The sequence below is a fragment of the Protopterus annectens genome, chromosome 13.part0 (genome assembly GCF_019279795.1).
Source record: "Protopterus annectens isolate FY-2018-M chromosome 13.part0, PAN1.0, whole genome shotgun sequence".
Classification (NCBI taxonomy): domain Eukaryota; kingdom Metazoa; phylum Chordata; order Ceratodontiformes; family Protopteridae; genus Protopterus; species Protopterus annectens.
This window is the reverse complement of record NC_056747.1, coordinates 720,923,438-720,995,526: the sequence shown is the minus strand read 5'-3', so window position 1 is coordinate 720,995,526 and position 72,089 is coordinate 720,923,438.

The window sequence follows — 72,089 nt, the reverse complement described above, 5'->3', positions numbered from 1 at the left end:
CTGTGTCCATACATTTTGAGATACCATTGCAGCTTCCTCATATGCAGTTTGGCATTGGGAAGCACCAGAATACAAGATGCCATGAACCCTAAGGCTTGAAGGACTGTCCTTGCAGTCAGCCCGGACTGATGAGATAGCTGATGGAAGTAAAGGGATAGACTCTTTTGTTTGTCCGGGGTTAAAAGGCCATCTGGGATGCTGTATTCAGTCTCACACCCAGAAAGCACATGTCCTGAGAGGGTACTAGACTGGACTTTATTTCGTTCACAGAATACCCCAGGCATCTTAGCACTGCTATCACATATTCCAAATGATGAAGAAGCTGTTCCCTTCCTTGAGCCAGAATCAGGCAGTCGTCCAAATAAGGATAGATCTGTATTCCTTTTTGCCTGAAGAAAGCTATCACTGGAGCCAGAACTTTCGTGAACACTCTGGGCGCAGTGGATAAGCCAAAGGGCAATGCAGAGAACTGATAGTGAGAAGTCCCAGCTCGAAAACGCAGATACTTCCTGCAACTTAGTCTGATAGGAACATGAAGGTAAGCCTCCTTGAGATCCAAAGTTACCATCCAATGATCTTTGCCCAGCAGAGGTAAAAGCTGCTGTAACGTCAACATTTTGAACTTGGGAATGTCCAGATAAGTATTGAGGGTAGATAAATCCAAAATTGGTCTCCACGTGTTCTCCTTCTTTGGTACTAGGAACAGGCGTGAATAAAATCCTAGGCCCACTTCTGGCATAGGGACCGGCTGTATGGCCCCTATTTGGAGTAACAGAGAAACTTGCTTGTGAGCCTCTATTCTTTGTTGAGGAGGAACGTCTGGCATGCCTTTGAAAGGAGGCAAGGTATGGAAATAAAACCTGTAACCGTGGTGTATGATATCCAATACCCATCTGTCTTGGGTAATTAAACTCCAATTTTCTTTGAAAAGTGCCAACCTTCCTCCCAAAGGTGCTGCCAGACGAGAATGCTCTGGCAGCTGAAAAGGTAGGTCATTGGGTCTGTTTACGAAAGGACTGACCCCTGCCCTCACCCGAAGACTGTGCAGGAGAACTCCCTGTTCTAGGCCTGAAAGAGCCCTGAGCTCTGCCCCTACCACGTCTAGATCTACCCCTAGACTGGGAATCATAAGAAGGATACGTCCACCCCTTAGTAGGCCAATTTCTACTAAACTTTGGAGGCTGGACCTGCAAAAAATCTTTAACAGTCTGCATAGACTTAGCCTTGTCTTCCATTTTCTTCAAAACTGCCTCAACAGGAGGACCAAACAACACGTCAGATTGTAAAGGAGCATCTAAAATCCTTGTTTTAACATGTTCAGACAAATTTTGATCCCTTAGCCAGGCGTGCCTGCGAAGAACTGACCCAGTGGCAGCCACCCTAGGCTAGGCCTGTACAGCATCAAAACCACATTGCAAAGAATGCTTACCCACCTGTTCAGAAACATGTACTAAATCTTGCAACTCTTTACAATCAATACCTACTGCCAGAGCATCAACCTTAGACTTCAATTGTGAAAGGAGATAGTTTTGGTATTTCAACATGTGAAACTGGCAATTCAAAGCCCTCATAGCAAGAGTGGAAGAAGTATAAACTTTCTTTCCCCATCTATCCAAGGCCCTAGCCTCTTTGTCTGCAGGAACCGGATTCTTAACAACAGAAGCCTTAACACCTTTAGGCCCCTGGCTAACAGTTTCTGGGTCTGCCCTAGGATCTTAAAAAGATACTTATGAGCTTCAGGCACCCTGTAATACCTATCCGGCTTAACAGGAGCAGGAGGCAAAGAATCAGGATTAAGAGAAGCCTCTGTAAAAACATCTTTTACTACATCCAAAACAGGAGGTATAGCCAAAGGCCTATGCTGGGGTAAAACAAAATTCCCTAAGCCTTTTCCTGGAATCAGAGAAGTCCTGACCTTCCCACTTAAAATGCTCCCTCATGGAATGAAGAGTTTCTGAAAGAAAAATCCTCAGGAGGAGAAGCAGAAGGAGTAGAATCATCCACATCAGAATCCGAATAAGGAGAGTACTCCTGTAAGTCTTCAGCCGAAGACTCTGACACATCTGAAGCCTGCTCAAAACCACCCAGCTCAGGCTCCACCCTAGGCCTCTTATCAGGAGGGGGCATAGAACCCCTAATCAAAGTGATCAAATCTTCTGCCATTTTAAGCATATGCTTCTTGGGCACAGTTCCTGAAGAGCTAGGGGTAACACCAACTGAAGCTAAACCTGGCCTGCCCCTGGGAGAAGCCTTAGAAACAGAAGGAGAGGGCCTAGCCACCCTAGGAAGGGAGGGGAGTATAGTAACCTGAGAAGCCCCCTCAGCCTGACTTGCCTCCTGAGAGGCCACATCTTGCAATACTAAAGTCTCACCCTGGGAACACAAAGAAACCTCCGGTGGAGCCACCGGCTCCACCGACACCTCTAAAGAACCGGCGTCCGGTACAGACGGTTCTTCCAGCCTAGGCTTAACTGCTTTGTCCTTGCGCTTCTTCGAAGAAGCGGGCGTCGGGGCATCCGACGGCATTTTATAATTGCACCGCTGCCCAAAGACTAACCTTGCACAATCCAACCTCCTCTTTATAGTGCGTTTATTAAATCTAGCGCAAGAGCGACAGCCAACAACGTCGTGCTCAGGCCCTAAGCAAGGAATACACAAAGTATGATAATCTCTATGCGGTATCTGTTTCCCACAAGAAATGCAATTATTGACTTTTTCTGACATCCGGTAAATCACTGAGGCAAGAAAGAACTAAAATATTCCAACGGGTACTTAGCCAACTTTGAACTCGGTCTGAAACTTCGAAATCGAAAAATCTCAGAACGCCAACCGGCACTTGCAATGCTGCTTCTGCATCGGACCATGCAGCAAAAAAGACTGAGGATATGACGTCGGTCATGCGCATTTGTACCCTGACGTCCTGATGTCAGTCAAATGCGCCTTGACCGACGTCAGCCTTATACTTTGATATTCGGGCCGACCGAGGACAGCGGACTACCCAAGTGTAAGGACTGCAGCAATGTGAGATGAAGAACATCAGAGAGTTACCTGGAATACCCCCTTTGAATTTTATCCCTGGGATAATAATTTGTCCTTTAACATGGCTTAAGTGCAAAGTGGTCTACCACTGTTTCATGGTCACTGCAATGTAGTTGATGAGTGCAGGGTATATCATACATTTTTAAGCATTCTGTTATCCATGAATGTGGGATACTATCAAATGCTTTATTGTAGTCAATCCATGCCATACTTAGATTTTTCCCCTTTTTACAGTTCTCCATTATGACTTTATTTAACAACAAATGATCCTTTGTGCCATATGAATTTCGTTTATTGCCCTTCTGTTCTACTGCCATAATTGAGTTTTCTTCTAAATGACTATAAACTCTGTAAGCATCAATTGCAGTATATAGTTTATATGTCGTCAGAAGGCAAGTTATTGATCTATAATTTTTGGGGCAGCTTGCAAGTGCAGTCTTAAGTAGGAGCATTGTTTTTCCTGTTAGCCAGGTTGGTGTGTGCATATAAATAGTTCTTACTCATGGCTAAATCTTCATGGATAGATGTTAATACTTTTAACCAAAAGTTAGATACTGCATCTCGGGCTAGGGTTTTCCAATTAGAGGCTTTTCTTAACTTTGTTACAATTTCTCTGGCTGTTACTTCAGACCATTTCATATCCTATACCTGTAAACTTCTTACTCTTAATTCTTCTATCCATTTATCATCGTTGTGTTACACAGGATCTTTATAGATACTTTTCCAAAATGTATCTATTTCTTCTTTGTTGGCAGTCTTTCCACTCCTTTTACCTTGTTTCCCAAGTTTCTACAAAACTTTTTTGGGTCATCAATAAATTGCTTATTTTGTACTTTTTCTTTATATTTATCTGCGTATCTTCCAAGTCTTTCCCCCTATGCTGAAATTTTTAGTCTATTTGCGATGCTGCATGATAGATCCTGGTCTGTTCAAATACTGTGCATTGCTTTTATCATGCCCATCTTTCTTAGTATTTTTGTTGATCTGCTCCCTTTTCTATATTCTTCTAACAGTGACACTTCTTGTCTTAACTGCATTATATTTTTCTCTATTCGATACTTCAATGATGACACACTACCCTGTGTTCTTGTGGTAGAACTTTATCAGTTATTAATTTAGCTGCACAGTAATATATCCTGTTTACTTCTGTTATATCACATGGATCTCTAGGGACAGTCCTAATTACTGTGTTCATTTGTTTTATTAAACTTCTTTTTGGGTTGTATTGACCTTCTGCAGTCTATTTCTTTCATTGATCTTAATATGTCTATTAAATCAAGCAACTCTTCTCTTAGCTCATTTTCTTCTAAACTGAGGGCACATTTTTTGTTTTCCATTTCCTGCAGGCATTCTATAGAAAGTTCTATAGCATCTGCCTGTGGCACATTCTCTTCAATTTCATCATGTGCCATCTGGTGCTATGTCATATGGGAACGCACTGGCATATAACTCAATACTGATTGCATCAGAGTTTCATGCTCCTTCCCTGCATTTATATCACGTTATCGAAAAATGAAAATAGCAAACGCTATTTCATTGAACCTAAAATATTTAAACCACATAATATCGAACATTCAGAACAGCGAATTCTTTCCTTGGGAAAAAATTTGCTATTCCGAAACACATACATACAACACAAGCACACCTAAAAAACATCAATGCACACACACATACACTTATAACCCTACAACTAACTCTGCACTAAACTATACATACACTACTATCTATCCACTTACCTTAACCCAAACCCTAACCCTAAGGTCCGTCACTATCGCACACTCACCTAACCCGCGCCCTAACTCATTAAACCGCCCCTAAACCTAATTCACCTAACCCATGCCCTAACCCTAACTCACCTAACCCGCTCCCTAATCCTAACAACCACACAATCGCACACTTACCTGAACCCGACCCGCAAATCTCCACCACAATGCTGAAAATAGCGAAGCCACACAACCGGCCACCCAAATTCTTTCCCTAGGAAAAAATTTGGTGTTCTGCAGCTTTGTTATTTTTAGCGTTCGATTAAAACGGGTCGATATTAGAACATTCAAAGTTTTAAAACACTGATGTTCCGATACAGACTCCCTTCCCTTGCTGCCTGGCTTCAAGTGGATGTTTATACTGGTTTACTGCGGAAGGCTCCAAAATATTTTCATATGGCACCCGAACAATTGCTTCTCATTCCACTGATTTCCCCTTAATTTGGATATCCATTGCTCTAGTCTGGTGTGGTGCTTTCAGAATTAGATTTTCTACACTGAATCCTTAACTTTGCAGGTACTCCATAACCACAGTTTCTATTTCTTTAACTTCTCCATTACTAATCTCCTTTTCTACGTTTCCTCTTTATCTTCTTATTTTTTGCATTGCAAAGTTTTCAATGTCCAGATTCCTTTGCCTGTATTTCTCTTCAAATATCTTTGGTACTGCTCTTTTTGCATTAGTAAGTTTTGTTTTCTCCTTTGTATAAATATTACACCACATTAAATCTTTTTCATTCCCATGTCCATATTTCTTCTTCAGATGTCTCCTGATCTTCCTGCTTCTCCTTACTTTGGGGACTTGCTCCATCATGCTGTAATGGAACCTGTGTTAGACCTTATATATCAAATCCTTCACTTCACAGGCACTTCATAACTTCAACTTCTATTTTTTTAACTTCTACTTTACTAATCTTCTTTTCTACATTCCTTCTTTGTGATATATTTTTTTATTGTGAAATTTTCCATATCTGGATGCCCTTGCCTGTATTTCTCTTTGTCTTTGGGTCACCTTCTTTAAATTTGTTAATTTGGCTTTCTCCTTTGCATAAATATTGCACCATATCAAATCTCTCTTTCTTTCCCATGTCCATATTTCATTATACTTTTCAAAAATCTCTAGGTTTTGCCGTTTATATTTTTGCACTTCTTCAGATGCTTCTTTTTCCAAACAGATCAAAATATCTTTATCTATATACTGTTTTTCAAAAATCTGTTGTATTAATGAATACAAATTTTTATTTGAAGTTTCTGACAGTATTTTTTGTGGAAGCATGTTTCTTTCCTCTAATGTCTCTCAATCATTTTGTATATCTTGTGTCCAGTAATTCTGGGCTTTTTGCATAATCGTAAAAATACATAATTTTTTTCTTATCGTCATTAGTCCACTTTATCATCTTTATGGCTCTTCTTTGGCCTATCAGTTTTTGTGATTTTTGTGGATGGACTGCTACTTCCTTTTACAACAGGAGGCCAATCCTCCCTATGGGCATGTCCTGGCTCCATTGTAGGAATGTTTCTGTATTTTGTGGATTCTACACGGTCATCTTTTCCAGTCCTGGCACCAATATGCCTACCAGGATTGGACAGCTTTTTATCCTGGGTCTTGTGCAGCCAGCTATCTTTTTTTAATTTTTAACCTGCTTTTGTCCATGATATATGCTAACAAATACAGTCTATCAGTGTTGCCTTGGTGAGATTTTGTGAAAAACATGGTCCACTTCATGACGGTACTCAGTAAGACTTGAGGATTAATTCAATTTCAGCAATAATAATGGTATTTTACCTTTTTAATTTCTCCAAATCTTTTGGGTTTCTAATACCATGATGGGAATGGACCCCATTCCTATGTTTAAGTTCAATTAAAGTTCATAAAATTAGTATTGTTTCACTCCTTAATGTCAGCCAAAAGTGCTCTTTGCAGCACCCACAGTGTGCCCAGTAATGACTCCTGCAATCCATATGGAGTTACATGTAATGGTAGCATATCTAAATATGACTCTAGACTCTTTTTTTATAAGACCCATTGTTCCTACTACTGTTGGAACTATCTGGGTATCTATCTTCCACATTGTTCTCACTTCTATTTGCAAATCCTGATATTTTATGACTTTCTCTCTCTCTATTCAGGACACCATAGTCACTGGCTTTGATGAATTCAATGATCAATGCTACTTTTGTCTTCTTTTCTTGGACCACTATATCTGGTTTTCGAGCATCTATCTTTTGAACTGTTGGCAATGGATGATCCCGTGAGATGTAAACTTCATCATTTTCTACGATGCTTTGTGGCTCATGTTTCCAGTGCTTTTCAGCCACTTCAATACCATAATGTTTGCACAATCCCCAGTGCAACAATCTCGCCACATTATGCCTTTCAGTATACAGTCCTTCTGCTATTAGTATGTCACAACCAGCAACAAGGTATGCAACTGTTTCCAATTCTGTTTTACAAAACCTACATTAGTGTGTTTCTCCCACATGTTCAACGGACTTTGTAAACCAACAGATATGTAGCCCACTATCTTGTGCCACCAATATTAACCTTTCATCGCTTGAATTCCCCTCTCCTTAATCATTCCTGATCAACATGAGGTTCTTCCAGAGGTTTTCTATACTAGCAACTATATGCAGTTTCCACATTTTTTGCCTTCTCATATGGTCCTTCACCTTATATTCTTTCTTTTGTTCTTTGGCACATTCAGTTGCTGCCTGGTTTTTATCCTCTTGAGGTTTGATTAACATTCCTGCTTGATGCTGATATGTATATGCTAGCCTAAGCAGGGAAGTCATCTTAGAGTTACTCTCCTCATGTTTCAAAATTTGCACTACATTTGGGTCTTGTGAGGTCAGCAGATATGTGTAGAGTCCCACAACTTGTAATCAATTTCAAGGAGGCCCATCCCTCCTTTGGAATGGGGAATATATAATCTTGGTATGCACTGATTCTTATAAATCATTTGGTTAGCATGAATCATCCTTCTTATTTTCCTATCTGATCTATCCAACATGTTTTGGGGCCAGATAATCACTCCAAAACTGTAGGTTAGGACAGGAAGAGCAAATTTGTTTATATCTTGGATTTTGTTCCTAGATGTCAACGCTGTTTTTATGATTAATTTAAGTCTTCTAAAGTACTCCTAAGTTTTATTTGCATTTGTTGATGAAGGATCAACAATAAAACAAATTCCCAAATATTTATGCACTCCCTCTTGCTCAAGTTCTTTTATGTCACATTCCTGTCCCAAACTGCTTTCCTGGTGCTGCAGTTTTCCTTTTTAAAGCTTGCTTTTGCACATTTATCAAGACAAATTGACATTCTAATATCATCTGAAAAAGTTTTGATAACTTGCAGTTGGACTTTCAGTTCCTCATCTGATGAGCTATACAGTTTTAAATCATCAACAAAGAGAAGGTGAGAAGTCGTTACACTTTGTTGTTTCTAGGAGCCAAATTATAGCCATGGCCTAAGCTGTTAAGGGCAAGGCAGAACAGCAGCGGTGACAACAGTCACCCTGGAATACCCCCTTTGAATATTATCCCTGGGATAATAATTTCTCCTTTATCATGGCTTAAGTACAAACTGGTCTACCACTGTTTCATGGTCACTGAAATGTAGTTGATCAGTGTAGGGTGTATCTTATACATTTTAAGTACTCTGTTATCAGTGAATGTGGGATACTATCAAATGCTTTTCTTCAATCCATGCCATACTAAGATTTTTTTCCCTTTTTACAGTTCTCCACTATGACTTTATTTAACAAATGATCCTTTGTGCCATATGAATTTCTTTTATTGCCCTTCTGTTCTACTGCCACAATTGAGTTTTATTCTAAATGACTATAGACTCTGTCGGCATCAATTCAAGTGTACAGTTTATACGTCATTGGAAGGCAAGTTATTCGTCTGTTATTCTTAGGGTAGTTGCGTCTGTTAGCCAGGCTGATATCTGTTCAGGGTGCGCATATAAACAGTTCTTACTCATGGCTAACTCTTCATACAAAGATGTTAATACTTTTAGCCATAAGTTAGGTATTGCATCTGGGCCTGGGTTTTCCAATTTGAGGCTTTTCTTAACTTTCTTTCAATCTCTCTGGCTGTTACTTCATCCCATTGCAAATCTTGTACCTTTAAACTTCTTATTCTTTCTTTTACTTCTTCTATCCATTTAGCATCTTTGTTATGTTCCACAGGATCTTCATAGATACTTCTCCAAAATGTATCCATTTCTTCTTTTTTTGGTAGTCTTTCGATTACTTTTACCTGGTTTCCCAATTCGCTATAACTTTTTTGGGTCATCAATAAATTGCTTATTTTCTACTTTTCCATTATATTTATCTGCATATCTTCGTTTTTCTGACTGTGTTGAGATGTTTAGTTTATTTGCAGTACTGCATGATAGATCCTGATCTGTTCTAATACTGCACATTGCTCTTATTACTTCTATATTTCTAAGTATTTCTGTTAATCTCTTTCCTCTTCTATACTCTTCTAACAGTGACACTTCTTAGTTGCTTTATGTTTTTCTCTATTCAATACTTCCACAATGGTATTTGATTTCTCCCCTTTCTCTCCCTCACTACCTTGTACTCTTGTGCTAGAACTTTATCAGTTATTAATTGTGCTGCATTGTAATATATCTTATTTACTTCTGTTATATCAAATGGATCTCTATGGACAGTCCTAATTATTGTGTTCATTTGTTTTATCAAACTTTTGACTTTTTGGGTTTTATTGACCTTCTGCAGTCTATTTGTTTCATTGAGCTTAATATGGCTATCTATCCCTTAAGTCAAGCAACTCTTGTCTTAGCTTGTTTTTGTCTAAACTGAGGGCACATTTTTGTTTTCCATTTCCTGTGGGCATTTTATACAAAGTTCTATTGTTTCATCTTGTGGCAGATTCTGTTCAATTATATCTTGTGCCATCTTTTGCTCTATCAAATGAGAACTCACTGGCCTATCACTCCAACATTAACTGTGTCAGAGTTTCCACAATTTCCTGTTCCTTCCCTTGCCGTCCAGCTTCAAGTGAATGCTTATACTTGTTTCCTGTGGAAGGCTCCAAAATATCTTCATATGGCACCTGACCAATTATTTCCCTTTCCACTGGTTTCCCCTTAATTTGGAGTTCCATTGCTCTATCCTTTTGTGGTGCTTTCTGAATTAAAATTTCTACACTGACTCCTTCACTTGAGGTAGTCCATAACCTCAGTTTTTATTGCTTTTGCTCCTCCATTACTGATCTCCTTTTCCTCTTTGTCTTCTTATTTTTTGTATTGTAAAGGTTTCCACGTCCGGATTCCTTTGCTTGTATTTCTCTTCAAATATCTTTGGTGCTGCTTTTTTGTATTGATTAGTTTTGCTTTCTCCTTTGCATAGATATTACACCATATTAACTCTCCTTTTCTTTCCCATGTCCATATTTCTTCAGACATGTCCTGATCTTCCTTACTTTGGGGACTCATTCCATTATGCTGTGATGTAACCTGTGGTAGACCTTCTACATCAAATCCTTCACTTCGCAGGCAATCCATAACTTCAACTTTTTTTTAACTTTTACTTTACTAATCTGCTTTTCTACCTTCCCTCTTTGTGATTTTTTTTATTGTGAAATTTTCCATGTCTGGATGTCTTTGCCTGCATTTCTCTTTGAATATCTTTGGGGTTGCCTTCTTTATGTTGATTAATTTGGCTTTCAACTTTGTATAAATATTGCTCCATAGCAAATCTCTTTCTTTCCATGTCTATATTTCTTTTTTACAGATTTCAAAAATATCTAGGTTTTGTTGTTCATATGTTTGCACTTCCTCAGATGCTTCTTTTTCAAAACAGATCAAAGTTTCTTGGTCTATATACTGTTTTTCAAAAAGAAAATCTGTTGAATTAATGACCACAAAGTTTTATTGGAAGCTTCTGATAGTTTTTCTTGGGGAAGCATTTTTCCTTCCTCCAATTTCTTTCTTAATCCCTTTGTATGTCTTGTGTCTAGAAATTCTGGGCTTTCTGCATAATAGCAACAATACATAATTTATTTCTTATCTTCAACAGTCCACTCTATAGTCTTTATGGCTCTTCTTTGGTGTATCAGTTTTTATTTTTGTGGACTGCTACTTACTTCTACAACAGAGGGCCCATACTCCCCTAGGCCTGGTCCCTCTGTAGGAATGTTTCCATATTTTGAAGATTTTACACTGTCATTTTTTCCAGTCCTGGCACTAGTGCACCTACCAGTACTGGGCAATTTTTATCCTTTGTCTTGTGCACCCAGTTATATTTTTTTAATTTTTGATCTACTTCTGTCCAAGATATATGTTATATAAATACAGTGTGTGTATGTGTATATATATGGTTTCATATGAAACCATCGAACTGACATTACGTCGAGTGTCACAACATCGAGACTACTACATTGAAAACTGATATCAGCGAAAACGGAATTTGTTGTGTTACACAACATCGACTTTACGAAATATTTAAAAGAGTGGTAACAAACATAAATTGTAAGCAATACTCTAGAAATCGCAAACATATTTGATATATAGCATACTGCAAAGAATATGTAGAATGTACTCCATATCCGGTGCATGCACATATCCGGTGTATGCAAATATTTCACAGGTATTTTAGTGAAGGAGATAATGACAAACTGCAATGGTCTATAAAAATATACATGATCAACACAGTGATGTTATGAAATTGTTTGATGTAGAATATTTTGATAAAGCCGTGTTCAGGTATTTCTTTACGTTCGTTCGTTGTATATATGTGCAATTTAAGTGGATAAACTTGCTTTTGGCAATGCAGTTTTTAGTTTGCAGTGCGACGAAACACTATTTGGATTCTTAGTTGAAAAGTATACGTTCATAAGAGACTACTGCTGCTGGTGTACTAATTTAAAATATGGATATTATAACACAGGGGATATCTACGTTTGCCGGAGATTCTTTGTTTACTATATGTGACTCTGAAAAAGTCATGGGCGTGTTTGTTTTTACTTTCGATGTTCTCAAACTCAACGATTTCCGTTTTCGCTGGTTTCGGTTTTCGATGTAGTCGTCTCGATGTTGTGACACTCGACATAATGTCAATTCGATGGTTTCATATGAAACTATATATACATATATATATATATATATATATATATATATATATATGTGTGTGTGTGTGTGTGTTACCTTGGTGAGATTCTGTAGAAAACAGGGTCCACCTTGTGAAGGTTACTCACCAAGACTTGAGGATGAATTCAGTTTCAGCACTACTCCTATCCTTTGCTTGCTGACTTTTCATCTCTCCATTTGGACCCAATAATGGTACTATAAGTTCATGCTGATGTGTTCTTAGACCATTATTACTACTGTCTCCTCCCTGTGCTTTGTTTGGGTCCAGTTTGTATAATTCTTTTTTCATTATAATCTGATTTGATTTGAGTATCTGAGGTTACCTGGCTAGGGAACCAAAGTGCTTTGCATAATATTTTGCAAATATATCTGTAATTTAATGTGTGGGAGAATAAAGTTTAGAATCTACACAGAGTTTATCAATGTGTATGTTCTTACTCCCACCACATCTTATTTATAAAAGTTTCCTATTATTCGCAGTATCTTTATATACATACTTTTATTTCTTATGTATTTTGTCTCTCACTTAATCAAATATCTTGTTCTTATGGACATATATCCTCCTGGCACTGGGTGTCTATATCTGGATGTTAAACTTTTTTTTTTTTTGTATTTTTTACATTCAAACAATCTCTCTTTCAAACATTCCTTCTACAGTTTTTTCAACTGTTTGCATCACTCCAATTAGTTTTATGTACATAGTGACAGCATTGGTTTATATTTCAGTTTGGCAGAATTATCTAGCAACAATTGAATCTTTGTAACCCCATAACCACTGCATATTATCAGTGGTAAACAGATTACTTGACAAGAAGTAATAGTCATTTCCACAGTTTGAGCCACGTTGCCAGCGTTTTTTTTTCTTACAGTATCATTTTTCAGTCATTCCAAATTCAACTTTAATTTCTTCCTTTTAACCTGACCCGTCTCTTTTTTATCTTCTCATTTGGAGAAATGATGCTTTTTCTGTAGAGTGAAGATTTTCTGATAGAATAATGTTATCATTCCCTGTAATCTGTGTGTTACATAAAGCAGTGCCCTTGTAGTGTGTATTTTCTTTGCATTATAGACACCAACTTATTTTTCTTCCTTGTGATTTGTTGTGTAGTTCTTTTTTTTTTCCTACATGCTCTGAATCTTCAGACTGTTGAATACTTGTATACTTAATTCCAAAGTTATTGGTAGTATCATGTTAAAATGAGGTTGAGTGATCTTTACTGACAATAGATACTTCCTTTCCTAAATGTGTTCTAGTTGCTCTTTGCCTAACATTATTTATCTCATCAGTCCAATCATTAATACATGAAACAACAGTTCTCCAAGCTGTGCCAATTGCACAACTGCAGTCATCATCAGTAATTTCAGTTTTACTACTATTACTAAGCAAATCATCCAACTTTTGACATGAGGAACACAGGTCACCAGTGTTATCAGGTGTTACCTATAAACATACACAGCATTTAGTACACTCTACAAGATACTTGTGATTTATCAAATCATTAATGTCATACTCATTAAGGAATCCATTTTAAGCTACAAATAAAGAATTCTACACAAACCAACACAGTTCTGGATTACCTTCTCTGCGGTCTCTGTGAATTTAAAGCTAACTAGGCTGCTTGGGATGACCACAGTTTGCTTATCTAAAGGCTTCTCCTATCTAACAACAAACAGTGAAAATTAATGGCAAAAAAAAAAAGAAGTATATGTACTCACCATAACATTCCATCTGAGTAACTGTACTTCATTTGTCTTCAACCTTAGGGCTTCGGATCCATAATAGAGCCAACCGGGCCACATAGCTAGCATCTCTGATCTGAGCTCTCAGCTCCTCCCCTTACCCATAATGCCCCATCTCCTTCATCCTTTCAGATAGAATTTGCTAACTATCACAAGACATATACCCGACCCAACAAAGCCTTACTGCTCTACATTCCTGAGCCAAGTAACATAAGGAACACTTGTGAGATGTTCATCCTCCTTGTACATAATCAGGACAATAGTGACAAGGCATGGGGTATGACTGAAGACAAATAAAGTACAACTACCCAGATGGAACATTATGGTGAGCACATAACTTTTTTTATTTGAAGTAGTTTACTTCATTTGGTCTTCAACCTTAGGGACAGAGTCCCCAGCTACTTTGCACCTGGGAGGCCCTCATGGAAGGATATTCTGGAGCATGGCAGAGCTGAAAGAAGCCCTACCTCTCTGGAAATAATGTCCAACTTGTAGTGAGAAATTAAGGTATGAGATGAAGACCATGTGGCGGCAGAATAATCATCATCCAAAGAGACCCTGGACCAAAAATACAGCCGAAGCAAGTCATAGACCTGGTAGAATGCACTTTTACCTGACTTGGCAGAGAAAGCCCTTTGGCTAAATAAGCTCAGATAATGCACTGGGAGATCCACAGGGCAATAGTAACTTTAGAAATTGGTTTGCCTAAAAAGGGCTTAGCGTAAGAGACAAACAACTGATTGGATTTCCTAAAGGATTTAGTCCTGTGCAAGTAGAATCGTAGTTGCCTACACACATCTAATAAGTGTAACTTATATTCCCCTTTGTTTTGAAAGTTCAGAAAGAAAAATGGAAGACTGATGGTTTGGTTTATGTTTGCTTCTGCAGCTACCTTAGGCAAAAAAAAGAGGGATTAGTATGCAAAGATACCCTGTCCTCATGGAAAATCATTTAAGGAACCTTCATAAACAGGGCCAGCACCAAAAGTAAGGTCCCACTGTGGCACAGGATCCTTCATCGGAGGACGGTGCAGAAAAGTAAGAAAGGCTTTGCACAGAAGCCAAGAAATTCATATTCTCCTCCACATGAAAGTTGGAAATAGCAGCCAGCTGAACTTTTACAGTAGACGAACTAGCCCCCTGATGAAAAAGGCTTGCTAAGAAATCCAAAATTGCAGACACTGGAGCAGTAAAGGGATCTAAGGCATGTTATGAAGCTCAAACCGAGAAACGTTTCCATTTACTATGATAGACTTTTCTGGTTGAGGACTTGTGAGCCCAACCAGAATATCCTTAACTGGGGAAGACAAACCAGGAGTCCTAATGATCATGGGAATGGGAGCAGCCAAGCAGTGAGCATCAGACTGACCAGATCTGGATGAGTCACCCCCGAGGGATGTGAAATAAGATCCAGGACTTGATCCAAAGTCCAGGGTGGAACTGCTGCATAAGATCATAGGGATGGAAACCAGACTTGGCGAGGTCAAAATGGGGTGATGAGGATAACTGTGATCCCCAACCTGAGGGCTTTCTGAAGGAACTTGGAAATCAAAGGCAGAGGAGGATTAGCATACAGCAGACCGGGTGGCCACGCATGAACCAAAGCATATCTCTGGGCTTCCTCCTGAGGGGGGTTCAGAGCGAAGAATTCACTGCATTTCACAATGGAAGTAGATGCGAAGAGATCACAGCAAGGATGACCCCACCTGAGGAAGATCCACTCTGCCACTGAAGGATTCAGAGACTACTCATAAGGCATCAGTATAGATCTGACTCTGTCTGCTAGAATGTTGGACAGACTCGGAATGTGCATTGTTACCAGAAAACGGCCGGTGGAGACCACCCATTCCCACACACTCATGCCTTTGTGACAAAAGAGGTAGGATCTGGTTCCCCCGTTTGTTGATGTACCAGACTACTGACATGTTGTCTGTCTGGATGGCAGTCGTTCCCAGAGGAAGATGAGCATGGAGAGCTTGCAACGCTAGCAGCACCGCCCTCATCTCTAGAACAGTGATATGCAAGTTGGTCTCAGGTATGGACCACATACCTTGGACCATCCTTCCCGAGCAATGCCACCTCACCCTAGCTGGGAGGTGTCCGTGGTCACTGTGGCATTGGGCAAGGGTGGAAGAAACGAACGACCCTTTATCAGATGACTGAATCCACAACAGAAGGGAGGCCCTGCAAACCCGGGATATTCGTACAAGACATGACAATGGTTGATCCAGAAGAGACCACTGCACCACCAGAGTCCATTGTAGAATCCGCATGTGAAGGCGTGCTAAGGGTAACAGGTGGATCGTAGCTGCCATAGACCCCAAGGTCCTTAAAACCAATTCTGCCACTGGGACATCTTTTTGTAGAATATACAAAACATGTAGCTTTAGGTTGTGTATTCTCTCTGGAGTCAGAAAGACCTTCATTTGAACAGTATTCAACCGAGCCCTGATAAAGTCTAGAACATGTACCGGAGTCAGGGCTGATTTGGTAAGATTGATGGTGATGCCCAGATTTCAAGCCAACAATAGAAATGAGTCCCTGGCTTGGCATAGTAGATGCTTGCTCGGGGCAGGAAACAGCCAATCATTCAGGTACAGGAAGACCTGAATACCCTGAAGCCTCAGGTGAGCTGCTACTACTGCCATCACTTTGGTGAACACCCTGGAGGCGGTGGTGAGAAAAAAAGGGAAGGGCTCTGAACTGATAGCGATTGGCTCCTAACCAGAAGCAGAGAAACCACCAAGAGCGTCTGTCTATCTTGATATGCTAGTAAGCATCTTAGAGGTCGATCGAACACATCAAATCATTCGCCTGCAGATAGGGCAGGACGGAAAGAAGAGAGACCATCTGGAATTTTGTCTTGGCTACTGACAGGTTCAGGGAAGAAAGATCCAAAATGGGTCTTAGGTCCCCTGTCTTCTTTGGCACCAAAAAGAACCTGGAATGGATGCCCGATCCAGAGTGGTCTGGGGGGACCAGCTGGATGACTTGTTTTCTAAGCAGGTTTTCTATTTCCAAGGCTGCCCTGCCATCTCCCTTTGTGCAGGTGGAACATCTGGGAGGTGTCTGGGGAAAGGAGGTGGCTGGGTGAAGGGGATGGAATAGCCTCTGGATATGGTTTGCAACACCCAACGGTCATTTGTAATCGACTCCTAAGTTGCTGGGTGTAGCAAAAGACATCTCCCAACTGCCTCCAGAGAGGAGCAGTTGGGCAGTCCCCTTCAGGGCTGCTGGCCGAGTCTGTCCGCAAAGGGTTCATGAGACCCAGTATTTCTCGGACCGCCTCTGCCTCTGGGCTAGCATCTATTGTAACCCCATCTGCCTCTGGGGGACAGAGTGTCCTGAGTGTCCTGGGAAAATGCCAGAGACTTTCAGAACCACATCTTCTTCGTCCCTAGCTGATTCCTGTAAAAGAATTTTGGGGTGGGACAAGCAGATCCCGACGGCAGACAGTGGCTTCCCATCTTTCTCACTCTGGACAAGTCTCTCTCTGACTTCTTGAAGAAGGGAGAACCGTCATGTGGGGCGTTGGTAAAAAAATGCCTTGAAAGAGTCAGTGAACTGACACAGCTGGAGCCAGGAATGGCACCTTATGCTGATTCCTGAGCCGGATGCCCTAGCAGCTCACTCCGTGACATGGGAGAGAAGATGCATGGACGTACTGGAAATCGACTTAAGAAAGGCCATTCGGGAAGAGAACGCCTTCTTGTCCTCCGCAGACATGGACTCCTGGGTCAACTCAGCGACTTCCTTGGCCAAGTCTCACTGCAATCAAGTCAGGTGTGCCATGTAGTTCAGCGCCCTAATGGCAAAGGTCACTGAAGCATACAACCTGCTTCCCAAAATGGGCCAGCGTCCATGACTCACGGTCAGGAGGGTGGACTGTAGGGCTCTCCTGAGTGAGCTTTTTCTTTGTGGCCTCCACCATGACCATAGCATCTATAGGGGACCCCTTATACCAATGCAACCTGTCAGAAGGGGCAGCTGAGAACCTTGTTGGGATGCTTTGGGATAGGCTCCACTGTGTCCGGTTCCTTCCATGTCCGAGATGTTATGAGATCCACTAAGGGATCCACAGGAGGGGAGACTCAGAAAGTAGATGGGCCCATGCCAAATGCCTCAAGAAACATTGCTTCATCAGGGGAAGGTTTTTGGGCAGACCTCCCCTTCTGGGGAAGGAGTTCCATGATGTCCCCAAAGGAGACATCCTCGGGGCTATTGGGGAGAACCTTCCCCTTCCTCCAAATCAGTGTCTGAGGTGAGGGAATCCAAAGGGGAGTCCAAGTGCCTCCTCTTACATGTACATTTGAGAGGGACCTCCTCAGTGTGCCTCTCTGGGGAGGACCTGCAAACGTCCAGATGCTCTCTAACTGGAGCTTCTTGAGGCAAAGCAGGCACAGGCTGTCCCTGAGAGGGCAAGACGGTTGGAGTCGTACCCAATCCAGAGGGGGTCAGGGCGGAGTCAGAAGACAAGATGTTCAAGGGTCTCAAAGGCATTGAGAGAACTCTCTCCACATCAAAGGCAGATGGAGAATGGACCTCCTTAGCAAATCCCATCGGAGCCATTTCCCTCTGATCCAACAGGGGAGTTGGAGCAGATACATCGAGGGAGATACTGTGCTCCGACCCACTCAGGCCGACAGCACCCCCTTCGGATCTGACCCCGAGACTTCGGCTCCGAGAGCTCAAGATCCAACATGGTTGGATCAGACATACTCAAAGCAATGTCTGGTGTCAAGCTACAAAGTACCATCGGTTCCAACCCCTCGACACAGAGGATCCTTGGATCTATGGATTCAGAAACTGCAGGCTTGTTCGGAGGAGTTACTGGTGTGAAAAAGGGTTGTGAGACACCCCCTTCAGGGGGAGAGGGTGCAGGCAACACCCCCATCTGAATTTAGGTGCGGATGAATTTCTGCATCATCTTGTCCATCTCAGCTTCACTAAGGCTCCGGGTGCAGCGGGATGACAAATCCACTGAAGTTGGTCTAGAATGGCAGTGAGGGGTGACAGGAAAATGCATTCCAACAACCTCAGGTTCAGGGGAGAATCTCGGAGAGTGGAGCCAGGGGGAAACAGGCTTAGAAGACACTAACTTAGGGGGTGGACTGGCTGGAGCAGAGCGGTCGGGAGACCGCTTGTGAGGCCAGTCTTTCTTGGCCTTTTCCACTTCCCCAGGCCTCTTGGTGGGAGTTTGAGTCCCGGTGGCCTGGGAAGGGGAAGATGCTGCTGTCGAACTAGTGGATAGGGCTGGAACGGCCATTCCCAATGCGGGAAGAAGACCCTGTACTATAAGTCTGTTCCTCCTGTTCTGAAGTGTTCTGGGGTTAGAACCAGTGCAGCTAGGACAGCAGGAATCAAGTTGCACTGTGCCCAGGCACACCATGCACAGAGTGTGGCCATCAGCTGGGGAAAGCCTATGGCCACAGTCTGAGCACCTTTTAAACCCAGACTTAGGGTCTTCTGACACAGTTCCCTAAATAAGGCTGAAAAACACACACACTCACACAGATAGATAAAAAAGGAGCAAAAGAGAAGTTTTTTTTTTTTTTTTAATACCGACTGACTGACACGTGGAGGAGAAAGGCAAGAGAAAGGAAAGGAAAGTAAAGAAAAGTGAGAAAAAAAATTAAATACTCATAACAATTTAAGCCCAAAATGATAAACAGGCTGCTAAGAGCTTGGACCTCGCTGCCTGCTGTATCAATAGCAAACGAGATCTGAAGGGAGGAAGGAGACAGGGGGCATTATGGGTAAGAGGAGGAGCTGAGATCTTGGATCAGAGATGCTAGCTATGCAGCCATGTCAGATCCATACAGATCGGAAACTCTAAGACTGAAGACCAAATGAAGTAAACTACTTCAGATCGAAATAAATCTTCCTTCAAACAGTAAAGAATAGAGGCAAAAAATAAAATACAAATCAAAATAAACAAAAAATACACACACACACACACACACACACACACACACACACAAAATGCTGCTGTAGTGGAATTAAAGGTGAATTGCAAGTTCATACATCATTCTCCCTTACATGGGGGAACACAACGCGGGGGTGCTCCTGACCCCAGTGCTACTTGCTCTCTATTGAGAAACAGCAGATAAAGCCAGACAGAGCACCATCCAGGCAGGGGCTTCACTAGGGATAACAAGCATGAAAACCCTGATGTCTTTTCCCCAAGTTCTCAATTGACGATCCTGCAAATACTCCTGAATTACTCCTCATCCCCATAAGACAAGGAGACAAGGATGGCGTGGAAAAAGATGCTGATATCTTTTGTCTGTCAGAATCACAAAAGAGAATCTGAACAGGAGCTCCAGCACTGGAGAAGCTAGGGAGGGACAAGAATGAATAAGCATGGCCCAACTCACTTCTTCAAAGTGGAGAGGAGGTTTACAGACATGCATGGAGCACATAAGGAAGTGTGATTTATCTGGTGAAGTCCAAGGAAACTACATCCCATGCACAATGGAAAAGTGGGGCTCCTTGCTATCAATGCCCCTTGTGGAACTGAGGGACAACAGCCCACTGCACATACCCCTTCCATTCTTCAAGCAGACTGCCATGGCTTAAAGTGGAAAACCCTTTGGACCACACGTGACGGCTATCTGAACAATGGCCACTTCAAATTAACCCTCTGCTCAGTGATGGGGAAAGAGATGATTGGCTGAGAGGGGACAAAATATGTAAAAAAAAAATGTATATATACCCCCCCCCCATACACACTGACAAGACTATGGCAATCCTCTTACAATTTTCAGACTGCGGCTTAGCTGGTTGTCAGAAAGCTTCAGGCAGGGGGTATCAAAGGCAAGTTGGATTACCCCCCTCCCTATTCCCTAGGAAAAGAACATTTCCTAAACATACTTACAACTCCAGTGAGACAAGTACTTGTGTGGTTAGCAGATGATTCATATATACATATGAAAATGATGGCAGACAGCAAGAAATGTATTGAGAATGCAGTTAGTACTGTTCCTTGGCCTCCACTCCATTATTAGTCTACCAAAGATTCCATGAATTCCATCTGTTATCTATAACATATTGCTGCTGCCTCAGGCAACATATTACAGAATTCTATCAGCTTCACTATGAAATATTTTACAAAGAAATTCTGAAAATGCATTCCCCTTCCCATCTGTTCTTTCTTCAAATCCACCATCTCACTTGCCAAAAAAAAAAATAAGTTGTCTACATCATAAACATCTCTCTTCCACTGAATACATGCCAGTGTAAACATCTCCTGAAAACAGCTGCTCTACTCCTTTCATCACTTCCTTATTCAAACTGGCACTCTTCCTTGCATCCTAAGCACATTTTCTTTGTATGACCTACTAGTACTGGACACTGTGCCTCATCAACGTCCTGAACAATGGAATATGGTTTCAGCACCTCTGGAATCCAGCAACACCAATTATGCACTCCAGCATCCTCCTGGTTTCCAGTGGTGCTCTTCCATATTGAATGATTCAGCCTAAAAATTATTACAGTTCTCAGATAATTTTCCTCTTCTTCCTCTGTTCTCCCTATGATGATCCCTTCCAAGCAAGACAATTTCCTCTGGTTTCCCCACAAATGTGCACAATCTTGAACAATTTTTCTATAAAATTCCTCTTATTTTATCTCTTAGACCTCAAAAACTACACCAATTCTTACTCCTCACTGCCATCACAAAATACATCATCAGCAAACAGGCTGACCTTGCTCTCAAACACCTGTGGTGCATGGCAGCAGGACATTGGATGCAGAGGATTCTGCCAGTTTGGACTGGGTGAGGCCCTTCAAGTACTGGTTTCTAAATGCGTGTTTGATGAGGAAAGATGCATACATTAAATGCATACATAGAATTTTCAGAACAAACGACTGACAATTCTGACGATTCTTATAGTCGTGTCCAAGCACAAAATAAGAACTGGGAGTGGAGGTCAGTATAAGGAATTTGCCTACCACAATCACACTTGTCCCTCTTAGCTGACATCTAACAGATTTAAACACCAAAGTTCAAAAAAACAAAAAGAAAGGTTCCCCAGTGGGGCACTTATCTGAATAAGTGAAGGCAGAGGCAACACCAACGACCATGCAAACAGACTGATGGGTATAAGATCGGCATTCTGACTGGCAGTGAGATAGGAGGATCTCACTCTCATACCTTCAATAGGTCATACATCCAATATATGACCATATGGAAGGTTTCTTTGCTTTGGCATTCCATCCGGATGTCAGGTTACTTTAGCAAGATAACATAACAGTGATCTAAGGAAGCAGAAATGTTGAGGTCTTGGGAGTCACAAAAGTATATGTCATTGTTAAATTCTGACATGTAATCGGCTAGGAGAGAGGGAAGGAGGGACAGATGATTAACAGGTAACATATTACACAGACCATATGATGTAATTCAGAGGAGCAACAATTTACTTTGCTGTAATGAGCTGCATTTATGCTGGTTTCTTCATGTGCATTCTACTGGATTGTACATAAGAATCTTCCTCTCTGATGCCTAACATTGCAATCTGAATAGGGACTTCCAAGATGGCTGCACATGCATCACCAGGTTAACTTGAGCTTTCCCAGTGAGAAAAACTGTGAAAAAAGCACCAGTTAAATTGTCAGTTTAGCTAAAAATTTTGTTACTGGCTGGTAATTACACTCCCTGGATGACAGCAGAGAAGAAATATTTGGGAACTTGAGAGAAAATCAACAAATAAAGAAGCTAAAACTGTGGCTGGGCAGAATCTTGCAGCTGTACGGCAAACAGCAGTTCAGATTTCAGCTTTGGTAGAGGAGATGGCTTCCAGCAATTTAGAGCAAAAATAAATCAAATGCACTCAGAAGTGTGTAAAATAAATAAAACACCGAAGAAATATCTCAAGACAAATAAAAGGCTGGAAAAATAGAAGTGGCGATAAAACTAGTTATGTACTTACCATAATGTTCTATCGGAGTTGCTTTTCATTTGTCTTCAACCTGTGGGATTTGGACCAGGCACGGATCTGACTCGGCCATATACTCCAGCATTGGATCCAAAATCCAAGCTCCTCCCCTACCCATAATGACCCGCTATCCGTCCTCTCAGATCGAGTTTGTTGCAGAACAGCACCAACCCTATTACAGCATAAACCCATTTATTCCTGATCAAAAAGGGCAGCAACACACACACACACACACACACACACACACACACACACAGACACAGACACAGACACACACACACACACACACACACACAAACACACAGCTTAAGCCAAAAAAGCCAATGGCTGCTTCTGTCCAGTCCACTACACAGCCCAAAAAAGGCAAGGGGAAGGAAGGGAAGATGGTTGAAGGTAAATGAAAAGCAACAACTCAGATGGAACGTTATGGTAAATACATAACTAGTTTATCCAAAGTTGTTTTCATTTGATCTTCAACCTGTGGGACCAAATCCCTAGCTACTATAACCCTGGGAGGTCCTCATGGAAGGATATTCTGGAGCACAGCTGAGCCAAAGGATACTCTGCTCCTGGAAAGGAGATACAGTTTGTAATGGGAAATAAAGATATGCAATGAAGACCAGGTAGCAGCAGAACAAATATTATCAATAGGAACCCTGGACCACAAAAGTACAGTTTTGTACCTACCATAAATGTAGATGTCCGATAGACATGCAACTGCAGTCATAACATGTGGGTTGTCCTGCCTCAGGCAGCCCTCGGTCGGCCGGATTCCAAAGTCTGGGTCCGACGTTGGCTGATGTCGCATTTCTCTCCGACGTCAGAGCGGCTGGAGTATATAAGCATCAGCCGACGCCATTTTCTTCAGTGTTTCTTGCCCCAGATGCCAGGTGCCCTCCAAGGAAGGCTGTAATCAAATTGGAAGACAAAAACAGGATTCCAAACAAATACATGAGCAATAAAACAAATACACCATAACAGATATCCCCAGCTGAGAGTAAGGGGGATAGGAGTGGACCCTAAGCATAGAGGGGTATGGAGGGAGGGAAAACCCGACTGCAGTTGCATGTCTATCGGACATCTACATTTATGGTAGGTACAAAACTGTACTATGTCCTTCAAGAATGCAACTGCAGTCATAACATGTGGGTAGAATACCATAGCTTAGCTAGGGGAGGAGGTATGCTTTAGGAAAGAGATGGTGTGGCAATCAAACCCTGCAGGACTGCCGAAGCAAAGCCTGCTCTGGATCTGGAATATAGAGGGAGATTGTAGTGTTTGGAGAATGTATGCACGGAGCTCCATGTAGCAGCTTCTAGAATGTCCTTTGTAGGCACCCCTCTTAAAAATGCTGTAGAGGTGGCTGTAGCTCTGGTGGAATGTGGTCTGACATAGGCTGGAACAGTCTTTCCATGAAAGGAATAGCAGAATCTGATGCAATGTCCAATCCATTTAGAAATAGTCTGTTTTGAAATTGCTTTTCCTTGGACTGCAGGGGCGCAAGCTACAAAAAGCTGTTCAGACTTCCTACTGGCCTTGGTTCTGTCCAGGTAGTATCGAAGTTGTCTATGAATGTCCAAGGTATGCAAAAGTCTTCCCCCTTATTCTCAGGATTGGGGAAGAAAGCAGGCAGATGAATGGCTTGATTTAGAGAAATCCTAGATACCACCTTTGGCATAAAGGTAGGGTTGGTCCTTAATGAAACCCTGTCTCTGTGGAAAATAATAAAGGGTGGTATTGCCATTAGGGCCTGTAGCTCTGAAACCCTTCTTGCTGAGGTAATTGCCAACAGGAAGGCTGTTTTCCATGAGAGAAATTGCAAGTTAACTGAAGCTGCTGGCTCAAAAGGAGGTAGAGTCAGTTTTTCTAAGACAAAATTGAGGTCCCAGGCTGGCACTGGGGCCTTTCTTGGTGGCTTAATGTTCTTGATTCCCCTGAGGAATTGTCTTAGTAAGGGGTGAGAGAAAACAGGAGGATCAGTGTTGTATCTAGCTGAAATAGCAGATGCATGTATCTTTATTGAAGAATATGAGAGGCCGCTCTGTAACATATCTGCCAAATATTCCAAGATAAGTGGGATGTTCAGTAATGATGCATCATGTCCTTTGCTGGTATTCCAATTGCTGAATCTTTTCCACTTTGCTAAGTAGACCTTTCTGGTGGATGGTCTTCGAGCCTCTGTTAGTATCTGCTGAACTTCTTTGGAGAGAGATAAACTGAAGTTATTTATGGGATCTCCCAGGCTGTTAGCTGCAGTGTCCGAAGGTTTGGATGCAGTGTTTCGAAATTGTGTTGAGCCAAAAGTAGAGGCCACTGAGGGAGGGCCCACCTCCTGGTGTGACATATGCCCCGTAGTAGTGGGTACCAGTGTTGTCTTGGCCAATCCGGAGCTATTATGATTCCCTTGGGCTTCTCTGCTTTGATCTTTAGTAATACTGAGGTCATCAGTGGCAGAGGTGGGAATGCATAGATTGCTAGGGAGTTCCAGTTGAATGAAAGGGCATATATTTTCCAAGCCTTTGGATGGTATGTCCTTGTGCAAAATTTTGGTAGAAGATGATTGAGGTGAGAGGCAAATAGGTCCACTTCTGGCTCGCCCCATGTCGAAGTGAGTTGTCTGAAAGCCTTCAGATGTAACCTCCACTCGTGTGGATCTGTGAAATTCCTGCTTAGGCTGTCCGCCAACACATTGTCTTTTCCTGGAACAAACTGGGATTGTAACTGGATGTTTAGACTCAGTGATTTCTCCCAAAGCTGCATTGTCAGTCTGCAAAGGGGGTAAGAGTGGGTGCCCCCCTGCTTGTTTATGTACCACATCACCGTGGTGTTGTCTGTCCGTATCATTAAGTGGCCTTGCTGGAGTTGGTTTTGAAAAGCCTCGATAGCATGCATTACTGCCAGCATTTCCTTTTTGTTTATATGCAGGTGTGTTTCCTTTGGAGACCATTGTCCTTGTATACACCTGCCTTCCATGTGCACCCCCCATCCAAGGTCTGAGGTGTCTGTAGTCATGGTCTGTGTTATCTGTGGTTTTTTGAATGACATACCTGTGTTTTCCTGGCTCACCAAGGCCCACCATAGGAATTCCTTTTGTAGGCATGGAATGAGTGGTATGATTGTCTCCATGTCGTTGCTGTGTTGAGACCAAATGCTTTTTAGGTACCATTGAAGCTTTCTCATATGTAGTTTTGCTAATGGAACCAGTAGAATGCAGGATGCCATGTAACCCAGGGCCTGTAGGAATCTCCTTGCAGTCACCTGGGTGAGTTTTGCTAAACCTTTGAAGTATTGAGTTAACTTCTCTTGCTTGTCTTCCGTCAGGTAAGCCATCTGAGAGGCTGTGTCTAGTTTGGCTCCTAAGAAGATTATTTGCTGGGATGGCTGCAGTCTTGACTTTTGGAAGTTGACTGTGTATCCCAGAGCTTGAAGTAATCGTATGACATAATCCAGGTTTTTTGTCAACATCAGTTTGTCGTCCGCTTGTATGAGGCAGTCGTCCAGGTACGGGTAAATTTGTATACCCTGGAGCCTGCAATGAGCAATTACTGAAGCCAGGCATTTTGTAAACACTCTGGGCACAGTAGATAAGCCAAATGGCAATGCTGAGAATTGATATTGCTCTGGCCCTGCAAGAAATCTGAGGTATCTTCTGCAGCTGTGTCTGATAGGGACATGCAGGTATGCCTCCTTGAGGTCCAGAGTAATCAGCCACGACTCCTTGCCCAGCATGGGAAGAAGTTGCTGTAAAGTCAGCATTTTGAACTTTGGTACTATGAGAAAGGTGTTTAATGCGGACAAGTCCAGTATTGGTCTCCATTGAGATTCTTTTCTTGGAACAAGGAACAGTCTTGAGTAAAACCCCTGCTCTTGTTCTTTTTGTGGAACTCTTTCTATTGCTTTCATTCGAGTCAACAGAGTGATTTGCTTGATAGCCTCTGCCCTTTGATGTTGTGGTAGATTTGGCATGCCTTGTTTTCTTGGTAAGGTATGAAAATGAAACCTGTACCCTTGGTCTATAATGTCCAAAATCCATTTGTCCTTTGTCAGTCTGTGCCAGTTTTTTGCAAACAGAGATAATTTTCCGCCCAAGGGAGCTTCTAGTTGTTCCCTGGTAGGCGGAAGTAGAGGAAAGTCATTGAGTTTGTGGTTGTTGGGCAGGTGAAACCCCTGCGTCACTTCTTTGGTTTCCTGGCTGCCATTGTCGTCCCCTGTAAGGGCCTCTGTATTGGCCTCTTCCTCGGCCACGTCTGTTCTTACCCCCTTTGAAACTTTTCTGGATTAGGAAAGGACCAGTTTTTTGAAGGCCAATTCCTACTGAATCTGGGGGGTTGAACCTGGAGGAAATCCTTCACAGTTTGAACTGATTTTGCTTTTTCTTCGATGGCCTTTAACACTTCCTTAGCATTTGCACCAAAAAGCTTGTTCTTTTCCAAAGGTGCATCCAGAAGTTTTGCTTTTACATGATCTGGTAGAGGTTGATCTTTTAACCAAGCATGTCTACGCATCACTGCCCCTGTCATAGCTGCCCTACATGAAGCTTCCAGTGCATCATATCCACACTGCAGGAAGTGATTGCTTACTTGCTGAGTGTTATGTACAGCTTCCTGCAAAGTCTTCCTGTCTAAAGGATCAGGAGAAGCTAATGTTTTTTGTAAATCTTCTAAGAGATAATCCTGATATTGGAACATATGAAAAAGGCAATTTAAAGCTCTCATAGATAAGGTAGTGGATGTGTAAACCTTTTTACCCCATCTCTCTAATGACTTTGCTTCCCTGTTGGAGGGCAAAGGATTTTTCGAGGTGGAGGCTGAAACTCCTTTAGGCCCCTGTGAAATAGTTTCCAAATCAGCAGTATGGGCCCTGAATAAATGGGAATGAGTTTCTGGGACCCTGTAACACCTGTCTGGCTTGGCTGGAGCAGGAGGAAGAGAATCAGGGGTAGCACTGGAATCAGAATACAAATCATCCAGAACATCAAGTACAGGAGGAATAGCTAAGGGCCTGTGCTGAGGCTTCTTAAGGAAAGTCCTAAGGCGTTTCCGAGAATCAGAATATTCCTGACCCTGCCACTTGAAATGTTCCCTCATGGTGTGCAGAAGTTCCCCAAAAGAAATATCCTCAGGAGGGGAGGCCGAAGGTATGGAATCTTCTGCATCCGAGTCCTCATAGGTCTGGAAGAGCTCTTCCTGGCTATCAGAGTGGACAGAGCCCTCAGAGTCTTCATCTGAAGGGACAGAGGGTTCAACCCGGGGCCTTTTATCAGGAGGAGACTGGGATGCTCTCTCAGGATGGGCCTGTGAACCTCTAATCATGGAAATTAAATCAGCAGCCATGGACATAATTTGTGTCTCCGGAGTCGGCTGAGGTAAGGATTTGGAAGTAATATGCTTAGTTTTGCTGGCTGCCTTAGCCCTAGTGTAGGCCTTAATAGACATGGCCATAGGAGGCCTGGCAGCTCCACGTGCAGGAGTGACCTTGTCTACAGCAATGGTCTCGGGCATTTCCTCGGTTTCGGTATCTGGAGGAAAGTCTATAACTGGCGGAGTAATGTCTGGAATCGGAGTCTTCGGTAATGCGGTGTCTTCGGTTCGGAGCGGTGGAGGGAACCGGAGCACTCGTGCTAGGTTTTGGTGTGGAGTTGGTGGTAGACGCGGGCCGAGGAAGTCGGTCCCGGTCTTTACGCTTTTTGGGAGTTTGCGATGTCGGAAGATCCGACGGCATGGTGTAAGCAAATTTATCGCCGAAAAAATCTTCTGCGAACTCCGCCCAGCGCCTGAGAGTGCGCTTGTTGAAGCGAGCACAGGCTACACAGGCCGAGACGTCGTGGTCTGGGCCCAGGCAAGGGAGGCAGTAAGAGTGGAAATCCTTATGAGGTATTTGTTTACCACAAAAAAGACAATTGTTAACTTTTTCAGTAATTTCTGACATCGGCTGAGGCAAGAAAAGGTCCCCAACGGGGTACTTAGCTTTTTTGATGACTTCGGTATCGTAGAATACAGGAGCCGACCGGCACTTGCGAACTGCTTCTGCTTTGGGCACCGCGCGGCAAGAAAGACTGAAGAAAATGGCATCGGCTGATGCTTATATACTCCAGCCGCTCTGACGTCGGAGAGAAATGTGACATCAGCCGACGTCGGACCCAGACTTTGGAATCCGGCCGACCGAGGGCTGCCTGAGGCAGGACAACCCACATGTTATGACTGCAGTTGCATTCTTGAAGGACATCCCGCAGAAGTAGAGACTGATCTGGTGGAATGCGCATGGACAGGGCCCGGTGGGGACAAACCTTTGGACCGACAGGCCAAAGAAATACACTCAGAAATCCAGTCAGCAAGAGTAACTTTAGAAACAGACTTCCCCAAATGAGGCTGGCTTGGAGAATGAAACAAAAACGTGATCCGATTTTAGCAAATCTTTGGTTCTATGCATATAGAAACACAACTGCCTGTGTACATCAAGTAAGCATAATTTATACTCCTCTTGTTTTGGAAATTTGGGAAGAACATTGGCAAATTATTAACCTAGCTAATATTTGACTCAGAAGCCACCTTCGGCAAGAAGGATGGGTTGGTTCAAAGGGACACACTGTCTTTATGAAAGACCAAATATGGGGGCTTAATAGATAATGTCTGAAGTTCAGAAACCCTTTTGGCTGAGGTAATATCCACCAAAAAGGCCTTCTTCCATGATAAAAATTGCAAATCAACTGAGGCTGCTGGTTCAAATGGGGGAGAAACCAAGGCCTGTAACACAAAGGTTAAATCCCTATGAGGCGTGGGGTCCTTAACCGAAGGCCAGAGAAGAAAGGTACCTTTCAAAAAAGGTCTTACAGAGCATTGATGAAGCTAAGGAAGCAGAATTTTCACCTACATGGAAATTAGATATAGCTGCCAACTGAACTTTAACAGTAGAAACTTTTAGTTATGTACTCACCATAACTTCAGATGTTTGGGATCCATCTCGCCTACATTCTGACTGATGGGTTCGGAGCCGATCCCTCGGCTCCGACTCGGCACGCTTATGCCAAAGAGCGAAGTCTCTTATTGGCTGAGCTTACTATATCCCAGGATGCACCACTACCAGTCCCCCAGATCTAGTTTGTCCGCATACATGCACACATGCACGCCCTGCTTATATAACATCGTCAGATGAAACAAGATAAAACAGTAGAACTCAAAACCGTTCAATCTCTTCTGATCTCCAAGGCAGGGGAAGGAGGGTGGGTATTAGGAATGTAGGCGAGATGGATCCCAAACATCTGAAGTTATGGTGAGTACATAACTAAAAGATGTTATGTGATCCTATCTCGCCTACATTCTGACTGATGGGACAGCGTCCTAGCACCTGAATCCTGGGTGGCTCACTGGAAAACACTCCTGAGTACCGTGGAACCAAATGATGCTCGCCCTTTAGATGCCACATCCAATTTATAGTGGGAAATGAAAGTGTGCGGATTGGACCAAGTAGCAGCACAAATCTCCGAGATAGCGAGCTTGGAATGAAAAGCTATAGAAGTCGCCATAGCTCTGGTAGAGTGAGCTTTGATAGATGTTGTAAGTTGCTTATTCGAAGAAGAATAAGCCTGAGTTATACAATCTCTAATCCATTTGGAGATAGTAGCTTTTGTGATGGTTTTGCCCAATTTATTGTCTGAGAAGGACACAAACAATTGGTCTGACTTACGGATTTGTTGAGTCCTGTCTAAATAGAAGAGCAATTGCCTGTGAACATCCAATTTATGGAGAGTGTATTCTGCTTCATTGGAGAATTTTGGAAAGAAAACTGGTAGCTCTAGGGATTGTTGGAGACAGAAATTAGAACAGACCTTTGGGACAAAGGATGGATTAGGCCTAAGTGATACTCTATCCTTGTGAAAAATCAAGTACGGTGGTTTGATAGACAGGGCTTGAAGCTCTGAAACTCTTCTTGCAGAAGTAATTGCAACTAAGAAGGCCGTTTTCCAAGACAGATATTTTAACTCACATGTAGCAGCCGGTTCGAAAGGGGAAGATGTTAATGCACGAAGCACCAAATCAAGATCCCACGGAGGCGCAGGATGATAAACTGGGGGTCTTAACAGGCCAGCACCTTTAATGAAAGTTTTTCATAGTCTGCTGCTCATCAATGGAGGATCCATGGATTCGTGGAATTTAGAGATAGCCGCTAGTTGGACCTTAATAGTAGAGACAGAAGATCCTTGATTAAACAGGGATGTTAAGAATTTCAAAACCTCTGGGATTGGAGCAGTGATAGGGTCTAAGCCCCTGAGTTGAGCCCAGATAGCAAACCTCTTCCACTTACTGAGGTACAATTTCTTAGTGGTGGGTTTGTGGGCCGAAGATAAAATGTGAATAACTTCCGGGTCTAATGTGTGACTTCTGACTAAAGTCGGAAGTGGAGGAGCCAAGCTGTCAACTTCAAGGAGTGAAGGGACTGATGCTGTCGTCCCGACTGATGAATTAACAGGTCCGGAATTAGGTCTAAAGTCCACGGATCGTCCACTGCATGTTTCTTCAGGTAGGGAAACCATACCTGACGAGGCCAGTATGGGGCAATCAGTATCATTGTGGACCCCAATTGAGAAGCTTTTTGAATGACTTTGGAGAGAAGTGGAATCGGAGGAAAGGCATAAAGTAGCCCTGTTGGCCAAGGTTGTGCTAGAGCATCCATAGCTGCTTCTCCCTGATGTGGAGTCAAGGAGAAGAACCTTTTGCACTTCGTGTTTAGTGGTGTCGCAAATAGGTCGCAGCACGGCGTCCCCCATCTCCTGAAAACCTGAGCTGCTACTGTTTTGTTTAGGGACCACTCGTGAGGAGAGAGAATTGTTCTGCTTAATCTGTCTGCCAGTATATTTGATTTCCCCGGAATGTGGGTCGCTACCAAGAAACGGCTGGTAGCTACCGCCCATTCCCACACCCTCATGGCCTTTCTGCAAAGGGGGTAAGATCTGGTCCCTCCTTGTTTGTTTAGATACCAGACCACCGACATGTTGTCTGTGTGGATGGCGATTATGCCCTGAGGGAGAAACCTGTGTAAGGCCTGTAGGGACAGAAGTACCGCCCTCTTCTCCAATACATTGATGTGGAGAAGAGTTTCGTCTGGAAGCCAGGAGCCCTGAACTAACCTGCCCAGACAATGCCCCCCCCACCCTGTCTGGGAGGCATCTGTCGTCAGGGTGACCACCGGAGAGGGAATAACAAAAGGACTTCCTTGATTTAGATTGGATGTCTGAAGCCACCAGCGAAGGTCCCGTTTGCATGTTTCTGTAATTATAATGGGATGATTGAGGGGAAGGTCCTGAAAGGACCATTGAGTTGACAATAGCCACTGAAGAATCCTCATGTGCAATCTTGCCAGAGGAACTAGAAGAACCGTGGCAGACATCGAACCTAAAACTTGTAGGACCATCCTGGCTGGGGCTTTGGATCTTGAAATCAGGGCTTGAACCTGGCCTTGTAAAGTTTGGATCCTTTCGGTCGGAAGAAAAACGCGCATCAATCTTGAGTCTATCTCTGCTCCTATGAATCCTATGCGCTGAGAGGGCAGCAAGACAGACTTTGACCAATTGAATGTAATTCCCAGGGTAGCACCCAGGGAGATGGTGGCTTTGAGGTTGTCCATTAGTAGATGCCTGGTGGTGGCAGTCAGGAGTCAGTCGTCCAGATAGGGAAACACTTGGAATCCAAGACTCCTCAGGTGAGCAGTCACTACTGCCAAACACTTGGTGAACACCCTGGGGGCTGTGGTGAGACCAAAGGGCAGTGCACAAAATTGGAAATGACTGTCTCCCAGGCTGAAGCGCAGATACCTCCTGGACGCCTGATGTATCGGTATGTGATAATAGGCGTCCTTGAGGTCTATGGAGCACATCCAAACATCCTTCTCCAACAATGGGAAAATGGATTGTAACGTGACCATTCGCAATTTGGATTTCGTGACGGATTGGTTTAGTCTGCTGAGATCCAAAATTGGTCTCAGGTCCCCTGTCTTTTTTGGCACTAAAAAGAACCTCGAGTAATTTCCGGATCCGATCTGGTCTGTGGGGACCGGTTGGATGACTCCTTTTCTAGCAGCTTTAAAGCTTCTGCGGCTGCAATTTCCCTTTGACTGGGTGGTGGGTCCGGGATTTTTTTGGACGGTGGGGGTGAGCATGTGAATGGGATGGTGTAACCTCCGGCAATGATCCAAGCACCCATCTGTCCTGCGTGGTTGTCTCCCAGGCTTTTAGGTGCTTGGCAAGCGGCACCCGACTGGCTCCGGAGCAGCACAGCCGGGCAATCCCTCACGAGGTGTGGGAGGCTGAAGAGCCACGAAAGGACTCGCGGTCTCCAGAATTGCGGGGCCCTCTGCCGCCTCTGGGACGGCGTCTCCCAGAAAAATTTCCCCGTCCTCTGCCTCTGGAAGGAGAATCTTCCTGCTGTTGAGGAAAAACTTACATGATTTACGGAACCACATCTTCCCCCCTCCTTTAGCCTTGGGATAAGGCCGAAAAGGAGTGGAATAACGGGCACCTACGGCAGATAAAGTTTTTCCCTCTTGCTCACAGCGGGTAAGGGTGTCTTTAACCTTAGGTCCAAACAAAGAGGACCCATCAAAGGGAGCGTCGGCGAAGGAAGACTTGAAGGCCTCCAGAACTGACACGGCGGAGCCAGGCTTGTCTCCGTAGAGCCACGCCTGTGCCTGCCGCTCTACCCGCCCCTTCGGCCGCATATGAAATGAGCCTCATGGACGAGTTAGAAATTGACGTAAGGATAGCCAACTGAGAGCTAACCGACTGGGCTAGCTGCTCAGGTAGGTTACCCGAGAGGGAATCTGACAGCTCCTTGACCAGATCCCTCTGAAGCCTGGTAAAATGTGCCAAATAATTCAGAGACCTTAAAGTAAAGGCCGCTGAAGTCAGGGTGCGCTTCCTACCTGTCCATGCTCCTAGACTCCTTATTAGGAGGATGGACGGACGTTGAAGCCTCTGCCACGTCCTGTTGTGTAGCAGATGCCACCACCATGGCATCTACAGCCACGCCTTTAGTGAGGTACTCCTTCTCGGGTGGGGCAGACAAAAATTTATTAGGACGAGAAGGGACTGGTTCCACGGTATCTGGATGTTCCCACGCCCTTCGACAAACTAAATCCAGGAGCTCGTCAAGGGCGGAGACACCCAGGAGGCGGAGGGCTGAGCCCCAAAGGCCTTGAGGAGCACTGACTCATCAGCAGAGGGGGGTTTGGATATCCAGCCGCCTCGTTGTTTGAGGATCTCTAAGATGTCTGCAAATGAGACATCATCCGAGGCGACTGGGACCCCTCCGCATCATCAAGATCAGTGTCCGATGTAATAGACTCGGGGGAGTCCACGTGCTTCCTCTTGCACGATCTCTTCCTTGGGGGTTCCTCTGAAGACAACTCCGAAGAACCCTCAGGAGGAGGGAACCCCAATGGGGGTAACCTCAGGCCCAGGGCTCCGCTGCCTACGGACAGGGAACTGCCAAAGACCCAGTCTCCACGCCCAGGGAAGGTGCCGGTAAAGCCGGAGAGATGGCCGAAGACTTGGCCAAGGCACTCCTCATAGCTCTGAAAGCCGGACCCCCAGAATCCTGGGAGTGTCCGGTCCCCGGAGCCATGATAGCCGACGGAAGTCCCGCAGCCGAAGCACCGAGAGGGAGACTCGGAACCGATAGCATAGGTCCCGAAACATCACCCCCGGGTCCAGCCGAAGAAGTCCGTGTACCAAACTTGGACCCGAAGGCCCGGGTTGGAGTAAGGGTCGGAGCCGACCCTAAGATCTCCACCGGCTCCAACAGCACCTGCTCCGACAGAGCCGAAGCGGTCGGAGGAGGAATAGCAATGGGATGGGCATGGGCTATCGGCTCCGAAGCCAACTGGGTCGGAGCCGAAACAAATTTTTGAAAGACTGGGGACTGGAACAGTCTTTGGAGCACCCTGTCTATATCCGAATCCGACATCCTCGATGACTTAGAGGATACTGAACGGGTTCGAGATGGCCTCTCCAACGGCCCCAAAGGGCTAGGGGACCGGCTCCGAGGCGACTCGATGACTATCGGCGCCGAAGGAATACCCACACTAGTTTCCATCGGTGCCGAGGAGGACTTTGGCGCCGAGGAGGAAGTGTCTGAGCGGGCAACCCTTGTCGGCTCCGAGACCAGTGGAGCTGACGAAGGTGACCTGCCTCTCGATGCCCCAGCCATCGGCTCCGAAGCCAGAGGAGTCGAGACTGGTGGCATCGAGGCAGACCGTTCCGCTCTCGGCTCCGAAGTCCTTGGAGCCGAAGGAGAAGCCTGCCTATGTCTTTTGGCGGCCGGATCTGACGGACTGGTCGGAGCCGACGCCTTTTTCTTTTTAGCTGGAGAAGGAGAGGATGCTAAAGCTTCTTCAAAGGAGGGTTTTATTAAGCCTTTAAGAATCAGTTTATTTTTCCTCTCCTGGAGGACCCTCGAGGAAAAAGCGTGACACACGCTGCATGACTCTTGTAAATGTTTTGCACCCAAACAATAAACACAGAGAGAGTGGTCATCTGTGATTGACATTTTAAAATTACATTTGGTGCATTTTTTAAAGCCCGAAGGCCTAGGATTCTGAGACATTATGACCAATAATGCAGAAATTGTCTGACAGCAAGAACAACACTATCCTAATTTGACTTAACTTAACTGACTGTACAAAAATCAGTTTACAACTGCCGATTTAAACAATCCGGAACAACAATAAACTCAAGGGGATCTGAAATCCCAAAGGTTTGAGAGGGGTTGACTGACCGGGAAAGGCCCTACAGATGAAGGAGGCCTGAAATCAGAAAACAACGCCCAATCACACTACAAGTTTACACAAAAAAAACTCCAATCACTACACAAAGCACAGAGTAGCCGTTAAAACAGCTTTTTATGACAGGAACAGCAATTTTCTGACAGAAAAAAGTAAGTAAAATACTACTCAGCTCAGCCAGCTCGAGACCGCGTCTTCGCTAGTTAGCGGCAAACGAGATCTGGGGGACTGGTAGTGGTGCATCCTGGGATATAGTAAGCTCAGCCAATAAGAGACTTCGCTCTTTGGCATAAGCGTGCCGAGTCGGAGCCGAGGGATCGGCTCCGAACCCATCAGTCAGAATGTAGGCAAGATAGGATCACATAACATCTTCGGTTTCACCAATTAGCGCTAAAGTCACCAGCAACCACGGTAGTTAACAAACAAGCTGTTTATTATATCCACATCACGCCACAACGACAGACGGATTGTAACAACATCAAACAAGTAAAACTGATGAAACACTGCTACAAACAGAATGACAAATGAACTAGGTAACGCCAAAAAATTCAACAGTTGAGCGCTTTCAACCAGCGTCTCTGGTCTTCATCAGAACTGTTGTAGATAGACTTACATTAGGTTTAAATAAATTCTTTGGCGCCAAAAAAGTTTGTATCTTTAAAGATACAGTATACACAATAATACGCAGTTAAATTCTCCCAAAATCAACGTATTACATCCAATTATATGCATAAACTGTCCATATAAAGTGAATACAAAATCAGAGAAACTTTAAAATACTATAAAAAATCCTTTAAATATGCTTTAAAAATGTTGTGAAAGTCTTTGGTGCCATCCAAATTGTCGGACACTGATATTCGTATTATAATGTATTAATCGAGTACCAAACGTCATTGACAAAGCATAGTTAAAATTATTTACGTACTGGTCTTGTATAAAAAAATGATAGTTGTCACAAAGTCTTCTCAAATAATCGACCCCTATACTAGCCCAATAGATGTATAAATAAATAAACAGTCAATATATCAATATATAAACAAGTTCTTCTCAATGCTACGATGCTGTTCATGCGCAAATAGATATATAAAAAGAGACACATGATCCTATCATTAGTGCCACAAATTAATGGCTTTTTAAGCGCTGTTAGTGTATATAGTGATTCTATGTATATTATATAACCTATTGGAAACACTATACTATCAGTGATTTTAATGTAAATATACATCAGATATCGATTTGGCAATATATATGTACATCTAATGTCAAGTTAACGTTAAGAGTAAGGAAGCTTGTATAATACCATATAGTTTAGCGGCAGATGAAATTAAGAGAATTATATACAAGTTTTGGCATTTGATTAGTAATGAACCAGTCTTAGTCAACATTTTAGGTACCAAACCGAGATTTGTGTATAGGATGGGACAGAACTTAAAGAGATTGTTTGAACAACAAAAAGTGATTCAACCTAAGAGACCCAGGAGTCGAAAATGTGGATTTTGCAACCAATGTCGATATATGTCAAATGAGGAGAAAATTTTATTGCAGAATGGGCACAAGAGTTTGATTACTAGTAAGGAAGGAAACTGCAACATGAAATTAGTGATTTATCTGGCCAAATGTGAGGTTTGCCCTGCATTCTACATTGGTCGAACTGAACGGTGTTTGAAAAAACGGATTTACGATCACATCTATTGTATCAAAAATAAGGATAGAACTAATGCTTTGTTTAGACACGTTGAATTACTTGGAGACAAACACACTTTTAAATTCACTATATTAGAAGTCATCTATAATGACCCTAGGGGAGGTGATCTTAAAGGTATTTTGGCACTTCGTGAAACATGGTGGCAATTACAGTTGGATGCCACCAGTCCTCCAGGGTTAAATGATTTTATATCTACAAAATCACTTTTACTTTGAATACAGGTGTGTAATCTGATTGATTTTTGTGATTCAAAGTTATTGTAGCTAGGGACATTTGTAATTTTAATTTTAATTGTAATTTTAATTGTTTAACACTAACAACAGAAGTTTAATATTACAAATATCAATATCAATTGTTAATATATTTTAGACACATTATACATAATCTATTATGCTCAATTGATAGCAATATGATTATTTCATTTTTAATATGTATAATTATTTTACTTTTTAATATGTATCCTTATTTTTACATATATACACTATTTATATAGACACATCGTTTATAAATATGTTTTTCATAAGGACCAATAATTTATCAATTATGTACTCAACATTTACTGTCTATTATACATCAAGTTTGTTATATACTTATATATTAATATTTGTTCAAATATTTTTAATTTTTAAAAAACTTTTTTCACCATAATATGTAATAACTATTATTAATTATAAATATTTAATACTACTATCCACTTCCTTACTCTTAACGTTAACTTGACATTAGATGTACATATATATTGCCAAATCGATATCTGATGTATATTTACATTAAAATCACTGATAGTATAGTGTTTCCAATAGGTTATATAGTCTACATAGAATCACTATATACACTAACAGCGCTTAAAAAGCCAATAATTTGTGGCACTAATGATAGGATCATGTGTCTCTTTTTATATATCTATTTGCACATGAACAGCATTGTAGCATTGAGAAGAACTTGTTAATATATTGATATATTGACTGTTTGTTTATTTATACATCTATTGGCTAGTATAGGGGTCGATTATTTGAGAAGACTTTGTGACAACTATCATTTTTTTATACAAGACCAGTACGTAAATAATTTTAACTATGCTTCGTCAATGAAGTTTGGTACTCGATTAATACATTATAATACGAATATCAGTGTCCGACAATTTGGATGGCACCAAAGACTTTCACAACATTTTTAAAGCATATTTAAAGGCTTTTTTATAGTATTTTAAAGTTTCTCTGACTTTGTATTCACTTTATATGGACAGTTTATGCATATAATTGGATGTAATACGTTGATTTTGGGAGAATTTAACTGCGTATTATTGTGTATACTGTATCTTTAAAGATACAAACTTTTTTGGCGCCAAAGAATTTATTTAAACCTAATGTAAGTCTATCTACAACAGTTCTGATGAAGACCAGAGACGCTGGTTGAAAGCGCTCAAACTGTTGAATTTTTTGGCGTTACCTAGTTCATTTGTCATTCTGTTTGTAGCAGTGTTTCGTCAGTTTTACTTGTTTGATGTTGTTACAATCCGTCTGTCGTTGTGGCGTGATGTGGATATAATAAACAGCTTGTTTGTTAACTACCGTGGTTGCTGGTGACTTTAGCGCTAATTGGTGAAACCGAAGTTTCTGCTGAGTTTTGGTTTATTTTTTGCATATTCAGATGTCGAACTTTAACAGTAGAAAAACTAGTGCCATTATTAAAAATATGGGCTAAAAAATGCAGAATAACAGGGACTGGTGCCCTAAATGGATCCAGATCATGCTGAGAAACCCAAATTGAAAAATGTTTCCATTTGCTAGAGTAGATCTTCCTGGTAGATGCATTGTGGGTCTCAATCAGGATCTTTCTGACAGGAGGAGAGAGCCTGGGAGTCCCAGCTATCATGGAAACTGCTGCAGCCAAGCAGCGAGCTTCAGGCTGATTAAATCTGGGTGAGGAACCCCTAATGGGTGTGTGAGACCAGGGAGGACACACTAGAGACCACCACACAGTGCAGAAACAAACTTGATAAGGCTAGAAAGGGGCAATGAGGATGACTGAGCTCCCCAGCCATCGTGCTTTCTGGACAAACTTGGGAGTCAAAGAAAGAGGAGGATAAGCATACAGCGGACCGGTGGGCCAAGCATGGACTACAGCATCTCTGGGTGACTCCCCCGGAGGGTGGATTAGAGCAAAACACTTGCTGCACTTGAGCTGGAAGGCGAGATGAAGAAATTGCAGAAAAGATGACCCCATCTTAGGAAGATCCTGTCCACTACTGATGGATTCAGAAACTACTAGTAGGGCATCATAACAGATCTGCTGAGCCTGTCAGCTAGAATGCTGGACTTCCCCAGAATGGGTCACCAACAGAAAGTGGTCGGAGGAGATTGCCCACTCCCACAACCTCATGGCCTTGCAACAGAGGGGGAAAGCTCTGGTTCCCCCCTTTTTGTTGTTGTACCAGACTACGGACATATCGTTTGTCTAGATGACGATAGTCCCGATAGGGAGGGAGTCGTGGACAGCTTGCAATGCCAAAAGCACCACTCTTATCTCCAGGACCTTGACATGCAGACTGGTTTCCATGGAATACCACGTGTCTTGGACTGTCCTTCCCATGTAATGCCCCTCCCACCCGAGCAGGGAGGCGTCCATGGTCACCATGATCATGCTGGAAGGAAGAACAAAAGGGTGGCCCAGAAGAAGGTCCAGGGACTGAAGCCACCACAGAAGACAATCCCAGCAAACTCAAGATAACAGAACAGAATGTGACATGAAATTGAAAAGGGACTATTGAACTGCTAAGGTCCACTGGAGAACTTTCATGTGGAGGCGTGCAGCTGGGAGAAGGGTGATCGTGGCTGCCATGGAACCCAAAGCCCGAAGAACCATAAAGTACAGTTGTCTACCTACCATAAATGTAGATGTTTGAGTGTATTCACTGTTGCAGTCATTACACTTGGGTTACCCTCCTGGCAGGCTACCCACAGTGAGCCTTGAATTCCAAAGTCCTGGTCCAGCGTCGGTTGCTGTCGCCTCTTCCCTGACGTCAGTGCGCCAGGGGTATAAAAAATGCAGCTGACACCATTTTCTTCAGTTTTTCTTGCCCAAGATGTCAGGTGCCCCCAAAAGGGTAGGCTAAAACTTTTGCTCATAAAAAAGCATGCACTAACATAAACATTACCTTCATCTACAAGCAAATACACCACATAGGTTGTATAGAATAGAGAAGTACAGATACGTCCCAGCAATGAAAGGGGGATGGAGGGAGGGTAACCTGGACTGCAACAGTGAATACACTCGAACATCTACATTTATGGTAGGTACACAACTGTACTATGTTCATCGTGTTTCACTGTTGCAGTCACTTGGGTTGAATCTCAAAGCTGAGGTTGGGTGGCTGGGCCTAGATAGAATTAGGAGTGGCTATGAGGCCCTGCAGAACTGCAGTGGCGAAGCCTGCTCTGGATTTAGAGTAAAGAGGTAAGTGGTAGCGCTTTCTAAAAGTGTGCACTGAAGTCCAAGTTGCAGCCTCCAAAATGTCCTTGGTTGGTACTCCTCTGAGGAAGGCTGCTGAAGTGGCTGCTGCTCTGGTTGAATGTGGCCTAATGCCCTTAGGCACCGATTTGCCATGTTGTGAATAGCAGAAATGAATGCAGTGACCTGTCTGCATTGAAATAGCTTTTCCTTGCGATCCTGCAACATATGCCACTAAGAGCTGCTCAGTCTTTCTGAAGGCTTTAGTTTTGTCCAAGTAGAAGCGTAGCTGTCTGTGTATGTCGAAAGAATGCAGAAGTCTCTCCCCCTTATTCTGTGGGTTTGGATAGAAGGTAGGCAAATGAATGGTTTGGTTAAGGGCCACACTGGACATTACCTTAGGCATAAATGTTGGGTTTGTCCTTAGAGAAACCTTGTCCGGATGGAAAATAATAAAAGGTTCCACAGCCATTAGTGCCTGTAACTCTGAGACTCTTCTTGCTGAGGTGATTGCTAGGAGCAGAGCTGTTTTCCATGATAAGTATTTTATGTCAGCTGTATTGGCTGGCTCAAAAGGAGGCAGTGTGAGTTTTTCCAAGACAAAGTTGAGGTCCCATGCAGGTGTTGGCGCTCTCCTTGGAGGTCTTATGTTTCTAGCCTTAGCAGTGGATGTGAAAAAATGTGGGTCCGTATTGTAATGAGCTGAAATGGCAGAGGCATGGATCTTAACTGATGAGAAGGATAGGCCTTTGTCCAGCATCTCAGTTAGGTATTGTAAAATCTGAGGAATATTTGATACAAGCGTGTCCATTCCTTGTGTCTGGTTCCAAGCACAGAATCTCTTCCATTTTTCTGTATAAGATTTCTGGTGCTGGGCCTCCTGGCCTCCAAAATAACATCCATAACTGCTTTAGAGAGAGGTGAGTTCTGAATGGTTACATTATCAGCCATGCAGCCAGATTTAGGGTTCTGAGTTGGCTGTACAGGATCTGATTGTTCTGTTGGGTCAGCAAACGAGGAATTTGGGGTAATGTCCAGGCTGGGCCTTGAGACAAGCTCTTTAGGATTGAGTACCAGTGCTGGCGTGGCCAGTCTGGGGCAATCAGTATCATTTTTGGCTTCTCGTCTGACCTTTAGGAGTACCTTGGGGAGGAAAGGCATATACTGTAAGGTTTTTCCAGCTGAATGATAGGGCATCCACTTTCCATGCTTGTTTGTGATAAGTCCTTGTGCAGAATCTCTGTAGTTGGCAGTTGTGTGGGGAGGCAAATAGATCTATGTCTGGACAGCCCTATTTCCTTATGCTGAAGATTTGTGGATCTAGTTTCCACTCGTGAGGATCCTTGAGATTTCTGCTTAGTTCGTCTGCCAGAGTATTTCCTAGCAGGAATTGTGCTTGCAGGTGTACTTGATAAATAAATGCTGTGTTCCACAAAGTCATGGCTTGTCTGCAGAGGGGATAGGAATGTGTGCCTCCCTGCTTGTTTATGTACCACATGACTGTAGTATTGTCAGTCTTTACCAGTAGTTGTCCTGGATGAAGTAGATCCTTGAAGGCTGTCAGGGTATTCTGAACAGCTAGCATCTCTTTTTGATTGATATGAAGATGCATTTGGCTTGCTGGCCATGCTCCCTGAATACATTTTCCTGCCATGTGGGCCCCCCAGGCATAATCTGCTGCATCTGTTGTTAGTGTCTGCCTGGCCGTGGGTAGAGTGAATGGCTGTCCCTTGTTGTGGTGACAGGCCTGTGCCCACCACCGAAACTCCTGTTGCAGGCAAGGAATGAGGGTAATTAATGTTTCCAGGCTGTGGCAATGTTGAGTCCAAACACTTTTTAGATATCATTGTAGTTTCCTCATATGCAGTCTTGCATATGGAATTAGTAGAATGCAGGATGCCATGAAGCCCAAAGCCTGCAGAATTTTTCTTGCAGATAACTGGGTCTTTGTTTTTCAACATTTCAAAATAAGAAGTCAGTTGCATTTGTTTGTCTGGCGTGAGATAAGCCATCTGGGCAGTTGTATTTAAGCTTGCACCCAGGAATATTATCTCTTGAGAGGGTACTAGTTTTGATTTCTTTTTGTTTACCGTGTACCCTAGGCAAATTAGTAATCTTTTTACAAACGCCAGATGCTTCAGTAGAATGCCCTTGTTCTCTTCTTGAATAAGGACATCATCCAAGTAAGGGTATATTTGAATTCCCCTTTGTCTGCAGAAAGCAATTACTGGTGCCAGGCATTCTGTGAACACCCTGGGTGCAATAGATAAGCCAAAGGGCAGTGCAGAGAATTGGTAGTGCATTAATCCAGCTATGAATCTGAGGTATCGTCTGCAAGACTGTCTGATTGGGACATGCAGGTATGCCTCTTTTAGGTCCAAAGTTACAAGCCAAGCCTTCTTGCCCAGCATGGGCAGAAGCTGCTGCAGAGTCATCATTTTGAATTTTGGAACGTCCAGAAAAGTGTTTAGAATAGACAGGTCCAGTATTGGTCTCCAGGCTTTGTCCTTTCTGGGTACCAGGAATAGTCTTGAGTAAAATCCTTGTCCCTGCTCTTGCTGTGGTACTCGCTGAATGGCCCTCATGTCCATGAGGGATGTAAAGTACAGTTGTGTACCTACCATAAATGTAGATGTTTGAGTATATTCACTGTTGCAGTCATTACACTTGGGTTATCCTGCTGGCAGGCGACCCGCAGTCGGCCCAAGTTCCAAAGTCTTGGTCCGACATCGGTTGCTGTCGCCTCTTCCCTGACGTCAGTGCGCCAGGGGTATAAAAGTTGCAACCAACGCCATTTTCTTCAGTTTTTCTTGCCCCAGATGTCAGGTGCCTCCAGATAGGAAGGCTGAAAAGATAAAAATATGCCAAACAACCATGCATATATTACTATAAACATTTCCTTCATCTACAAACAAATACACCACATAGGTTGTATAGAGTTGAGAAGAACAGAATAGTCCCAGCAAAGAGGGGGATGCTGGGTGGGTAACCTGGACTGCAACAGTGAATACACTCGAACATCTACATTTATGGTAGGAACACAACTGTACTATGTTCATCATGTTTCACTGTTGCAGTCATTACACTTGGGTAGAATCCCAAAGCTGAGGAAGGGTGGCTGGGTCTAGATTAGATTTGGCGAGGCTAACAAGCCCTGCAGAACTGCAGTGGCAAAGCCTGCTCTGGATTTGGAGTAGAGAGGTAGGTGGTAGTGCTTGGTAACAGTGTGCACTGAGCTCCAGGTTGCAGGTTCTAAAATGTCTTTGGTTGGTACCCCTCTGAGGAAAGCTGCTGAAGTGGCTGCTGTTCTGGTAGAATGAGGCCTAATGCCTTAGGCCCAGATTTGCCATGTTGTGTATAACAGAAGCAGATGCAGTATCCTATCCATTTTGAGATTGTCTGCTTTGTAATAGGTTTTCCTTGTGATCCTGCAGCATATGCTACAAACAGTTGCTCAGTTTTTTCTGAAAGCTTTTGTTTTGTCCAAGTAAAATCATAGCTGCCTGTGTATATCTAAAGCATGCAGACGTCTTTCCCCTTTATTCTGGGGATTTGGGTAGAAAGTAGGCAAATGAATGGTTTGGTTTAAGGCCACATTGGAGACCACTTTTGGCATGAATGTTGAGTTCGTCCTAAGAGAAACCCTGTCCTGATGAAAAATGAGGAAAGGTTCCACAGCCATCAATGCCTGTAACTCTGAGACTCTTCTTGCTGAAGTTATTGTTAGGTGCAGAGCAGTTTTCCATGACAAGAATTTTAGAAAAGCTGTGCTGGCTGGTTCAAATGGAGGCAGTGTTAGTTTTTCTAAAACAAACTTGAGGTCCCAAGTAGGTACTGGTGCTCTCCTAGGGGGTCTTATATTCTTTGCCCCTTTGAGGTACTGTCATAGTAGAGGATGTGAAAAAAATAGGAGGATCCATATTGTAATGAGCTGAAATGGTAGAGGCATGGATTTTAATAGATGAAAAAGATAGGCCTTTGTCCAACATCTCAGTCAGGTATTGCAAAATCTGAGGTATATTAGGGACCAGTGGGTCGAGCCCTTGTGCCTGGTTCCAAGCACAGAATCTCTTCCATTTTTCTGCATAAGATTTCCTAGTGCTGGGTCTCCTGGCTTCCAAAATTACATCCATAACAGCTTTAGGGAGAGGTGCAATCTGAGTGGCTACATTATCTGCCATGCTGCCAGGTTTTAGGTTCTGAGTTGACTGTGCAGAATCTGATTGTTTTGCTGTGTCAGAAGATGAGGGATTTGAGGTAGAGGCCAAGGTGGGCCTTGGGACAAAGTCTTTAGGATTGGGTACCAGTGCTGGCGTGGCCAGTCTGGTGCAATCAGGATAATTTTTGGCCTCTCTTGTCTGACTTTTAGAAGCACCTTGGTGAGAAGAGGCATCAGAGGGAAGGCATAGACTGTCAGGTTTTTCCAGCTGAATGATAGAGCATCCACTTTCCATGCTTGAGAGTGATACGTCCTTGTGCAAAATTTCTGTATTTGGTAATTGTGAGGGGAGGCAAAAAGATCTATGTTTGGGCGTCCCCATTTCCCTTGTTATCATGTTGAACACTTATGGATTTAGCTTCCATTCGTGAGGATCCATGAGATTTCTGCTTAGTTCGTCTGCCAGTGTATTTTTTGTTCCTGGCAGGAATTGTGCTTGCAGATGTACCTGGTAGGTCAGTGCTGTGTTCCACAAAGTCATGGCTTGTCTGCATAGGGGGTAGGAATGTGTGCCCCCTTGCTTGTTTATGTACCACAGAACTGTGGTATTGCCCATCTTTATTAATAGCTGTCCTGGATGTATTAGGTCCTTGAAGGCTGTCAGGGCATTCTGTACAGCTAGCATCTCTTTTTGATTGATGTAAAGATGCATTTCTTCCTTGGGCCACATGCCCCGAATACATTTCCCTGCCATATGTGCTCCCCAGGCATAATCCAATGCATCCGTTGTTATTGTCTGCATGGCTGTAGGTAAGGTGAAAGGCTGTCCCTTGTTGTGGTGACAGGCCTGGGACCACCATCGAAACTCCTGTTGTAGGCAGGGAATCAAGGTTATGATTGTTCTCTAGGCTGTGACAATGCTGAGTCCAATAGATACCATTGTAGTTTCCTCATATGCAGTTTTGCATATGGAATTAGTAGAATGCAGGATGCCATGAAACCCAGGGCCAGCAGAATTTTTCTTGCAGGGAGCTGGGTCTTTGTTGCCATCATTTGAAAGTAATGAGTCAGTTGCCTTTGTTTGTCTGGCGTGAGATAAGCCATCTGGGCAGTTGTATTTAAGCTTGCACCCAGGAATATTATCTCTTGAGAGGGCACTCATTTTGATTTTTCATTTACTGTGTACCCTAGGCAAATTAGCAATCTTTTTACAAATGCCAGGTGCTTTAGAAGAATGTCCTTGCACTCTGCTTGAATAAGGCAGTCGTCCAAGTAGGGATATATTTGAATTCCTTTTTGTCTGCAAAATGCAATTACTGGTGCCAGGCATTTTGTGAAGACCCTGGGCACAGTAGATAAGCCAAAGGGCAGTGCAGAGAATTGGTAACGCATGGAGCCTGCTATAAATCTGAGGTATCTTCTGCACGATTGTCTGATTGGGACGTGCAGGTATGCCTCCTTGAGATCCACAGTAACTAGCCAAGCCTCCTTGCCCAGCATGGGCAGAAGTTGTTGTAGTGTTAACATTTTTGAATTTTGGAACATCCAGGAAAGTATTCAGGATTGACAGGTCCAGTATTGGTCGCCAGGCTTTGTCTTTTCTGGGTACTAAGAAAAGTCGTGAGTAAAACCCTTGGCCCTGTTCTTCTTGTGGAACTATTTGAATAGCTCCTATATCCATAAGAGCAGCAATCTGTTTTTGTGCCTCTGCCCATTGGTTTTGTGGCAGGTTTGGCATACCTTTTGGTTTTGGAAGTGTGTGGAAGTGGAACCTGTACCCCTGAGAAACTATATTCAGCACCCATTGGTCTTGGGTGATCATGTGCCAATTTTTTGAGAAAAGCGCTAGCTTTCCCCCTAGGGGTGCTGTCAACTGGTAAGAGCTTGGCATTTGCAGAGGGAAGTCATTGTGACTGTTTCCTATAAGGTTGTGATTTGTCTTCTCCTGCTTTGGGGGCTGAATCACCCATTGTTTAGGTCTGTAGGAGCCTTGGGGCTGAGATCTGCCTCTTGGGCATCTGTATCTGCCTCTTTGTGGCCTGTCTGATACTGGAAAGGACCAATTTTTTGAAGGCCAGTTTCTGCTAAATCTAAGTGGTTGAACCTGTAAGAAATCTTTCACAGTTTCCATTGACTTTGCTTTATCTTCCATTTTCTTTAACACCTCTTCTGCCTTAACACCAAACAAAGTATCATGCTGTAGTGGATCATCCAATAATTTTACTTTTACATGGTCAGGTAAACTTTGTTCTTTCAATCAAGCATGTCCTCAAATAACTGAGCCTGTAACTGCGGCTCTACAAGAAGCCTCTAATGAATCAAAATCACATTGCAGAGTATGCTTTCCCACTTGTTCAACTGCATGCAATACATCCTGGATTTCTTTATTGTCAGGACTTTCTGTATTTGCAACCATTTTCTGCTTTAACAATGACATGAGATACTGTTGATATTTAAGCATGTGAAACTGACAGTTTAAAGCGCTTACAGCTAAAGTAGCAGAAGTGTAAACCTTTTTCCCCCATCTGTCCAGAGCTCTAGAATCCCTATCTGAGGGGACAGGATTTTTGGCAGTGGAAGCTTTAACCCCTTTAGGACCCTGAGAAATAGTTTCTGGGTCAGCAGTGGGATTTTTGTAAAGAAATTTATGAGAGTCAGGGACCTTGTAGTACCTGTCAGGCTTTACTGGTGCAGGGGGTAAAGAATCTGGAGAGAGACTGGATTCAGAAAAAAACATCATCTACGATATCAAGCACAGGGGGGATAGCCAGGGGCCTGTGCTGAGGCAATAAAAGGAAATCTCTGAGCCTTTTCTTGGATTCTGAGTAATCCTGGCTCTCCCAATGGAAATGCTCCCTCATGGTGTGTAGGGTTTCCCCAAAAGAGTAATCCTCAGGCGGTGAGGCTGAAGGAATGGACTCTTCAGCATCAGAGTCCTCATAGGGAGGGAGAGAATAGCCCTGGTCAGAAGAAGAATCAGAGGAAATGGAAACCTGATTAGAGGAATCATAATCAGTGTCTTGCCTAGACCTTTCGTCAGGAGAGGGATGGAAGCCCCTGATTAAAGTAATAAGGTCTTCGGCCATTTTAAGCATCTGTTTCTTTGGCATGGATGACTGTTCTGGAGAATGCTGCACTTGTTTCCTTGTCTTTAATGGTGTTTTTGACTTTGCTGCTGTAGTAGCTTTAATTGTAAGCTGTGAAGGTCTGAAAACACCCTCAGAAGCCAGTGCCTGCTCAGCGGCTCCAGACCCATCTGAGGGTATAGTTTCTGTAGTCCCAATACCTTGCGTTTCCACAGGCCTCGGTGTCTCCACATGGCTGTCAGTTCCAGCCTGTGGCCCTGAGGTAGTGGGTGTCAGGGGCTGTGAAAGCACCTCACTGGGAACCGGCGACTGGCCTAGCATTGGCCTCGTCGTCAGTTTTGGACCTCGGATGCCTGTCCTTTTCCTTGCGCTTTTTATAAACTCCAGTCGTCGGCTGTTCCGACGGCATTATATAATTAAATCTTCAGCCAAAGTAATGAAAGGCAAAATTGTACAGACGCTTGTGTTGGTTAAATATAGCACAAAACCGACAGCTAGCAACGTCGTGGTCAGGGCCTAGGCAAGGAATACAGTAAGAATGAAAATCCTTATGAGGTATTTGCTTCCCACAAGAAATACAATTGTTAACTTTTTCTGACATCGGTCTGGAGCATGAAAAACGTTTCCCCAACGGGGTACTTAGCTTTAATGAAGACTTCGGATCTCAAATTCAGATTTGAAAATCTCAGGAGTCGACCGACCGGCACTTGCGAACTGCTTTTGCTTCGGACACCATGCAGCAAGAAAGAAAGAAAATGGCGTCGGCTGCATCTTTTACACCCCTGACACACTGACATCAGGGAAGAGGTGACAGCAACCGACACCGGACCAGGACTTTGGAATTCAGGCCGACTGCGGGTAGCCTACCAGCAGGATAATCCATGTGTAATGACTGTAACAGTGAAACACGATGAACATCTGCCGGGGGTAGTTGGATCTACAGAATGCAATGTACATGATGACAAAGAAATAACCTGCCAGAGGGCAGAAACACCCTGCCCTGTGTTGTATCAAACTATGCCCTGATGAGTCCAATATCTGAAACGGTGCAAGAAGTGACTTGGCAAGATTTATCATGATGCCCAGGGACAGAGCTAGATGGAGAAGGCCTGAATCAGTCTATACCTGAGTGGAAAGGAGCCAATCGTCCAGGTAGGGAAAGACCTGAGACCCCAGCAGGTACAGGTGAGCCGCCACAACCATCAGTTTAGTAAACACACGGGGAGGGGTGGTGGTGAGTCCAAAGGGGTGCACTCTGAACTGAAAATGATTGGCTCCCAGCGAGAAGTGAAGGAACTGCTGTGAGCATCTACTCATCTTGATGTGATAGTACACATTCTGAAGGTCCACCAAGCACATCCAGTTGTTCATCTGCAATAAGGGCAGAATGGACTGAAGAGTGAGCATCTGAAACTTTGTCTTGGCAATGGACAGGTTCAGGGTAGAAAGATCCAGAATGGGTCTTAAGACTCCCATTTTCTTTGGCACCAAAAAGAACCTAGAATAAATGTCTGATCCAGACTGGTCTGGGGGAATGGGCTGGATGGGTCTATATTAAATAATAGAACTTTCAAAAGTTCGAGTGTCATATGGTCGACATCATATGATTGAATTTTTGAAAGTTCGAATGTTTTAACAGACAACTCCGTACAGCGCGGAATGGGAAGATTTCCCTTTTCTGCATGTAGTGCGATTTCGGAGATGGTATATTTAAAGAGTGGGGGGTATGGGGGGTGCAGGAGGGCTTTTCCCCACTGCTTAAAATGTTCAGGTAGGTTATTTGTGTAGTTTATTTTTTTTTATTAGATGTTTGAACTTTTGAAAGTTCAATGATATGGTGTCGACCATATGACAGTCGATCTTTTAAAAGTTCAATTATCTAATGTAGACCTGGGCTGGATGACTCGTTTTGAGAGCAGCCTGTCGATTTCTATGGCTGCCTCCTCCCACTGACCGGGTGGAATGTTTGGGAGGTGTTTTTGCAGTGAAGGATAAAGAAAGGGAACAGTGTAACTTCTGGAAATGATTTGCAGCACCCAATGATAATTCGTGACTGACTCCCAAGCTGTTGGGCACTGCAAAAGATGCCTCCAGAGACAAGCAATCAGGCAATTCCTCAGGATTGCTGAAAAATACTATCCAAGAATGAATCTCAAGACCCCTGGTTCTTCGGACCCTCTCTGCCAGGAGGGTGGCATTTCTATCATATCCCCCTCTGCCCCTGGGGGAAGACAAACCCCTAACTTCCAGGGGAAAAACCCTGAGACTTCCAAAACCACATCTTCTTGATTCCATGCGGATTCCTTGAAAAGGACCTTTGCGGAGTAGAGAAGCGGATCCCGATGGCTGACAAGTTCTTCCAGTCTCTCTCACTCTGGGTCAACATATCACAAACAGTTTTGCCAAATAAGGTGAAAATGTCATAGGGAGCGTTTGTGAATGATCCCTTGAAGGACTTAGAAAAATCACAAAGCCTGTCACAAGTGGTGTACCACAGGGCTCAGTCCTGGGCCCACTCTTGTTTGGCATCTACTTTTCCGAAGTACAAGCAAACACAGGAGGGTTATGGCTGACAAAGTTTGCAGATGACTGCAAACTGGGCGCCATAGTAGAAAACACATCTGACACAGATATCCTTCAGAAGGGTCTCACAGAAACGGATAACTGGTGCCAGAGCCATGGCCTAAAGTTAAATGCCAAAAAATGCATAGTCATACCCTTCGGGAAAAACAAGGTTACCCTTAGCTACCAAATAGGTTGCAATCCACTGAGCACAGAAGAAGTTATCAGGGACCTGGGGACCCAGGTTGATAGTAGTCTGTCATTAGACACCCATGTAGCTAAAGTAGTTAGGAAGACCTTCTACATTGCCCACCTTATCATGAAGGGATTCTCATCTAGATCAAGGGAGGTCATAGTCTCCCTATACTCATCACTTATCAGACCAATGATTGAGTACAATGCCCCATTCGGAATGTATCTGACCCGACACGCAGCAGCAGCTGGAGAGGCCACAAAAGTTCCTCACCAAAAGGATAAAGGGTCTCAAACATCTGTCCTATGCTGCCCTCACCAAAAGGATAAAGGGTCTCAAACATCTGTCCTATGCTGCCCGACTGAAAGAACTCCAGCTCTATTCAGTCGCTTACCGCTTGCTCAGAGGTGACCTTTGCCTAACATACAAGGCCATGTCAAACCCAGATTTGATGAATATGCTTCACCTCAAAAAATCTAGATCCGTCAGAGCCACAAGGGCGGGAGACTTAAACCTCAACACGGCTATTAATAGGACGTGCTGGAGGGATAGATTCATCACCCAAAGACTCCCTATGCTGTGGAATAAAATCCCGGTATATGTGAGGCAGAGCACCTCGCTGGCCTTGTTCAAGAGAAATCTTGACCAATGGATGGGAGATCGCAGATATACCCCAGGGATTACCTCAGTGTCACTGCTCAACAGAGGCACAGCAAAATAATGGGTATAGTTCCCCATACTAAAGGGGTGGCGTAAGCCACAAAACTATGGGCTAGGCTTGTAAATGCCCTCGGGCAGATAGCCTAGTATGAACCTATGAAGCCAGGTGTGCCACCCAGAGGCCACACCCATCCTGGCAGCCCTAGAGGCACCCTCCATCACATAAAGTAGCTTCAAGGACATGATGGAAACAGCAGTTAGGGTGGCCATGTGGAAGAAGAAGAAAAACTTAATCCTCTGCTGACATGGACCCTGGGGCAGACTCAGCAACCTCTTTGACCAGGTCTCTCTGCAGTCTGATAACATGGGCCAAATAATTCAGTGCATGTAAAGCAAAGGTGGGTGAAGTGTAGGTTCACTTCCCAAAATGATCCATCTCCCTACACTCCCTATCTGGAGGATGGACTGAGGAGCTCTCCTGAGCCAGCTCCTTCTTGGTGGCTGCCACAACCACCATGGCATTGACCTGGGACTCCTTAGACCAATACGGCTTATCTGACGGGGCACTGAGCACCTTGTCTGAGTACTTGGGGATGGGCTCAACTGTAGTAGTGCTGTCTGGTTCCTTCCAAGACCTGCTAGAAATGAGGTCCACCAAAGAATCCGCAGGTGCGGACACCCAGGAAGTATAAGGTCTTGTGCCAAACACCTCCAGGAATACAGACTCATCAGGGTTGGGCTTGAGGGTAGACCACCAACCACATTGAGGGATTTGCATGATGTCTCCAAAGGAGACCGGGGAAACCCTCCTCTTCATCCGGAGTGGAGTCTAAGTGCCTCCTTTTGCATGTATGCTTCCAAGGTGCCTCCTCAGGGGGACTCCGGGGAGGACTCGGATACATCGGGGAATACCGGAATAGGAACATCCTGAGGCAAGCTGGCAGCAGGCTGTCCTTGAGGGGGCAGGACAGAAGACTCCACCCCAGAAAAAGGAGCCAGGGTGGAATCCAAGGAAGAGAGTGCCAAGGCTCTCGAAGGAGCTAAGTGGACCCTCTCCACCACTTTGAACACCGAAGGAGAATAGACCCCAGGACAGGAAGTAGAGTGGCCAAAGCAGAGATGGAAGACTGCCTGACTGCTGATCCCGGAGCCAAAGGGGAGCCGGAGCAGCGCTTCCTGGTGCACATGCCCCAGGGGAAAGGGATGACTCAGAGTCTTGCAGTTGACGCCAGCCCCTTGGAGCAGACACTGAAGCTATGGCTCTGAGAGTTGGTCCACTGCAACATCTTCGAAGCTAAATCGCTCAAGGTAATGGTCAAAGTTGAGGTGCAAAGAACCACTTATTAAACCTAGCACAAAAACGACAAGTAGTGACGTTGTGGTCTGGGCCTAGGCAAGATATGCAATAAGAATGAAAATCCTTATGAGGTATTTGCTTCCCACAAGAAATACAATTGTTAACTTTTTCTGACATTGGTCTGAGGCAAGAAAAGTTTCCCCAATGGGGTACTTAGCTTTACAGAAGACTTCAGTCTGAAATTCGAATTCGAAAATCTCAGGAGTCGGCCGACCGGCACTTGCAAACTGCTTCTGCTTCGAGCACCGCACGGCAAGAAAGACTGAAGAAAATGGCGTTGGTTGCATTATATATACCCCTGGCACACTGACGTCAGGGAAGAGGCGACAGCAACTGACGCCGGACCAAGACTTTGGAATTCCGGACGACTGCGGGACCACCTGATGACAGGATAACCCAAGTGTGATGACTGCAGCAGGGTAACACGATGAACATCCACTGACGCTGACCCCTCAGCACTCAGGAACCTCGGACCCAAAGACTCCAAAGCCGAAGGTCAGATCAGAGAAGGAGAAATCGGGAGGAAACCAGACTGCATGCTCAGAGCCTTTGAGTGGGATGGAGCAAGCAAAACTACTAGCTGGATCTGGGCATGAAGAGACTTCAACATTATCCTGTCCACCACAGCTTCGGACAGGCTGCGAATGGACTGGATCAAAGAAGCCACCGACCCCAGCTGAGAATGGGGCAGAGTGGAGGCCAAGACAGGAGACCTAGCCCAGGAAGTCTCCAGCTCTGGGAAAAAGTGAGAAGAATGGAGCTGAGGAGAACTCTGTCCCAGATCAGGCCAAAACTTAGTGGGTGGCTCAACAGAAGATGCCCGCTTGGGGGATCTCTTTCTCGGATGATCCCTTTCCTTATGATGGGCCTTCTGTCCATTCCCAGGACTTCTTAGCAGGAGTTTGAGTCCCAGAAGCCAGGTCAGAGGAAGAAGAGGCCTCGGTTGGTGGAGGGAGTAGGCCTTTCAGAAAAGTTTATTCCTCCTGTTGATGAGGGTACGGGGATTGAAGCCCAAGCAAAACAGCAGGAATCCAAGTGCGGCACCCCCAGACACACCACACACACTCCAAAGGAGGAAGCTTATGCCCACACTCTGCACACTTCCTGAACCCTGGCTTGGGAGTCTGAGCCATGGGGACAGGAAAACAGGATACAATACACGCACAATCACTCTCACAAAGGGAGAAGAAAGAAAGGAGAGTTTTTTTTATATAGTGTTACCAACACAGGGGAAAGAAAAGGGTAGAAAGAGCAGAAAAATAGAGAAGAGGAGGACTAAAAAAAAAAAAAAAGAACTTACAACCACTTAGAACCTTCAGGAGCTTGGAGAAACTGGAACCTGTGATGTTCGAAATCAGTGGCAAATGAGATCTGTGGGGAGAAGGGAGAGCAGGCATAGGGGAGGAGCTTGGAGTTTGGATCCAATGCTTAAGTATATGGCTGAGTCGGATCCGTGCCACATCGGAATCCCACAGGTTGAAGATCAAATGAAAACAACTTCAGATCTCAAGTATTCAGATGAACCGATAAAACTGCAAAAATTACAGGCCAAAATAAAGAAAAAGGCTGTTTGAGTAAGAGGCTTTTCAAGGAAGTTTGTTGCACAAAAAAGTAGAAGAGACAGCACATAGAGAAAATTTGAGATTTTATGCTGTACCAGAAAATCTGGGAAAAAAAACACGACTATTATTTTTATGAAAGTACAAATAAGCAAATGGACTGGTGTCCCATAGCAGAATTTGTTAATTGAGAGGGCACAATTTATATGCTCCAAATCTGGCCTTAAAGAAACAGCCAAGTCCTGCAACAGTAAAGATGTAGACATACCAACAGAAAGAGCTGCTCCTGACAAAAAAGGGGCAGAACAGAAAAGTAAAAAAAAAAAATTGGGGGACAGCAGTGTGTTTGCAGAAAATTATTTAATTACAGCTGGCAGAGGAGAAGTTTATCCCAGGAATTGGAATATCAAGAGGCACACAACAGAATCAAACTGCTGTATCCATCTGTCTTCAAAATATTTTCCCTGGGAGATCAAAGATATATTTTGATGCAGAACAAGCAGAAGAGGGTTTTACTACTTATTCTTCTGACAATAACAAAACCCATGCAGGGACACAGTTAGTGAAAGTGTTTCCATCATTCCAAAGGAAAATTATTTGTGAGAGAGAGAGAGAAAAAAAAAAGCACTGGAGCTGACTAGAAAAAATGGACACATTAACTTGAACCAGAGAGACTGAAGCTGGGAGATGGAGATGTTCAGGAAGACCACCAGCAACACTGACATTAATGAAACAATGGGAGCCTATTAAATCTCGTTCCATACAGTAAAAGATAGGTGAAATGTGTATTTTCAAAAAAGTGGCTAGAAAGGACTGGAATGTTGTTAATGGTGTTTAAGTTTGGCTGAACTGTAAAGCATACACCCCCACTTGGTGTCACTAACGTTTAGAAAGACAATGGAGGGAATGAAAAAGTAGAATGGGATTTATTCATATTTGTACAAAAATTATGATACAAATTTCATGTACTGTAAAGCAGTTTTGTATGGTGCACAGTCAGGGGCATTTTAATTGTAAGAGGAGGAAGTTTAGTGACCTTTACATATGTTTATGATATTAAAGCAATCAAGTACTTTTTCTTAGCTGCAAACTACCCATTATTGATGGATTTATTGCATATCAGCCAGTCAAATGGCATCAGAAATAATAAGTCTAGGGATTTGAACTTCTACATCAATTGAATGGTCTGGAGGGGCAGGTATATCTTGCACATGATACTGCTGCTGTGGAACAGAATCCCCAGCAACATAAAACAAAGTTCACCCCTGTCCATATTCAAGGGCAACTTAGATCTATGGATAGGAAACAAAATTTAACACATGACGTCCTCCTGTACTATTAATGGACAGGGCAGCTCTTAAATGCTTTATCCCATGCATTGAGGGAGCCCCCTAAAATTATCTTTGGAATGATCTCAGTTACTCTCATTGGGGTAATATACAATTATTGACCATGGGATGGGTAAGGTCCAATCTATAATCAAATGGGATGGGTTATCTCGGCCACAAAAATGGAAACTGGACAGACTTAAAATGGCCCACAAGGACAGCTAGTCTACTACTTACCTATGAACCTACAAGTTAAAGTTAATATAATGTCATCTTGGTTTGGAACACACATGCCACTGTCTCACCACATAAGCTATTACGGCGTAACACAAAACCAAATGCATCACTCACTCACCTGGCTGGATAAGGAGAAGGTCACGGTTAGCTGCCTCTCTGGTGCCAGGATCTGTAACATCACACACGGATTCAAGTTTCTCAGCAGCAAGTGCTGTTAAGACTCTGTCATAGTACATGTTGGTGTGAATGACTTGAGATGTACCTCTCTGGACTACATGAATAGAGACATGGCTGAGCTATCAGATTGCGTGTCCCAGGCAGGTATGTCACTAGCCTTAAGCAGCATACTACCCCCACCCAAGATGATGTTGCTGCATTACATGCAAAAGATGACTGACTTCAACAATTGGCTTAACTTCTGGTGTCATTTTAATGGGATCCAGTTCCTGTCTGCCTGGGATGACATGGTTGATAGACCTCGATTATTTGCCAGAGGCAGTCTTCACCTGCCACCCCTAGGTTTTCGGCTTCTGTCAAAGGCTCTTGCTTCCCTGATAGTGCCCTTTTTAGGCAATGTCACAAGTACATAATTTCAAAAGTAAAATTTTCCTCAAAAACTAACGTCAGAGTCATGCTGCTAAACACTAGGAGTCTAAACCTAAAACTACATTTGTTGGAAGCTGCCCTCACATTGGAGGATGCTGATATCTGTGCAGTCACAGAAACCTGGTTCAAGGCTGTGGAGAGCACCCCAGCTATGTCAGGTTACAACACCTTCCACTTGCTCAGATCATTAGAGAGCGGGAAATCCAGAGGAAGAAGAGTATCTATTTTTATTAAAGACAAATTCTACTCCAGATTGGTACATCTACACGAGTTCCTTGAACTTCTTCATGTACAACTCTCTGTAGGTAGAAAGTACAGTTGTGTACACTTATCATAAATGTAGATGTTCGAGTTTATTCTCTGTTGCAGTCATCACATTTGGGTTATCCCTGCCAGGGTAGCCCTTGGCCGGCCCGAATACCAGAGGCTTAGTATTTCTGTGTCAGTTGCTGTTGCTTCAGGACTGAAGTCAGGTTGTCAGTAGTATAAAGTAAGGCAGACAATGCCATTACATCAGTTTTTCTTGCCTTGTCAGGAGCCCCCAAGTGGGAGCAAGGTTCTGGTGGAAGAACCCCACCAGTAGAAAGTAAATACCAAAATGTCCCTTGTAAGGAGAGAGAAGAAAGAAGAGGGGGATGGAGGGAGGGAAACCAGGACTGAGTGAATACATGCAAACATCTACATTTATGGTAAGTGTACACAACTGTACTATGTTCCTCATGTTTCGCTGTTGCAGTCATCACATTTGGGTTGATTCCCAAAGCTGAGGAAAAGGATGGAGGCAGTTAAGGAGACTAGTGGCTGGCTAGGATGCCCTGCAAGACTGCAAAGGCAAACCTTGCCCTGGATTTGGAGAAGACAGGCAGGTGGTAATGTTTGGTAAAAGTGTGAAGAAATGTCCAGGTGGCAGCCTCCAGGATGCCCCTGGTGGGGACTCCTCTGAGGAAAGCTGCAGAGGTGGAGGCTGCTCTGGTGGAGTGAGTCCTGATCCCCTTATGGGGAGGCTTTCCATGTTGCTTGTAGCAGAAATGGATGCAGTGTACTATCCATTTGGAAATTGCTAGTAGTTGGATTTGCCCTCTGCCCCTGCAGCAAAGCTAACCAGCAATTGATAAGACTTTCTAAAGGATTTAGTCCTGCCTATATAGAATGATAGCAGAGGCATGAATTTTAATAGAGGAAAAAGAGAGGCCACTGTGTAACAGGTCAGCTAAGTAATCCAGGATGAGAGGGAGGGAGGACTGTGCCATATCAGATCCCTTAGCCTGAATCCAGGTGCAGAACCTTTTCCATTTGTCAGCATAAGACTTTCTAGTGCTAGGGGGTCTGGCCTCATGTATAACATCTAGAACCTGTTTAGTAAGGTTGGCAGATTGACTGGTGGTTAGGGAATAAGCCAAGTTGCCAAACTGAGGGTTTGCAATTGGGGATGCATGAATTCTCCTTCCCTCTGGGTCAAGAGGGTTGGGATCTGAGTGAGATGCCATGGTGGCAGTGGGTACCAGTGCTGGCGAGGCCAGTCTGAAGCAATAAGAACTGTCCTTGTTTTTTCCTCCCTTATTTTGAGCAGTACCCTGGGGATGAGAGGTAGTGGAGGAAAGGCACAGACCGATGGATTGACCCAGGGGAAGCACAGGGCATCGACTTTCCAAGCCATGCAGTGATGCTCCCTGGTTCAGAACTTGTTGAGCTGATGGTTGGTGTGGGAGGCAAAGAGGTCGACCTTCGGGATGCCCCATTTCTGAGTTATTAGGGTGAAGGTTCTTTTGTCCAGCAGATTTCTGCTTAAGTGGTCTGCCAGAGAGTTTAGAGAAGTTGGCAGGAATTGTGCTAACAGGTGGAGTTGCATGGCAGAGGTTGTGTGCCAAAAGGTCATGGCCAGTGAGTACCTCCCTGATTGTTGATATACCACATCACAGCGGTGGTATCTGCTTTGATCAGGAGAGCCCCTGGGGAGAGAAGGGGCTTGAAAGCTGTCAAGGTGTGGTGGACAGCTATCATCTATTTTTGGCTGATGTGCAGATGGATTTGCTGTGGGCTCCATTGGCCCTGTATGCACCTGCCATCTAGGTGTGCACTCCAGGCATAGTTTGATGCGTCTGTGGTGGGCGGCGGGGGGGGGGGGGTGGTGAGAAAGGTAGCCCCTTGTTGTGGAAGCATGCTGCTGCCCACCAAAGAAAATCTTTTCTTTGGCAAGGTATAGGTATAAGAGTTTCCAGGTCTTGAGAGTGTCAACACCAAAGGCGTTTTAGGTACAAATGAAGTTTCCTCATATGCAGTCTGGCATATGAAATGAGTAGAATGCAAGATGCCATGAACCCCAGAGCTTGCAGGATTTTCCTTGCAGACAACTGGGGTCTGTTGGCTAGTTGAGAGAAGTAGTCTGTCAAGTAAGTTTGCTTCTCTGGTGTAAGGAATGCTATCTGGGATGCTGTGTCCAGGCTTGCTCCCAGGAATATAATCCTTTGGGTGGGTACTTGTTTGGATTTCTTTTCGTTGATTGTGTACCCTAGGGAGGTCAGTAGGGACTTTACACAGGCCAGGTGCTTGAGCAGCTTTTCCTGGCTGGCTGCCTGAATTAGGCAATCTTCTAAGTATGGGGAAATATGGATATTCTTTTGTCTGCAAAAGGCAATGGCTGGGGCCAGACATTTTGTGAAAACTCTGGGAGCAGTAGATAAGCCAAAGGGAAGTGCAGAGATCCTGCCCTGAAATGTAGATATTTCCTGCATGATTCCCTGATAGGAATGTGGAGGTAGGCCTCTTTTAGGTCTACGGTGGCTAGCCAAGCATCTTTGGAGATCATGGGTAGCAGCTGCTGGAGGGTGAGCATTTTGAATTTTGGCATCACCAGGAAGGTGTTTAGAATGGATAGATCGAGGATGGGGCGCCAGGTGCCCTCTTTTCTGGGTACCAGAAAAAGTCTGGAGTAGAAACCTTGGCCTTTCTGTTCTGCAGGAACATGTTCTACTGCCCTCATAGAGAGCAGGGAAAGGGCACGCTTTTGCGCTTCTGCCCACTGGATTGGAAGTAGGTCTGGGAACCCCTTTGGAGTTAGAAGGGTGTGGAAAGAAAATATGCATCCCTGGGGCACTATGTGGAGGACCCAGTGGCTGTTGGCAATGGTGGCCCAAGTGCTTGCATGAAAGGAGAGTTTTCATCCTAGGGGTAAGTGAAGGTGGGCAGAGGGAGGGGGTGGGGGAGGAAAGTCATTGTGAGTTCTTACCATGAGGGGGTGCCTTAGAATTCCTTGTTTTTAAAGAAGTCCACTGTTTAGATCTCTGCATTCCCTGTAGCTGCTGTCTGGGGGGTCTGCTTCCATGGGGCCTGGGCTGAACTGACCTGGTGGGAGCAGGAAAGGACCAGTGCTTGGAGGGGCAATGCCTGCTGAACCTGGGTGGCTGGACCTGTAATAAATCTTTAACTGTCTGCATAGATTTAGCTTTTTCTTCCATCATTTTTAAGACCTCTTCTGCCTTAGCGCCAAATAAGCTGTCCTTGTGCAAAGGTGCACCCAACAATTTAGATTTAACATGGTCTGGCAAGGGCTGTTCCTTAAGCCATGCATGCCTTCTAAGGCCAGAACCGGTGACTGATGCCCTGCAAGAAGCTTCTAGGGCGTCAAAACCACAGTGAAAGATGTCTTCAGTTACTTGACTTGCAGAATGCATTAACTCTTGTAACTCTCTAGATTCTGTACAAGCAGGAAAGGAATACAGTTTTTGTCTGAGGAGTTCCAGAGTATGTTGCTGAAATTTTAGCATATGGAACTGGCAATTTAGTGCTCTGATAGCAAGAGCAGCAGAGGTGTATACTTTTTTACTCCATCTGTCTAGTGCACGGGAATCCCTATATGAGGGGGTGGGATTCTTAGCAGAGGTTGCTTTAATTCCTTTAGGCCCTTGAGAAATTACCTCAGGGTCAGCAGTAGGATTTTTAAAATTTGCGAGAGTCAGGGACTCTAATACTTGTCTGGTTTTCTGGGTGCAGGTGGAAGGGTGTCAGGAGTCAAACTAGATTCCAGGAAAACATTCTCCACACCATCCAGGACTGGGGGAATGGCCAGGGGTCTGTGCTGTGGAAGATCTAAGAATTCCGAGTCTCTTTTTAGACTGAGGGTAGTCCTGACATTCCCACTAGAAATGCTCCCTTAAGGTATGAAGGATTTGCCCAAAGGAAAAGTCCTTGGGGGAGAGGCCGAAGGAATGGAGTCCTCTGCATCAGAATCCTCATAAGCAGAGTGGGGTTGCATGTCTTCATATTCAGATGCATCAGACTCCTGTTCAGACAAAATTACTGGGAACAGATCTCTTTTCTTTTGGAAGGGCTAGCTTAGCTTCCCCTAATGAGCATGATAAGGTTTTCTGCCATTTTAAGCATTTGAGACTGAGGCAAGGAAGCAAGTGCCTGAGATTGGGTCGTCAGTTTCTTGGGTGTGGTTCATACCCTGGGCCTTAGAAACACAGTAGTTTTCAAAAGAATGGTAGATGCAAAAGTCGTCATTGGTTTGTGTTGAGAATCGGTAAGGTGAAGTACTTCCTTGGAAGCCAGTGCCTGCTCAGCGGCTCCGGACCCATCCAAGGGACAGACAACTGCACGATTCTTAGTCGAAGAAGAGTTTTGCGGCATACCAGACTCTGAAAGGGTCTCAGTAGTGGCCTGCGAATCCACATGGGCTGCAAAAGCACCTCACTGAGGACCGGAAAACTGACTAGCTTAGCAGAAGCATCATCGGTAGGTTTGGACCTGTGCAGTCTCTCTCTTTGTCCATGTTTTTTTGGAAGGTCTGCTGTCAGATGGCTTACTGAAGCCATATCGGAATTGGAGGTCTGTAAGCAAAAATATCCAGCTACAATAAGGGCCCGACGACGTATAGTTTTAGCATTGAACAAAGCACAAAAGTAACAGTGGGGGATGTCGTGGTCTGGGCCTAAGCAAGTGACGCAGTAAGAATGAAAGTTTCAATGTGGTATTTGCTTTCCACAGGCGAGACAATTGTTAACTTTTTCTGACATCGGTTAGTGCAAGAAAAAAGGCTCCCCAATGAGGTACTTACCTTTAGAAGACTTCAGCTTCAATTTGGAAGATGAAACCCAGGTAGCGGCCGACCGGCACTCATGCGAACTGCTTCTGCTTCGGGCTCCGTGGCAAGAAAGACTAATGTAATGGCGCTGGGTGCCTTACTTTATACTACTGACGACCTGACATCAGTCCTGAAGCGACAGCAACCGACGCAGAAATACTAAGCCTTTGGTATTCGGGCCGGCCGAGGGCTACCCTGGCAGGGATAACCAAAATGTGATGGGTGTAATAGTGAAACACGAAGAACATCTATTCTTCATACTATCGCCAGTTATTAGGACCCCCTCCATTAACCAGGACACCCACAATGCCTACCTGGAACTCATGGATTCCCTCAATATACCACCAAACACCCTGACTTTGGAAGACTTCAACTACTCATCAATATATTGGTCTAACTACACATGTACTAATTTGCTCAACCAGAGATTCTTGAACTATGTTAACTCCAACGCTCTGGACCAGTTAGTAGATCTGGTTCTCATGAACATGAGTGATCACTGGACCACCCCAAGTGTACAGTCATCTCTATGAGCTCTGACCACAAGTCAGTTACATGAAGTAACAATTGTGTCCGATCCTCCCCCAGCTGGAACTAAACTAAAATATTTCTCCAAAGCAAACTGTACTCTAACTAGACAATCTTACTAGTTTCATAGCCCCTACCTCTACTGATGGCAAGTATACCTAAGCCGAAGTTTACTCCAATGCCTTGTATAAACATCTCCACAGTTGCACTGACTCAGCTGTACCTGACAAAGCAAAGTTCCTCACGCAAGAACAAGCCTGTTTGTTGGACGTCCACCATAAATAGGCTATAAAACAGGACAAAGAAACTGCTGTCTAAAAGCAGTAGAAGAAAGTCCCCAAACTGAAAGGTCTCCCTTACTGGATTAAATAAGCAAATCAGACAACTTGTAAAAAAATCCAAAGCAGAATATGAATTTAAACTGGCCACACTAGCCAAAGGTAACCACAAGGCATTCTTTGGCTACATCAGCATCCTCAAGGGCAAATCCCAGACATGCAATGAATTTGCTGTAAATGGCACAACATATATTGAACCTGCTGATATTGCTAACCTGCTGGCAGATAGGTTCAGGGAGAACTTCTCTCTCCTGTCATCACCCAATATACCACAAGATGTTGCTCTCATAAGTTCCTCCCCCAGAAATCTTTAAGTAACAGGTCCTTAATGCCTTTTCCAACGCAAAAAAAAAAAATGGCCTCTATGGAACCAAACAACACCCTGGCTGCGTCCTTAACTGCCTAAAGCAAGAGCTAGTGGCACCTCCTGGCACCCTCTTTAACCATAGTCTAAGCATTGGGTATGTTCCTGCAGATTGAAAAACTGCCACGGTCATTCCCCTCCACAAAGGTGGCTCCTCTGCTGACCCAGGGAATTACACACCAATAAGTCTGACCAGCCTCATATGCAAAGCCGTGGAGAGAATCATTATGGACCTCATCAACAAGGATATAAGTGACCTCCAAATGTTAGACCCATCCCAGTTTGGTTTCATCAATAGCAGATCATGCCTACTGAACTTGGTGGTCTTCTTTGAGACTGTCACCAAAGCCCTGGATGATGGCAAAACTGTGCATACAGCCTATTTACGCCTAGCAAAAGCCTTCGACACTATTCCCCACTCAGGTATCACTGATAAACTTACTCAACTGAACGTAAACCAGTATACATAATTAGGTGGGTTGCTAACTGGCTCGTCAATAGAATACACACACTTAAAATGGAGGGACTCTTCATCCACCTCCAGAGCAGTAACTAGTGGAGTACCACATGGCTTGGTGCTTGGGCCCCTACTGTTTAGAATTTACTATTTAGAAGTACAGGCCAAAACAAAAGGTGTGTGGCTAACAAAATTTATAGATGACTGCAAGCTGCATGCAGTTACTGAATCCCCTAGTGACACTGTCACCCTTCAGGAAGGTCTTACACTAACAAATGGTGCTAAAGTCATGGGCTCAAGCTAAACGCCAAAAAGTGGATCATCATCCCCTTCAGCAAGGAAAATAACCCTGCAAAGCACCACATTAACAATGGCTTCTTAAGTACCCAATCCATGGTAACAGACCTGGGCGCACAGGTTGACAGCAACCTCTCCTTCAACCATCATATTTCCACAGTGGTAAGGAAAGCCTTTTAAAAAGAGGTCATAAAGCCCCCTGTACTCCTCCCTTATTAGACCAATTATAGAATGCAATGTGCTTTTGTTATGTACCTTTCCAAGCACCTCCAACAATTGGAGAGACCTCAGAGGTACCTCACAAGAAAATTCAAGGTGTTTAACACCTGTCCTATGCCAATAGACCACCTTGTCACTATATTCTGTGTCCTACAGACTACTCAGGGGTGACCCCTGCCTAGCCTATAAGGCAATCTCAATCCCTGCCTTGATGGAAATTCTACACATTAGCAAGACAAATGATACTGACTGCACTCACTCTAGTGACCTCAACATAAGAAGCGACATTAACAGAACCTGCTGGAGAGACAGATTCATCTCCCAAAGGCTCCCGCTACTTTGGGATAAGCTTCCAATCTAGTAAAACAGAGACTTTCACTGACACTCTTCAAGTGGAATCTGGATAACTGGATGGTGAATCGCAAATTTACCCCTGGGGTTTTACCTGTATCCCTTCTGGATGGGGGCAGCAGGTGTAGGGTCAGGTCTACTAATAGCACCATTAAAAGAGGGAAATAACTTGGTTAGGCTTGTAAGGGCCTCAAGGTCATTAGCCTAGTAACCTCCTATGATATAAATTCTACATGTAGTAGGATCACTGCATTTTAAGACAATTTCTTCTATTTTTATAGGGTGGATGTCTAGATCCCAGACCTTGGTTTAAGCTACAGACAAGGCTTTTAAGCAAATAGGCTTGAAAATAAGACAAAAATGGTGAAAGGCATGGAAAATGATAAGGTCCTTGCATCTGCAAAGTCATTAGCTTTTTCCCATTAGCAAATACTAACAGACCGGAGTCATTTTACAGACTGCCTCTGTCCATAAGGGAAATGGTCAGTACCCCAGGAGAGACTTTATGGTTTCCCTATCCATTTATCGAAACTATTTTTGAAGAGAGTGAGGGAAGGGCTTTGATTTATGAAGACAGAAGGTTTATTCCAAAGACGAGGTAGCCTTTGGGATTTGAATCTCTCTCTCCAGCAACTTCTGTTAGAGTCACAAATAAGGTTCAGGTCCAAGGGACGCGTAACCCTTGTATAATTTTTCTTGCAAATATGTAACATTTTCATCAGGGCTGGATCAGAGAATGCCTTTGCAGGTCAGGCACAAGTCCCCTCTCAATAAACGATATGAGATGGAGTAAAGGGATAGTGCCTTTAGTCAGTCTGCACAAGACACGTGTCTTATTGCTATTGCTTTGTATCTTTTTAATGAAAGACCTCTGGGGCCACTCCAGGTTCTGTAAGTACCTGGTTACGTACATACAGAAGGGAGCACTGTACTCGATTATGGGCCTGATGAGTACAATGATACTAGGACTTCCTTTGATTTTGATATCATAAGTTGAGAGAGACAGAAGGATTTTATCACTACCGTAGTTACCTGGTGGTCAAGGTTTATCTAACTGTGTCTAGATCCCTCACCATTGGGTCCACTTTTAGGGTTTTGCTATCAATACTATAATTTGCAGGGATATCTGACTTACTGAAGGGTATGAGTACTCATTTCTTAGCATTTAGTCTCATACCATAGTTCTGGCACCAGTAATTTGTCATTTTTAGGCTTGTCTGTAGGATGTCAGTATCATTTGGGGATTCAATGATTGCTCCCAGCTTACAGTCATCAGTGAACTTGGCAAGCCAGAGGCCCCCGACATTGGCCTTCACTTCAGATAAGTATATACCAGACAGGAGGGGGTCCCAACACTAATCCCTGTGGGACACCACTAGTGTCAGGTTTCTTATTAGAAGTGAATACACCTATCCAGACATGTGCCCTGTCAGTGACCAGTTGGCTATCCATCTGACAATATAGGAGTTTATGCCTAACACAGTAAGTTTATCTGTGATCCCAGAGTGGGGAATTGTACTGAAAGCTTTGGCCAGGTCTAGATAACCAGTGTGTTCCATTTTATCCTCATCTGTGGCCCTCGTGACTTTCTTGAAGTCCACTAAATTGAGCAGGCAAGACTTCTCTTTAACAAAGCCAAGTTGGGCCTAGTCCAGTGTTTGGAGAGTTCCTATGTCATTATCAATCAGGTCCATGATAATTCTCTCTATGGCCTTGCAGATAAGACTGTTGAAGCTTATGGGTCTGTAGTTCCCTGCATCAGCTGATGGCTCCCCTTGTGCAGAGGGTTGACTGTTGCAGTCCTCCATTCCTCTGGGCAAATGCACATCTGGAGGCTGTGGTTAAACAGAGTTTCTACTGCTCATGATAGAGTTTGTTTTAAGCTATTTAAGAAGCATCCTGGAATGTTGTCAGGACCCATTGAGGCTGTGTTTTTGGCTTTAAGTGAGCACAGTAATGACCTGTTCCCCCATAATGACCAACAGGGGATGATTGTGGGTATTTCTTTAGGTGTAGTAGAAGGGGATGGGGGAGAAGTTTGAACTGAACTCGTCAGCCAGCAGGTTTGCTACAGTTTAAGGCTGGGTATAAATGTTGCCAATCATGATTAACTCAGCACATTGTGTCTTGCCTGAAGTTACGAACATAAAAACATATAGTTATCTTTCAACTGGGAGGCTATCTTTGTCTCATGATTTGCTTTGGCAGATCTGACCAGCTTTCTAATTTTTGTTTGTTCAAACCAGTGAGTGTAATTTTTCACTGTTTTGTCTGTTCCTTCTTGGCTTTAGAGAGGATTTTTTTTCCTTTTGCTGAATAGTCTATTTATGCCAGGGGTCCAACCAGGGTGGTTTATTTTTGCCAGTAATCATAGGTTTGACTCGGACAAGTATTGCCTCCTCTATGCAGCTATGAATGTGACTGTACAGTGCTTTTGTGTACTGCTCAGAGTAGGACTCAGTGTCATCTGGGTTTGGAGAGGCTTGGAAGTTTAATAGGCTGTCACTTAGCTTGAGGTAATTGGCCTTAGCAAAGTTCTTAACAGCTTTGGTATTTGATGGGGATTCTAGGTTAGTTTTAATACTAAAGGAAATAATTTTGGGGTCAGATCTTACCAGGAAGGAGTTAATATGCATGGGAGAGAGCACCCCCCCCCATGTTCATAAGTACTAGGTCTAGGATATCTGCACCTCTAGTTGGGATCTAACTAGCTGCTCCAGTTTGCATTGATGAAGTCCAAAAATCTCTAAGCAAGTGAACTAAGGGTTGCAAAAGTGTCCCCGTTTATGGAAGGGGTATTTGAAGTCACCCAAAGTATGGTACTAGGCTAAATATTAAATGAGATTCTAATAGGTTTAGGTAGGAGGTGTGGTTTTCCAGACTCATGTTAGGGATCTGTAGCTAGCAATGATACGACAGAGGCCGCACCTATGGTTAGTTGGGCATGGAGCAGCTCGTGAGTCAGGTTGTTGGATCAGTCAGGCAGTGTACTTGTTCTTCATGAACACAGACACCTCCTCCCCTTATTTCATCCTGAGCTGAGGGGGATCAAAATGTATGAAGGGCACTGCCACCTTTGATAGCCTGGGTGCTTTACACAGTTCTGTGACTGCACGTGTCTGGGTTCTCCCGGGTGAGGAGTACTTCCAGAGTGTGCATTTTCTTTTTTTTATTTAAACTCATAGCATTCAATAGCAGTACCTTTAGGTAGCTTTGAGTGATTTTTGTTTTGTCGGAAGCACTGACTAAAAAATGCATTATGGGGATAGACAAAGCTTTGCCAGTATCCATAAAACAAGTGGTGACAAGTGCAAAGCATCATGGTTGTCGATCATGTCTCCCCAGGCTGACAGATATTGGATCCCCTTTTTGTGATACCAAACACTAAGCCAACTGTTGAAGTCAATCATTTTTTTGCCGGGAGTGTGGCATCATTATTAGTGAAGGTAGGATGCTATTCAAGGCTAGATTCATATCTGCCTTGGACACACAGAGAGCTTCATCATGTCTCTCTTCATATAGTCCAGTGAGGTATGTCTTTGATCGTTTACGCCCACATGGACTATGGCCATGTCATACTGGTACTTGGGGTTAAAAAACCTAAGGACGTGTGTGATCTGGCAGACACTGGCTCCAGAGTCACCACTCACTGTGACCGTCTCCTTTTTTAGCCTGGTAAGGGGGATATCAGTATGTCTTACAATGGAATCCCCAATAACTAGAATGTTTGACTGCGTGGTGTGTTGCCTTATGGGCTTTGAAGCAAAGATACTATGATTTTCAGAGTTGTGTGAGGTGCTGTCTTTTTTTGTGTGTGTGCAGGGCCAATGAGAGATGGTTTTAGGAGGTCTAGTAGATTACAAGTGAGTACCTCCACATATGTGGGTCTGTGTGTTTATTCCTTAGTGTTAGTAGTGAGTGTTTTGGGTATAATGCTAACAATCTGGGTTTGCATTTTTAGCATGTGTATTTGACAGCTTTTCTTCCAATGACATTGCATATCTACATCTCTCACATACTGTGTTCTAAAATTAAATGGTTGCTAGTGAATACGAGCCAACTACTACATTGCCTCAAGATGCCCATATCCACCAAATCAGAAACAGAGATAACAGGGAAGTGCTTATCCATTATACCAGATCCTTAATAGATGGGAAGGAGGAGGGGAGATTCACAAAGTTCTAAGGGACAGTGTTCAGTTGTTAGATGACCTGGAGTGGTGCTGCCCCTCTGTGTATACTGGTATCTCTTCAAGCAGCTATGAACAGTGGGAGACTATGGAGAATGTTTCCTATAGAGTATTTTAAACTGGAGAGGTTTGTATATATACAAGGCACAGGTAACCATGTTTGCGCACAGGCTTTTACACTAGCAGGATAAAAGACTTTTACACAGTTAAGCCTAGAGGTCAATCAGATAAATATACAATAAGCCTTCCATCAGCAGTTCCCAACTTTAATTGGCTGGATGGGTTGAATCAGCCCTCTGCCCCCACCAGAGTGCAGAAAAATGCTCAATGTAAAGTGAACTGGTTTTGAGCTCAAGTGCAGTAACAAACGCTTTACAACAAATGGTGCAGTGGTGCAGCAGTAGCATTGTTGCCTCAAAACAAGAGGTTCTCCGGTTCAATTCTCGGCTGAGGTGCCTTCTGTGCAGAGTCTACATGTCCTCCCTGCATTTCTGTGGGTTTCCTCCCATGTTACAAAGACATGTCTGGAGCGTTTCTTTCCAGGCCTCTACTGAAAATTGGCTTTGTTCCAAGTCAGACTTTCCCAGTAAACAAATGTTAAATAATAAAAAAATAATAAAAAAATAATAAAAACAAAAGGCATAACTTCTGCAGTATCAGGAATCATTGGAAAGAAGTACACAAACTCTGAGAAATGTTCTCAAATACAGAAATTCCAGCAGGCTTAAAGACTTTTACACAGTTAAGCCCCCAAGCCAATCAGATAAACACACAATAAGCCTTCCATCAGCAGTTTCCCAATTTGGATGGGTTGAATCAGCTCACTGCTGCCACCACAGTGCAGAAAACCCTCTTAATGTGAAATAAACTGATTTTGAGCTCAAGTGCAGTAACAAATGCTTTACAACAAAAGGCAGAACTCCTGCAGTATTAAGAATTCTTGGAAATAAGTTTACAAACCCTGAGAAATGTTCACACATACAGAAAAAAGTGCACAAACACAGGAAACTTTCACAAACACAGAAAAACTTTGCAAAACTTAGAAATATTTTGGCAGACTCAGGACAACTTTGGCAAACTCAGAATAGCTTTTGCAGTATCACAGGAGGCTAGGAAATATCAGAATACTGTTAAAACAACCTAAAAGCAGTACAGTAACAAGCAGATGGCATTTCTTTAACAAGTGCAGGCTGAAAAAGTGACAAATTCAATCAAATCAATAAATGGTGCACAGAAGTGTTAAATAGCAATGAGATAGAACAAGTGCAAAAAAAATTACTTACATCAGCTTTGCAGGTCCACAGATGGTTTCAGATGGAATTCAAGGTCTTGCAGTCACAGGTGTCCAGGCCAGGCACAGGGAAACTCTGAATAAATCAGCACAGTCTCACAACAATTAAAGGCTTTTATACCAGTAGGATGAAAGACTTTTACACACAGTTAAACCTTCAAGCCAATCTGATAAATGCACAATAGGCCTTCCACCAACAGTTCCAAACTGGAATAGGTTAAATCAGCCCTCTGCTCCGACCAGAGTGTAAAAAAAACCCTCAATGTAAAACGAAATGGTTTTGAGCTCAAGTGCAGTAACGAAAGAACTCCTGGAGTATCAGGAATGTTTGAAAATAAGTGTAAGCAGTTGGCCGCAAGTTTGAACAGTGCTTTTTGAGTAAAATTTCATGCATCTGCAAAATTAACAATTTTTCTCTCTCATTGCTACTGCTTTTATCTGGAGATGAGCTGTCTGCAAGTGCGAGCTACTAATATTGAGAACTCAGAGCATATTTTCCTGAGAGAAATGTAACTGGTAGAATGTAATTAGCACTTAAAAGTTGCAGTGGCAAGCAGTTCAGTGAAAAATAAAGCTTTAAACTGCAGGAAGTAAATAAGTTATACAAGTAGTTGCCTCAGCATCACACTTTATACTTAAATGCATTTAATAGAACAGTGTTGACTTCAGTTTATTTACAGGTAGCCAGTGCACCTTTTTCATAGGGCTAAATGTTAATGTTTACTGAAACCATGCAAATGGATTTTCACATGTGGGAAAGGAATAGAGATGAAAAAAAAAAAAACAATCAGGGTAAGTGAGAACGTACAATCGTGTAAGTAAAGATACCATAACAGTAGATGTTCAAAAAGATCACTGTAGCAGAAATCTAAGCTATACTGATATATCCTACCAAGGATTGGACCAGGCAGCTAGGTTCCATAGATTTAGGGTATCCTTCACATTCCCTGCGTACAATAAAGCTTGAAGGGAGCAGTATAAAGTCAGTGGCTAGGGTGCCAAAACTGAGTGGCAAAAACCCTGTCAGATAAGAAAAGTTGTACTAAAAATTCCACAACCCTAGAAAAAAAAAACAGTGGAATGGAGGGAGGATGTCCTTATTGCAACAGTGATCTGTTCAAACACCTACTGTTACAGTAAGTTAACTTGCACAACTATACAACGTTCATTATTACATCACTGTAGCTGTAAGCCTAGGCTATATGGGGCAAATACCAAAGCTTAGAAAGAAAAGTATCAGAGTCTAGCAGCTCAGAATAGTTCTAGCAAAACCTACTCTGGACCTACAGAGTCAAGCTTGCAATTTCTGTTAACTTTATTTATTGACATTTGATTAAAGGTCAAAAAAGTTATGCACATATGACAAAGTTGCTGCCTCTACTATACTGCTAGAGTCTATTCCTTTCCAAAAAGCAACAGATGCAGCACGAGCCCTGGTAGAGTGGGCCCTGACTTTGCCTGGAAGTGTCTTCCTATGCTGAGAACAACAAAAAGCAATAGCCAAGAAAACCATTTAGAAATTGTCAGTACTTGTCCGTTTTTCTTACATTCACGAGAAATAAATAGTTAATTAGAAGTCCTGAAGGCTTTTGCCCTGTCAAGGTAGTATCTTGAGTTGCCTGTGGATATCCAGAAGTTGCAAAATTTCTTCTTCATAATTTTCAAGTTCTAGAAACAAAATACGAAGACGAGTTTTTTGGCTCAATGTAAGCTTTAAAAGAAACGGGGAGCATAAAGGGAAGACTTGTTTTCTAAGTTATTTTATTTTTGTTTAAAATTAGCTCAAATAAGCCATGGTGGTGCAGCGGTAGCGCTGTTGCCTCACAGCAAGAGGTTCTCCCGTTCTATTCTCGGCTGGACTGCCTTCTGTGTGGAGTCTGCATGTCCTCCCAGCGGTCGAGTGGCGTTAGAAAGACAAGTGTAGAATGGGCGTGCCTTTGCTGATGGTTGGGAGTCGAGCTGGCACCTCGGCACCTGTATAAAATCTACTGCCAATCATTAGCGGACTGGAGTTCCGCTGTGGCGACCCCTAACCGGTAAAAGCCAAAAGAAGAACAACTCTTGCAAAAGTCAGAGCAATAAGTAATACTGTTTTCCAAGATAAGAACTTCAAATCAGCATCAGGAGCATGTTTAAAAGGAAATTGTGCAAGTTTTTTTTTCTCAGTACAACATTAAGAGCTTACAAAGAAATCACCTGCCTTCTACTAAGTGGAAGGGTATATAAACACCCTTTCAAAAACTGTATCACTTGAAGTAGGGTAGAAAAGGGGGATTCTATGGACAGATGAGCAGAGATGACTGAAAAGTGAATTTTGATAAAGAAGTAAGAAAGGTCAAAGAATAATGACTTGTGCAAATACTGCAGAACAAAGAGAGTCTGGGGCATAAAAGGATTCTGATTCCTGTCTTGGCACCAACTACAGAAGAATTTTTTCTTCTTAACCATTTATGATTTTTTAGCAGCAGGTTTCTTTGGCCTCCTCTACCTGCTGCATGTCCTCAGAAAAAAATCACCTAAAAGTTATTAAAATTCTATTACCTAGGCAGTTAACTGAAGAAGTTGAAAACTGAAGTATATCAAACAATCCCCATTCTGTATAAGTCCATTTCGTGAAAAGATTGCGATAACTAGTTTCAAAAGAGGAGAGAAACACTGCTACCTGGGCCAAAAAAGAGTCATAATAATTATCCTTAGGG